Source organism: Cupressus sempervirens, chromosome 11 (assembly GCF_028749045.1).
Source record: "Cupressus sempervirens isolate cs-2001-9-10 chromosome 11, ASM2874904v1, whole genome shotgun sequence".
In the NCBI taxonomy this organism is placed as follows: domain Eukaryota; kingdom Viridiplantae; phylum Streptophyta; class Pinopsida; order Cupressales; family Cupressaceae; genus Cupressus; species Cupressus sempervirens.
In genome coordinates, this window is record NC_143128.1 from 736,025,191 (window position 1) to 736,097,279 (window position 72,089).

Here is a 72,089-nt window from a genome sequence, read left to right on the forward strand (position 1 = left end):
CTAAAGGAGTGTAGAACTTAGTTGTTTTATGATAGTCGTTCATCTCCTTTTGGATCAACAAATGTGGCATCCTCACAAAGTAAATATGCTCATTGTTTAAAAAGTGTGAAGATGCGACATCCTGACGGGTATCCTAGTGGGGGCCGTAAAGTCTTATTTTGAAAATGTTTGTTGTAGCATGATAGCTATCACATCTAGATTGGTTCTAAAGTCGAGTTGCATCCTTCTTCTTGATCATTGATCCAAGTGATGATCAAGGGTTGTCGTATTGTCACATATTAAAGTGGCTCACTGCTTAAAAAGTATGAAAATATGATAGATCGACACCTGTCCTTGTGGGTCCCCAAAGCATGTAATTAGATGAAAATTTCCCAACTGTTGATTGGAATGCAAATCAAGGGCTCTCATATTTTTGTAGATTCAAGATGCAAGGTAGTTAGAAAGTGCGGCAATGCAACATATTGACAAGTGTCTGTGCGGGCCCAAGCAACATTAAAAAAAGAAGAAGAAAGTACATCTTTATAGCTGTAGATTCAAATGAAGATCAACAATCATCGTAACGTCGCAAAACAAAAGTGCCCAATTTTTAGCCAAAGTGAGGTTGTGAGGTGTTGACACGTGGAAATTGTGGGACCAACCCATGTTATGAGTTACAAAAGGAAGTTGTCAATGCAAAGTTCTAGGTGGCATGTTATGATTTGCTACATGTACTGCATCTAATAGAAGGCATTGATCTCTCACAATCGTCAGATCACCAGATGATCAATGACTGTCGCATCCTCACATTCTAAAGTTGTTCGAAATTTACCCAAAGTGAGAATGAAGAACTCGCCATGTGTCCATGTGGGCCACACTTTGCATATAGCCAATCTTAGCTATCCGTTTGATGCAGATCAACAGATGTCGCATTCTTGCAAGATGAAGATGCATGGTTTTTAACTAAAGTGAGAATGCGAGGAGGTGATGCATGTCTCACGTTAGCCCAAATCTTAAAAGGAATATAGCGACAATAGGATCTTTCATGATCGTAGGATGCAAAAGGATCGACGATGGTTGTATTCTTGCAAAATGAAAGTGCTTGATTTTTAGCCAAAGCGAGAATACAAGGTCTTGACACATGTCCAACTTTCCAAAAAGGTGATGCAGTTGTTGAGTCTAAAACAAGACCGTTTGATCATGCCCATATCAATGACCAATTTTCAAATTTTTAGCGTAACATACACTTTTTGACTGTTGGAGTATTAATGGTGTATCAAAGCAAATTCGTGTGAAGGAAATCTGCATAAATTTGCAATTCAATTCATAACTAGTTACAAAGTGAAATAAATTTGAAGCGTAGAGAACTAGAGCTCATAGTTTGATTCCCCACAAAGTGAATTGTTGCGAACAGAGTGCTTAGCTAAAGAAATAAATTTTTGGGTGAGTACTTAAAACTTTTGAGTGTTTGAGAAATTCCAGTCTCATTTTTATTAGATTGATAATATGCCATAGCAAAGGGAATTTTTTGGGAAGGTAGACTACCAACAGAGAAATGTGCATGATGATTTTCTGGAGCAGCTGCCCTTTTCCACCAACAAAGCAGCCAAAGGGAAGAATTAGTCCCCAAAAACCCTAGATTGATAGTTAATTAGGGTTTTGTGATAAAGCAAATTGGTTGAGGGATGCCAAGAAATCTAATAGTGGTTTGGAGCTATTTAGAAAATGGTTTTTGGAGAGGAAACATGATACTCTGTTAAGTAATGTATGGCAATTTATTATATGAAAGTTGATATTTCTTGGTGTTTTATTTGATAATGATTTGTTGACAATGATAGCAAAGAGGCATGATAACGTGCTAAGGGTTGCGAAGAATCATGCAGGAGAGAATATTTCTAAGGTCACACCCAAAAAATTAGGTTAGTTTTCATGTTAAACTCTAACCATGCATTGCATGAGAAAATTGATCTAGATGATCTACAAGAACAATATGATGCTCAAAGGGTATACCTTCAGGGAGGGCCATTACAGGAACATTTTGTAAGGATAGGTCATCTACCACTAGTGACATCTCATACCCCTGAGCCATTGTTAAAAAAATATTTTAACCCTAGGACACATGCACTCTACTTCTCTCTATGCAGAATTTCTGGTATGGATCAACAAGATCACATCCAGGGGTCCCTAGTATTCATTATTGCTCAAATGTTGCATTATGGCATGAGTTGTATCTTTGATTTTGCTTCATATCTCTTAGAAGAAATCCATAATGGATTAATTGGCATCAATAAGGCCATGGTTGAGAAGCCCTTTTGTTGGTATTCTTTTTTGATGCATATGTGTTTGTATGAAGGAGTTTATGCTTTCTCTAAGGAGGTGAAGCTAGGATTGGAGAAGGAAGGAGAGAAGCTACATGTTCAGCTATGGAGTGCTGGCATGACCTGGGAGGTTACAGATGCTAGTTTTGTTCGATTTGATAGATATTTTTGCCTCAAAGTCGAGGATTTTGTTAATAGGAGACAACCCCATAATACCCCAGCCCTTACTAGAGCTTATCAAGCTTATGGATCATGCCAACGGTCCAAAAGTGAGCCACAACTAGGGGGATATTATCCCTTACTCTGTAGGTAGATAGGAGGACTAGAAGAAAACGAGTTGGCAGGTAGATCTAGAGGCACAATTTTCCCAAACTTCACAGTCATCCATAATTTTGTGCTCACCAATGGAGGATGGAGACATGTAGGTAAGTTTTTGGATAAATATCAAATGGCTCAGTCCCATCCACATTTTATTGACCCTGAAGTTTTTGTGATATGTTTAAGGATAGAACCAAAGCTAAATCTTATGAGCATTCTGTTTAGTTTTCTGAGGACATTATAAGAAATGAGTTTTCTTTGCAAGAACAGGAAGTAAAAAAGGAAAAGTGCAAAGTGCATAGTAGATTTCTAGAGTATATTAATGCATTAGATAAGAAATATGATCCCCTTGTTGATATTAAATATTGGGGAGATAAGATTAATAAACTTATGGAAAATTTTGTTAGGTTCATGCAAACCCTTAATGAGAAAAAGACAATTTTGATACAAGCATACCCAGACCAGGCTATAGAGATTGAGAAAAGGCTAGCAAATAGGGCAATAATAAGCCCAAGCAAATACACTTTTCAAAGGAAGGTAGGATATGTTGTGGCTAGAAATGTAAATATACAACATGTTCCTTTGTATAAGAGGCAACTTTCAGAAAGCCATCCCTCAGCACCAACTACTAAAAGACAGAAATTAGAACAAGGTTTGTCATCTAGAGTTGAGGAGTACTCCCCCTCACAAATCCCCATTCATATCGATAATGAAGATTCCTTGAGGGAACAACTAAAAAAAATGGGAGGTTAAAGTGATATTGTGATAACTACATCATAAATGAAGGGGGGAGTACCTGAAGAGCCTCTAAGGCCACTTCTAGCCCTCACTGTAGAAGATTTCAAAGGGAAGGAGATTGATCTTGTTGTGGATCAGGCAACGAAGAATTTTTTGGATGATGAAAATTTTGTTAAGTCTAGGGCATTCATCCAATTTTTGTGGGGGAGTAACATTGAATCTTTTGAGGCAAAGTGTACGAAAATAAAAGCAGAGCAACCTACTAGATAAAACTCTTACATAGAGGAGGAAGTTAAGGCTAGCCTAATGCAAGAATTTAATCAAATTACTCCCTTAGGAGGCAGATAACTGATAAAAGATTCGGTAGTAATGATACTCCTAGAAGGGGACATTGCTAATGCAATGATTTTTGATGCAGTGAGGAAGGAAAATGAAACAAAATTCAGAATTGAGGAAGAAGCAAAACAAGCCCATAAAGGGGTAAAGTACAGTGATGATCACAAAGCCTTGGTTATGTGGTCCATTAAAAAAAGGGATATGTCAAGGGCCCAAGAAATTTCAGATTCTGAACATACCGGGAGCTTAATGGTCCTAAGAGTAGACAAAGTGGATAGTGAGCGGGTAGCACAAATGAACAAGGAAGTAGTTGACTTTGGGGTAGTAGTAGATGCCAAAGACAAGACCAAATTCCTAGAATTGAATGAGAAATTTGAGAAGGTGTTGGAAGCCTATGATGAAAGAGGAAGAAAAATTTATCAACTAGAAAACACAATTGTAAATATGGAGAAGCAATTTGGAAAAAGGGAAAGGGGTCGGCAATCTAGTCAGCTTAGAATTGTAGCTTCCCCTGTTCCCTACCACCTTTTGGTCCTATTGTAGAAATTCCTTGTACACCTCAACAACCAAAATTCTACACAGCTGATGAGCTCAATGAAGAAAAAGAAAAGATCTAGTCATTGCATGTGGAGTTGGCCATCTGACATGAGGACAAAATAAGGGATATAATTTTATTTTTGGTAGATAGAGTCAATTGGCCCCTTTTTTCACTTGGAATTGTCAAAATTGGTGGATATATGGAGAGAGTTGAACAATAATGAAGCCACCTTAAGACCAATCTTGAATAAATGGATCAATAGAGATGATGCCATCATTCCCTGTGTTGCTCTATCATTGACATCTCCGATGATCAAGTTGAGAAATTTTTTGATCAAACACATAATCTATTGACTTTTGATCATAAAAGAGATATACTATAGAGAAGACTAAAAATTTGTTTCTCAAAATATCTTAGCAAAGATTTAAACCTCTTTCCCCATGTTTTAAAAGGTCTAGGTTGTATAAAAGACAAAGAAGAATGGGGAAATGAGCTGAAGGAACTATTAAGCATTAGAATGAATGAAGTGGTAAACAAAGATAATAATATTTGGTTTGCTAGGACCATAGAAGAAATTGTGCAAACCCAATTATTTTTTTATTCTTTCAAATAAGACTTTTTCGAATTAAAGAAATTAGGGAAAGATATTTTAAAGAGAAAGAAAAAAATATTAAACTACAATTGGTGAGATGACATAGTTTTCAACAAGTGGATGGCAGATTATTCCTCAGCTACACAATTGTTATAGGTGGCTTCCCAAGAAATGTTTGTCGATAAAGATAAGATAAGATAAATTTATTAATGTCCAACAAGAGACCAACGAGGATCTAAGGGACTAGAAACAATACAAAGGGCAAAATGCCAGTAGAGGGAGCACCAAACAACGTCTGTAGAAAGAACGTGAAAGCAAAACAACAAAAGAACCAAGAAAAAGGAATAACAATAGCTAAGAACTCCTCACAGGCGAGAGGTAGTCTAAAATGGAAAGGTGGACATTAGGGAAATCAAGTACTTATGAAGGTCCCCTCTAAGGTCTACTAGAGGGATGTTTTCGAGTGTAATCTCTGCGGGGTCTCACAGATCTGGTGTGAACCGAGATAGTGCAGAGAGGCTAATTCGATCCTTGGGCAAGAACTGTAGGATTGAAAAAAGAGGTGATGAGCTATGTAGGGGTTGATGTCAAGAAAAGATGGAGTTGTATAGTGTGCTCGTGAAGCTGCATGGTCTCCTGAAGGTAGAGTGCAAGACAATGTTGGTCAATATATCTAAAGAATGAGGGAAGAGATTGACACTCTCTAAACAAACAATAGAATCTCCCTCGAATTTCATAGTAAACGGGACAACGAAAAATAAAGTGAGACTCGGTCTCGAGCTCCCCAAGGTGACAAAGCCGACAAATCCTGTCCTCCCTACCAATCTAGTGATCAGTCTGAATACGTAGTCTGAAGAAGTGATCACAAAGGAAAGACAATTGATGAAGCTATTCAAACTCATGATAAGGAAGAGGATAAACCAATTACTACATTTGATCAAGTTGTTTAGACTGATCACAAGGAGAATGATCAACAAGTTGCAATTGATACAGATGTCAGAGCCAGGTGTAGTAGAAGAGGAGCAAGTGGTCCCACAACTTGAGGAATAACAAAAGGAGGAAAATCAACCATTAGGAATAGTGGATGTGTAAGAGATTGCCAAAACAAAATTGGCCCCACCACAAAGCGACCAATAAAGGGACCATTTTGTTACCAAGTGAAAGATCAACAATTTTGTTTCTTCTTGTGCAAAATTTTGATGGTGATCGTTTTGTCCTTTGTAATCCTATTTATTTTAAGGACACCTATTCATTTCCCTCTAAGCCTAAAGCTTTTTGCAACTCATACTATATAAGTGAGTTCCCAAGGCTAGAGGAAGGTCCAAATTCTTTGATTACATGAGTTTTTGTAAATTCTGAGATAGTTCATGCATGTTGTAACTTTGTTCCAAACTTGAATATGAAAAGTTAACATTGCTTGGTCTATTGTGTGTTATTTTTTGGTTGGGATAGACATTTTGATTGTATATAACTTCAAGAAAGTTAATACAAATACAAGGAGTTAATTGTTCTTTCCAAATCTTGACTCTTCATTTATCTCCATTGTGTTCTCTGAAGTTTGATAGAAAAGTTCATTAAATTTCAGTTGTAATTCATTCTAAATTATATTTGCTTTTGCTTTTGCTAATAATCTAATGGGTTATGTAAATGCTTACTGCAAAATGGGAAGAACTCTTGGTTTCCAATTTGAAGATATGTTAAGTATGAGATCTGGAAATGAATATTGATGAATTTTCACAAAGTGTCAAGACAAGATCTAGAATTAGGATTAAAATCCCTCCAAGTTAGAGCCCAATGGATAAGACAGTGAGCACCTTTACTATTTGATCTAATAGGAATATTTTTGCATAATGCAGAAAACTTTTATCAATCAATCAATCTTTTAAATTTTATGTTGTTCAAGTCTAAAATGTCAGCCTACACTTGATTCATGGGATTTAGGGTTTGGTAAATTAGCTAGTTATCATCTCTTTTTTGCCACTGAATTAGAAGAAAAGGGCTAAATTATCTATTATTTTAGAGTTCACATTGAGAACATTGATCTTAAAGCAAGAAAGAGTGAATTCCTAAGGTAAACATGCTTGAATATTTCAGAATTCGAAGTGGAGAAGACTTTATAGTCTTGTTAGTTGGTCCTTTTATCTTGCCTCTCAGAATACCCATTATGGTCTTTAGCTACTTCCTAGGTTTTCTGACATTGTAAAAGGTAGTTGAAATCACTGTAAAATCGGGAGCTAACACATCAGTGACTTGATCCTTTCTGAAATAGCATGTTTAACATCATGTGTGACCGGTGGGGCATCAACTGGTTGTTCAATGTTCACACTTTCAGTTATAGGTGCCTTCTCCTCGATCTGAGATTCAATTGACTCTCCTTAAGTCACATTAGTTTCCTCCTTGTCTTCCAATTGTGGCTCTGCCTCTCTTTCAGGATTAAGCATTTCTTGTCTTCTTCCTTCAGTGCCTATCTCAGTCGTTGCACTTCGTTCTTCAACCATATGTTTTTCCTTGTTCGAATCTTTTCTCTTACAAATGAGTGATGCCTTTTGTGGTTGATTTCCTTCGATATATGTGGTTATTTCCTAAGCCATTTTTTGCCAATTTTGATCTATGCTTGCTTGGGCTTGATTGATACGACGGATAATGATATCAATCATATCCTTGGTAGAGTTGAACTTACCCTTGTATACTTCCATCCACATTATCTTGTGAGACTCTGTCATGTTTGGTCTCATCTTTAATCAGGGATTCCTATACCAATTTCCCATGATTTCTTACACCAATACTCCACTTTTCATTGAGTATCTTTTTAAATTCTTTGGGTATCCATACCCCAATATCAGGTGATTTATCACCAATTTCTCTAATGTTAGTGAGAACAACCTTTATGGCTTTGTTCTTATTATCCTTCAAAAATCTTGAGAATCTATTCTTTAAAATTGAGTAATTATGTTTTAGATTTCCTCTTACCTTTCTTTGGTGTTCATGATGTTCCAACTTTAGCTTCCTCTATAGCCTCTGCTATTACTTCTGTTTGAACTGCTTCATCATCAATCTCAATTTCTAATGAGTCTTTGCTTGGTTGTGGCGGTGGTGTCTCCCTTTCCTCTACATGTGCTTGAGTTGTGTGAGGTGGACTCGTTGTTAGTCCTACTTCCATTTCTCCAGTGCTCGTTATTTTATAAAATGTCTTCTTAAATGGTCTTGAAGTTTGACTTCTTATTACCCTTTGTGGGGTTTTCTCGTCAACTTTCTTCTTCTCTGTAAGAAGTCTATTTCTTATTTCAACACATGTGCCAAATCTTCGCAATATTGATCTTTCTTCCATCTCCAATAGCTACATTATATATGACTTTGCTTCTTCTTTTACTTCGTATTTGAATAGTGTAACTACTAATTATCGTCCAATTAGATGTATACAACCACCCTTTCTAGCATGACAATTGACCCTATATAGATATTTTTCCTTTGGGTGCATAAAATAAAGCCTCAAATGCATGCACAACCCATACATTGTGAGGAAATAAAGAAATATACATCCACTTCTTAAGAAAGGTACAATCTAAGTTTCATATTTCTCGAGTTTTTCCACGAATGGGTGTTGAAGTTTTCCCAAGTTCTGCCATGGATGGGCACTAAAGATTTCCCGAGTACTGTCGTGAGTTATAATTGCTTGGCTTGTCTGCATTGAACATTTCGTTCAAAGGGGATTGTTTGCAAGGAAATCTATATTGCCCTCTGTCGTGGCATGTCTGCTCTCTCGTGGGTGGGCCGCTATCTTTTCCGTGGACGGGTGCTGCCCTTTGTCTACTTCTGTTGCTTGGGAACCTCTCAAGTTGTTTGACGGATTGTGCATCACATAGCTGTCTATAAACTATTTGACAAAATGCCCAGTTTGTGGTAAGGCTATGAGCTTCTAGGGACACCTTTTATAAGCTATGACACTCTTATCTGATCCAATTACACTACAACAACTCATTGATCACTTGGTTACAGTGGAGTCTACTAATGTTGTCCTACAAACTATTTTTGATCAGTCAACTTCACTCTATGTTAAAATCACAGAATGGTTGGCTTTGTTGGAATCCGAGAATCACACTCTATGAGATACTGTGCAATCTCTAGTTACTGAAAATACAGGCCTTAAGGCTAATTTGGAATCTGCTACCATGCAACTTAGGGAGTTAGAAACTATCAAGGAGAAACAATTAGAGATCGTCAATAGACATTCTTCACTGTTAACAAAGATTGAATTAAAAGTGAAGTCTTGGGCTTCTTTATGTAGTTTTGCAGTTGAGGCTCCCCTTTCAAGCATTGAGAAGTTAGTTCAAGGGAAGATGGATGATGAGTGTGTTAGGTGGACCCATGAACTAAACTTACGAGTCAGTGGTCTCTCCTCCATTGATGATCCCTCGACTACTAGATTCTCTTTCCTCAAGGACCAGTTGGACATTTTAGACGTCACTCTTGATAGGTGTTGGTTAGGCCTTGATGGTACTCTCTTCATTGGGTTCCTCTCCCTCTCTGATAGGTTGCGAGCTCTTAGGGAAAAGAAAAATTTATTCTCTTTCCCCTAAGATCTACCTAGATGAGGACCTCACTCGATCACAGGTGGCAAAACTCAAGGAAGCTCGTGCCCTCATTGTGGCAGCAAGACAAGAGGGTAAATATGCGGTCATCAGAAATCTTAAAGCAGTAATCTGCGACACTTTTCCTACAGGCTGGGTTCCGAGGGTGGCTTCTAAGGCCAAATGACTAGCTCAGTGGTAGTTGAGCATAGGTTCTTTGTGTTTCAATTGCTGGAACGGTAATGGTATCCTCTAGTCTATGTATGACTTACTTAATGATGCTATTGGTTATGCTGACCTTTTTATTACAGAGACAAATGAGAGCCCCATGCATCCTCTTCCCAGTATTTTTGGCTATCAGTGGCTCTCCTCTTTTAGAGATGAAGTCGGGTGCTCTGGTGGGGTTAGAAGTTCTAGTGGGGTTGCCTGTCTTATCCGTGACCACCTTTTTAATAAAATTTCCTTGGTTCTCTCCCACAACTATGCCAGATTCATGTGGATTTGTATTGATTGAGGAACCTTGCTCTATAGAGATAACTATATCATTGTTTGTCACTTTTCGCCAACATCTTCATTCTATGCAATTCATAGTACTCAAGGTGGGGACCCCTATGAGGACCTTCTTGATCACATTACCAGATTCTTTGCCATGGGGAACATCATTATTTTGGGAGACATTAACGCGTGAACTAAAGACCTACAACCTCCTCTCCATGATCGCAAGTCTGATCCCATGTGTACGACTGATTCTAATCTTGGTTTTGTGGGTCTACTTAGCTCCCCGAGAATTGTTAGGGGACCTTCACTAGGTATGGTCGTAATTTGTTACAGCTTTGTGAGTCTTCTAACTTAGTGATCTTGAATGGACTCTCTTGTTTTCCTAGATTCAAACTCTTCACTTGTTGGCCACATGGTGGTGGTGTTAGCAGTGTTGACTATGTTCTCTCTACTGCCTCCTTCATCCCTCTCATTTGTCGCTTTACCATCTCTCGCCTTCCTCTAGCTGATCATGCCCTCCTTAGCATCACCCTTTGAGGACCCCTGACACCTCCTCCTCCTTGTTTATCTGCTTCTTCTTGCCCCCTCTTCCCTCCCCCCATGCTTGCACTTCTTTTCGCTTCTCTAATGGTGACATGAAGGTCTTCATCCATCACCTCAGACAACTTCTCCCCCAAGACCCCTTCCTCGACCACGGGGACGTCAACTCCATGTTTCACTCACATCCGCCTTGTGGGAGTCTGCCCTTCTCTCCGTTCCCCACTGCACCTCCTCACTTACCCCTAGCCCCACTCGTAGGTCTTGCCTCGTTCAATGAGGACTACAAATGCTTTCATCACATGCTTCACTCTGCTCCACCCACTACATTTTCCTCTTCTTCCTCTTATTTGAGGCTCGACTATCATCACTTTCTTTCCCCTAAGAAACAGAAGTTCACTTTACTATAGTGTAAGTCTCTTTAAGCCATGTTCTTCCAATCCCCAAAGCTCTTTTGGCGCACCATGTTTCCTTGCCACCCCCCAACCTCCCTCTACTCTAGACCTTCACTCCCTTGCCTCCCACACCTCCACACTCTATGATATTCTTGGCTAGCCCCCTCTCCATCTCATCCTCCAACCCACCTATTGTCACCTCTTCTCCTTTTCCCACATTAGTGAGGTAGTTAGAGTTATGAACAGTAGAAAAACTCTAGATGAGGAAGGATTTCAAGTTGAATTCTTCAAGTTGGGTATCTCTGTCCTCTGTCCCTTTCTTATAGCGCTCTTCAATCGAGTGGTTTGTGTCGGCTTCCTTGACTCTTGGTCACGACATATTATCTATCTGATCCATAAATCTGGGCCAACTTTTGACCCCATAAACTATAGGACCATCATGGTTGGGCGTACCTTCACCAAACTCTATGTGACTGTGTTGAACGGTTTCCTGTTCGGTGAGCTCGATTAGCAACATTGTCAGGCTATAGGTCAGGCTAGGTTTCGTTCAAATTTTCAAACCATTGATCACATTTTGACTATATGAGCCATTATTGAGGCTTGCCACCGCTCGGCGGAAGTTTATTGTTGTTTTGTTGACTTCCACAAAGCTTTCAACTCTGTTCCTCGAGTGGCTTTCTTTTAGCATCTTAGGGACATCAGGATCTCATAAATTCTTCTTACAACTATTATGGGGTTATACGAGCGCATTGAGGGAAGATTAAGGACTCCACAAGGCTTCTTTGATCTTATCCAGAGCACTATTAGGGTGAAACAAGGTTGTCATCTCTCACCAACTCTCTTTGACATCTACATCGATGAGCTTGAGGCTTTTCTCCGTGATTGCTTGTTCCCTGGCAATGATTGTTATTTACATCAGATATTGATCTCTATTCTCCTATTTGTTGATGATGTGATTCTCCTATCATCTTCTCCATATGGTCTTCAATGGCTCCTTGATGGCTTGGCCTGTTTCTACGACTTGGGTTATGATCTTCAATTGTTTGAGGACATCCCATCTCCATTTTTACTTCCACAGTACCAAGATCGAGATTGCATCTTCATATACTTACTTGGGGGTTAAGTTTTCTAGACCTTGATTCAGCCTGAGACCAGCCATGCAACCCAGAGTCAACAAGGGGCTCGACTCCCTTGCTATTCTTGAGCGACAGTGCGTTCGACACCACTTCCAGGACACCATGACTAAGATGTCTCTCTTGACTCCCTAGTCAAGCCAACTATCCTCTATGGCTCTACTGTTTGTGGCCCCTCCCTCTTGGATTCTGATTGGGCCTTTATTGAGAGATAAGATAAGATAATTTATTACTGTCCAACAAGAGACCAACGAGGGTCTAAGTGATTGGAAACAATACGAAGGGAAAACGCCAACAGAGGGAGCACCAAACAATGTCCATAGAAAGAATGTGAAAGAAAGACAAACGATAACAATAGCTAAGAACTCCTCCCAGGCGAGAAGTAGTCTAGAATGGAAAGATGGACATAGGGAAATCAGGTACTTTGGAAGGTCGCCTCTGAGGTCTACTAGAGGGACGTTGTCGAGTGTGATCTGTACGGGGTCTCATAGATCTGGTGTGAACCGAGATAGTGTAGAGATCCATCTTCAATCCTCAAGCAGGAATTGTAGGATTGAAGAAAGAGGTGATGAGTTGCATAGGGGTCGATGTCGAGCAAGGCTAGGGTTGTATAGTGTGCTCGAGATGTTGCATGGTCTCCTGAAGATAGAGTGCAAGACAATGCTGGGCAATATATTTGAAGAATGATGGAAGAGACCAACACTCTTTGAATAAATAGTGGAATCTCCCTCGGATCACATATTAAATGGGATAATGAAAAATAAAATGAGACTCGGTCTCAACCTCCTTGAGGTGACAAAGCCAACATATCCTATCCTCCCTATCAATTTGGTGATCAGTCTGAATATCTAGCCGATGAGAACCCACCCTAAAAGATCCCAAGGAGATGCGAAGAGCGTGAGTCCAATGACGATTGAGGTACTAGGGATGTAAGATGATCCCATCTTGAATATCAAGAAAGTGCTAAGCATAGAAGGCCATGCGTGGACGTAGCCCACTTGGGGGATTCCTCTAGGTCGCGATAACATATTATTTGTAGATGTCAAGTCTAACATGCTCATTCAATTCCTGTTGAGATGGAAGAAGATGGGCAAGAGCGTCCAAAGAAAACTGGAAGGGGGGAACATGATCCAAACTAATACCAACCAAGCCCAAGAGAGCAGAAACCTGGGTGTACCAACAACGAGACCTGTGACCAGAATTTGAACCCACAAGCTCCATAGAGGAAAAATAAGCCAAGTAGGAATATCTATAACGATCGTCGGAGGAATCAACAAAGCTCTGGAGCTGGAGCTGGTGAAGGAGTCAAACTAAATCAAAGATGGTCCCTAACCTAAAAGGGTGAGCACCAAACTCAGCTAGAACGATGTTGTGTGGTGTGAACCGGTGACCTTTCAGATTGGGGACCATTTTGATTTAGTTTGGTTCCTTCACTGGCTCTGGAGCTTTGTTGATTCCTCCTATGATCGTCACAAATATTCCTACTTGGCTTATTATTCCTCTATGGAGGTTATGGGTTCAAATTTTGGTCACAGGTCTTGTTGTTGGTATACCCAGGTCTCTGCTCTCTTAGGCTCGATTGGTATCAATTTAGATTATCTTCCCCCCTTCCAATTTTCTTGGGATGCTCCAGCCCATCTTCTTCCACCTCAGCGGGAGTTGAATGAGCATGTTAGACTTGACATCTACAAACACTATGTTATCACGACCTGGAGGAATCCCCCAAGTGGGCTCCATTCGCACATGGCCTTCTATGCAAAGCACTTTCTTGATATCTAAGACGGGATCATCTTACGTCCCTGGTACCTCACTCGTTGTTGGACTCGCACTCTTCACATCTCTTTGGGATCTTTTAGGGTGGGTTCTCACCAGCTATGTATTTAGACTAATCACTAGATTGGTAGGGAGGACAGGATCTATCAACTTTGTCATCTCGAGGAGGTCGAGACCAAGTCTCACTTTATTTTTCGTAGTCCCATTTACTATGAGATCTGAGGGAGATTCTACTGTTCGTTCAGAGAGTGTCGGTCTCTTCCCTCATTCTTCAAATATATTGACTAGCACTATCTTGCACTCTATCTTCAAGAGACCATGCAACTTTGTGAGCACACTATACAGGTCCATCTTTGCTCGACATCGACCCCTATGCAACTCATCACCTCTTTCTTCAGTCCTACAGTTCGTGCTTGAGGATTGAAGCAGCCTCTCTGGGGAGAGAGAAGAGTTTTCTCTTTGCCCTAAGAGTCCGAAGGCGATCAACAAGTGAAAGGAACCGGATAAAGAGGGTATTATCATGCCCAACCCAGGCACAATCAAGTGAGATGTCAATGATATCCAATTGATCTTTAAGGAAGGAGTAGCCTACTGCAAGAGGTTTGGAGCAAGGAAGAGGGAGACCGCAGACCCTCAAGTTTAGCTCATGGGCACGCCTGACCCTTTCATCTGCTATCTTAGTCTGGACTAGCTTCTTTACGTCAGAGAGAGTAGCAGAAGGAGGGGAGGAAGAAATGGGGTTGCTGCAAATAGATGTCCATGATTTTAGCTGTTGTTCTGTTTCGACCTATAGGGACCATTGTTTTTTATCGAGTTCCTCTTGCTTCATCTTCAAGTCATGGATATCCATCATTTGCGTTGTGCACCAGATGTTATTTTGAATTTTATTTAGGTTGGTGACCTAGTTCTGTTGTAGGCAGCAGTCAAGTTGCTCCTTCAAATCCATCTGTATACTTGTGAGAGAGCTGTCAACGTGCTGTTTCAAATCGTTAACTGTCTTGTGTAGGGACTACATAGTATCATGAAGAGTTTGAATCTCAGATTCAGCCTCTTTCAACTAATTACAGAGCTTAAGGAAGAGCAAGGATGCTGCAACAACAATGTCTTTCAGGGCTGCATTGTTAGTCTCAACTTTTGTCATGCGGTCAAGTAGCTGCTGGAATGTGATTGGGTCGAGTTGGGGGTTCATAGTGGATGAACCAAGGCCTACCATTCTGTCAAATGATTCACAGGCAACCCATAGACACAAAAGCAAACCTTGGTTGGATGATGTTCAAAATGGCTTTCAAATGTGAATTTATCTTGATGAGGATCTCACCAGATTGCAAGTGGCAAAACTTAAGGAGGCTCGAGCTCTTGTTGTGGCTGCCAGACAGGAGGGTGAATGGGCAGTGATCAGAAACCTCAAGGCTGTGATTCGAGATACTTTCTCTACTGGTTGGGAGTTGAAATCGAAGTAGGTCCTAAAGGCTACAGACATTTCCTAGGTGGTAGCACTTTTGTCATTCTTCTTTCTTTCTCTTTCTCTTCTCCTCTCTCTCTTTCTTTCTTTCTCTAAGCTTTGGATCCCTACTCCTTGTCGGGATGGTTCTTGCTCACTTCTTCTTTTGGTTTTTGTTTTTATTCTTTCACGGATACCGTTTGGTGTTCTACTATTTGTTGCTTTCTTGGTTGTATGTTCTCAGTCCCATAGACCTTTGTTGGTCTTTTGTTGGACATTAATAGAATTATCTTATCTTATCTACACTATCTCGATTCACACCATATTTGTTAGACCCCGCAGAGATTACAGTTAGCAATGTTCGTCTAGTAGACCTCAAAGGCAACCTTCCAAAGTACCTAATTGCCCTAATGTCCACCTTCCATTCTTGACTACTTCTCACCTATGAGGAGTTCTTAGCTATTGTTATTCTTTTTTCTTGGTTCTTTTGTTGTTTTGTTTTCACCTGGTGTTTGCCCTTTGTACTGTTTCCAGTCCCTTAAACCCTTGTTGGTCTCTTGTTGGAAATTAAATAATTTATCTTATCTTATCTACATAACATGAACATAATTATCTCACATCCTATCTTTAAAAACTTGACATGAAGTTCTCATAAATTGTACAAAATGGTCCATTTGTAAAATACTTTTGGCAAATTTTTTCCCACTAACTTAGATTACCACCCAAGGTTTAGATAAATACACACTTGAATTAAATTATTGTATAAAAGAATATTATTAAAAAAACATAAGCAATTGTAGAACAACAATTGAGGAACAATAGTTTAAATTTTTATATAAAGAATGACAAGTTGAAGAATAATAACAAGAGTATGTTTGTGTTGTATTATTCACACTTCATCAATAAAATTTTAATTCTAGTCTGCATTATGTTGAATTATTTATTAGAATACTTTGGCATCAAAGGCCTTCTTAATACATCAGCGATAGTAAATTTTCATTCTACCAAGCATTTTTTTCCATGTAAGAGAAATTTATCAATTTAAACTTTCTCCCTCATAAAATTTCTCTTCCCTATTTTCAATAAACATGAAGTATATTGTAGAACATTTTGAATTAGCACTTTAACTTTATATTTCTAATTTCATTTAAATTCTCTTTATATAGTTATTATGTCACTTATAAATACATTTTTAAATCGGTTTTAATTGTTTCAATCTGTCATGGCTATTCTATTCTTCTTTAAAAGTCCTCTTACAAATTCTCTTTTCAGCTAGCATCTTCATACCAGCTTATTGGTATCCTTCATCACCAATCCCATTATTCTCATTTTACAAGATCTCATCAAATTTCATCACTTTCTCTAATGTTATTTCTCACTAGCACACTTCCATTGTATCTATCCAATAACACTACTTTAATAAATTCTTTGGCCGATCTTTTAGCAATCAACTTTCGTTTTCATATGCTAGAAATTTATCATGTGATAGGTCAAATAAAGTACTGAAAGAATCTCATATTTTTCTATATAGTGTTTTAAATAAAGTAATTAAAAAATACCCCAAATGCCTCTTAGGTATATAGAAATAAATTCCTTGGCCTGTCTTTTAACAATCAACTTTCATTTTCATATGCTAGAAATTTATCACTGAAAGAATCTCATATTTTTCTATATATTGTTATAAATAAAGTCATTGAAAAATACATTTTCTTGCTTCACTTTAGATTTACCTAAAAAGTAACCCAAATATCTCTTAGGTATGTAGAATATTGTGTGAAAGTTTCAAGTTTTCTTTAAGATCTTAGGAGATTAATCATCATAAACAAAATATGAAATAAATAATATAAAATTTATAAATGTATAAATTTTACACATTACAATCCTTTTGAATAAAAATTTCATAAAACATCATTTTATCATAGGTACTTACAAAATATAGTCTATTACTTATAAACTAAACCTAAGAACACTCTAATACATGCTTTCTCCTAACAAAAAATACAAAAATATAGTCTATTACTTATAAACTTAATTCCTAACAAAAAATACAAAAATATAGTCTATTACTTATAAACTTAATTTAAGAACACTCCAGTACATGCTTTCTCCTAACAAAAACTACATCATATACATAGCGATATGATTCACTGTACATATCCAATTTCCAAAAGAGAAGAACTTACATGATTTGAATATAATTAATATAAATACAGTATGGAGTGGTTAACTAGGTTTTTTACTGTCCAAAATGTCATTGTCTACTGTAAGAGCAAGTCCCCGTGCTACTGCTTAGCTTATTTTTGCTAGCAACAACTGCTCAACTTTTTATGGAACAATTTGTAGACAGAGTGACTGATGCAAGAGCATCTTGCATGGGAAAATTATCGAAAAAAAAAAAAAAAAAAAAATTGGAAAAAAAAATTGAAAAAAACAAAAAAAAAAAATTGTGGAGGAGAGAGAAAGTGACGAAAATTAAAGGAGAAATAATTAAAAAGAGAAAAAGGAAAAAAGAAAGGAAAAGGGGATTTCTATTTTCGAAGTGCATAGGTGGCATAATAGAAAAAAATAAAAAATAAATGGTTGTCATTCCATTTATCGAGGTGTGTGGGTAAAATTCTAAAAAGTTATGAATATTGTAAAAAGTTGTGGATATTGTAGAAGGTTATGGAAGTTGTAGAAGGTTGTGGATAGTGTGTAGGTGGAATTCTAGAAGGTTGTGGATAAGTCATGCATTGGGTGGTAAATGTTTATTTAAGCAAGGCATATGAGCATTTCTAATCACGCTTGAGAAGGAGAAGCTCGGGAAGTAGAAGCTTTGGAAGGAAAGTTTGGAAAGGTGAAAGTTGTGGAAGGTGAAGCTTGGAAAGCTTGGAAGGCTTCAAGGTGTGAAAGAGAAGGAAGAAGTGAAGAGTGAGTTTTCCTAAGTCTGTGGACAGAGCGCCGAATGTGAGGCAGTTTACAGCAAGATTATGATGGAGTTGTGAGTGTAGATAGAGCGCTGAATGTGAAGCAGTTTACGCTTGGATCTTGGATAAAGTTGGAGAAGAGCTAGTGACTGCGGTTTAGAAACAAGGAGGTTGCTTGGTGGCTTGCGAGCACAAGTTGAGATCTTGGAGGTTTCTACCAGAGTGTGGATCTGGACTAGCTTGGGCTTGGATTGGATCTTGAGAGATCTTGCAGAAAGGTTATTGTAATTGCTAAGGATTTTCAAGTTTAATAAAATTTCTTGGGAAGCATTTTATCTCTCTTTGTCTTCATATTGTTGCATTCTTGGTTATGAGTTGGTAGGGTGGTGTGGCCCTTCATCAGTGGTATCAGAGCGTACCTTCATCAGTGACCCCATGAATGGTAAAATTTTCTGCTTATTTTTAAATAAACTCTTAAATATTATTTTTAAAATAAAATTTAAAGTATAATTCTTATTAATATATCTAGAAACAAAATTTTAAACGATTGAAAAAAGTCGCCATGCTGCTTAGGTTATTTTTGCTAGCACCAACTGCTTTAACTTTTTGTGGAACAATTTGTAGAGAGTGGCCCCATGAATGGTAAAGTTTTTTGCTTATTTTTTAGTAAACTTTTAAATATTATTTTTAAATAAAAATTTTAGTATATTTCTTATAAATATATTTGGAAACAAAATTATAAACGATTTAAAAAAGATATCGAAAAAATATGATGAAGACAAATGTAGCTTTTCACAATAAGCAGTTGCTCTTATTTCTAGCCCCACCATTTTTCCCATGCTTATTTTCAATTCCTAAATAATAGTTGCTTCACAAATGTAGGAGGAGATTTCAATTTATCCTTTCTCCAAGATTAGAAGTTTGCATAGGAACACTCCAATGGCTTAAATTTAAGCTAAAATTGCACTTAAGCAACTGCATGGGGACATAAGATAAGCTGCTAGTAATCACAATGATGGTATCTTGGTTCAAACATTAGATGAACGCACTCTTATGTTGATTTTGTTTCCTTTTCTTTTCTTTTGTGTAGCTTAAAAAGTTAATTTTCTTCATTGATACTTATGCACTCAGAAACCAACCAATGAAAAGAGTTCTTTCAGCCCTTAGCAGAACCGTTGCTTGTAAGGTTTCTAAATGGAGTTTGGCAACGCCCTAGTCGCTTGCCTAATTACATTTATAATGTAGATTCTAGCCGAATGGAAGAGCATACTAGAAATATATATAACAGCTGGTAACTTAGGCAAATTGATTGTTAAACAATATATAAGAGCATTGGACAATTTTGGTTCTTGGAATAAATCAATTTAGTGCAAAGTATTAGAATGAAAATCACTATGAATTACCATTAGCTACAGAAAAGTATTGAATAGCAATCAATTGACTTTTGAAGTTTTAACAGTTGTAGACGTATAACTGCTGCGAAAGGAGGCAAGAAAATGAAACCGGCCTTAAAGGGCCACGGATCATATTTTTAATAAAAAAACAGGGTTAGATATGATAAGGTTATTGAACTCTAGGAATTCAGTAAGCTAATCAGAACGTAATTACACAAAATATTCTTTATATGATGAGAACATGAAATTGGGCAAAGGGAAGGGCAGTCCTCAAAGACATCTTTAAATGATGTTTTTCAATATTATTAATGGTCTGTGTCCCACCCAATGGCAGATCAAACTTATTGACATTAAATTTACAATGAATTAAAAAGGTACAAGCCACTAAAAGTAAAACCTCTCATATATGCTAATAACAAAATTGGTATTGGAAGACTCAACTTTGGCGTATGATGACAATCATGATTCATTTCTCACATACCCAAAAGATCTAATAGAATAGAACTTGGAATGTGATGGAGGACAAGACATTTCACATTCCATTGGAAAGTCCCAGATAATCAAATGGTTCATCCATTCATCTCTTGTTATCATATCTTTTGGCACCCATGAAACTCTATGAAACAATAGTCATATGCCATACGGCCAATATATCAACTTGACAAGCTAAAGAGTAACAAAGGGACTTGACCTTTAGAGAAAATGCAGTAGGAAGTTGACTCTGTTTTCTCCCATGAGGAGTTAACGGTGAACCTATGAACACTTGCAAACATGCAGAAGTGTTGCTACTATAGTTGATAGCTCCATACCATTCAAAAAAAAACATTCCCAATCAGTTTTTTTAAAAGTGGCAATAAAAGAACAAAGGAACAGTCTTCTGGAATCTAACTAGTCTGATAATGAGTCACCCTAGCTAATAACTCATCTGGAATACATTGTTCCATGTTCTGCATCTTTGTTGGAATTATCGATTTTTCTCCAGGATAAACATTGGAAGGGAATAATAATGATATCCATTATGCTAAACACATCAGAAGAACCAAAGTGAGAAAAACACATAGCAGCCACAAAGTTTTAAGTTTAGACAAAATTAACACAGGAAAACCACATAATTAAACAAGTTTGAGAGCAAAAGAACCTACAGTTTACACATCATTTGCCTCGCGATACTTTGCCTAGCTAATCTACCCTCGGCAATGATCAGATTTAGCACCATGTACCAATTAATGGCTCTGATACTGAAGTACATGATGAGATCCCCGTTTAAAAGATTTGAATTCAAATCTAATCCCCTGTGAGTGCTCAGGAAAATTGAAATAATTAGGGCATATTATTGACCAAAAAAGTGATCTCCAGATTTAGAGAATACACTGTAAGGAAACTAACATTTTCCTATTCCCTTGACTTCCGTGTACTACATCTCTCTGCAATTTGCAAGCCTGTTAACAGTCACATGAAAGAAATCGTAGTACTTGACAATTGACAATAGGCAATTGTACAAATTGATAATATTTCTGGCAGAAGAGATTATGACTCCGTTAGTTCTTTGCCTGTTGAACTCAAAAGGCTTATAATCTTGCTGAAAGTTTCTGAAGCATGTCCAACTGGGGTTCAAAAAGTGAACTGCAGTGAAAGGGGTCAATCATCTGAATCGGATTCCAGCTTCCACCAAGGACTCAGCTTTCTCTGATTGTCCGACCACCTTCTGCCTTCAGGGGCAAATTGAATTTTATCTTTGGTTTCAAGAGCCTTATATTTACACTCTTTGTCCCTATAAACAAAACCCTCATCCGTACAATGTTTTATATTAAAATTAAACCCTTTCAAAAAGTGAACTGCAGTGAAAGGGGTCAATCATCTGAATCGGATTCCAGCTTCCACCAAGGACTCAGCTTTCTCTGATTGTCTGACCTTCTTCTGCCTTCAGGGGCAAATTGAATTTTATCTTTGGTTTCAAGAGCCTTATATTTACACTCTTTGTCCCTATAAACAAAACCCTCATCTGTACAATGTTTTATCTTAAAATTAAACCCTTTATCATTACATTCTTCAAGCCTAAAATCATCCTCATCATCATTTTCTGACCCCAAGCTCTCAAACAAATCATCTTCCTCCTCTCCTTCAAAGTTTTTGATACTCTTTGGCCTATGATTACATTCTGCGTGTTTCAGACCACTATCATCCCTCTGTGCATGCCCTCCACACACGTCCCTCCAAGAGAAATTAGCATCTGCAGTTACTTTCAAATCCCCATAAACATCCCCCACAACCACAGTCCTTACATTTCTGGCAGTTGCCTTCTTCAAAATGCTAACAAAATCTGAATCATCTGAGACGAGACATAGACATTTAATTTTATCCTCAATTGCCTCCATCATATCATTTTCTAGAGCAATATCAGCTGCCTGCATGGGAAAAAAATTAAGGGAACCATATGCCCATATAAGTTCAGAAAATGCTCATTTTTAATACCAATTTCACTGACGATCATCAAGTAGTTTTCTAATTTAATATAACTTCATTTATATTTTAAACAAACGTTACTACAACGGTATGTGGCACTAATCTTACTGACAATAAATTAATAGTCTTCTAATCTCCTACCAATTATATTTTTTTTTGAAACTAAAGCTGCCTAGATATCATAGAAAGAGATTGGCTTACTAATTTTCCTGTGATACAAAGGCTCGGTACTTCTCACAGAAAGATACCATTTATTAGAAATAAAGAGTTGAGACACGTCACCTTTAAGTGGAAAATAAATTCAAAGAAATTTTAAACTTCACTGTTTCAAGTTTCTCAGTATGTTAGGTATGAGTTCCAGTACTCATGTTTGGAATGAGCCGATGGTTGGTGAGATTGCTAATGAGTTCTAGATGGCAGATTGGCAGAACCAAATCTCAGCAGCAGTAGATTTAAAGATTCCTCATGAGTTCTAAATGGCAGAACCAAATCTCAGAAGCAGTTAATTTGAGGATCCCTATTGAGTTCTAAATGGCAGAATCACAGAACCAAATCTCAGCAGCAGTAAATTTAAAGATTCTAAAAACATGGGGCAAATTTTTGGTAAAATATATGTAAGCACTTCTATTTATCTTGTTTAGACTTATGGATATACCCTGTCCAAGTTTTAGTCAAATCATTTTAGCTCAATTATACTGTTGAAGTCCTAGGGTCTCTGGATATATGGTGTATATATTTTATGCATGACATGTCCACAGATATTTACTGTTTTAGGCTTCTGGATATACCGTGAATCTTGCATTTCCAATTTTTGCTTGTTTGGGGTTTTTGGATATCTTGAGCATAAGTTTAACTAGTAACATATCAATTTATTTATATTTTTTTGAGTTTCTGGAAGACATCATATTGGTGATCATTCATAAGGTTTAGATTCTACCTTGTTAGAGTTTTAAGTGACTACATGACACCCCTAGAATCAAATGAAAGACCAAGATAACTTCCATAAGAAAATGGAAAGAAAATTACAAAAATGATATTATTGCTAATAGACATTTATTGGATTACAATACCATAACTGATGGATTGAATTGATTCAAGAAATTAATTTAAAATGTAGATTTGTCTACTTATACAGGTAAGGGAATAAGAGACAAAGATAAGTACATAAGTTATGACCCACGCAAGGTGGAATCACATGTCCACCAAGGGTGAATCATCCTCCATTATGTAATGAAGTGAACTAGCATCACCTAAGTGTAACTTCTCCTACACCATGTGCAAATATAGATGCAAACTTCTAGGTGTCACAACCATGTACTACTATGCAATGCATTATCTTAAGTAAGCTTAAGTGTAATTAGCAATATTTAACAAACCAACACCCACACCCCAAGTGCAACTTAGGGGAATGCAATTGAATTCACAATACAAAATGGGTCCCGGCTGCTAGGTCATGTTAGGTACTCATGTACAATGCAAGAAAATAAATCTCCCATAAAGCAGAGAAAGGGAGAAAACCTCATAGGACAAAACTCCCATCCAAAAGACAGATGAAAACACACAAGATGCATTAATGGAGGACTAAAGACCCCCCAAGGACTACATACACCATGTATATACAATCATCCCTCTATTGGAAGGAAATAAGGAGACAACTAGGCCCCCCCACAATGGAAAATGTCCTGCAAAAATGGTGAGTGTTTGAAGACAAAACATAGCCCAATGCCTGCCAACAACATTTCTCCCCTTGATAAGAAGATAAACCAAGTAAAAATGCAAGAATGCTTCCCATTCTGGAAAGGAATTAGGAAGTTAAATCCATATAAGTATGATGATGTTGTCTCTCATGTGTCACCATGTACTTGGATGCTGAAGTTGCCACAAACCAATTTGGAATATGCCCAATCATAATAGAAGGTGCAAAGCAAGGAACTAATGGAAACTAATTGAGATAGAGCTTCAAAGACAAAGAAGAAGACTCTACACCTGTGATGCAGTTGTATCAAATAGAAGATAAACCCCCTCAAATGTGTCTACCAAATTAGAAATGTGAGAGTCCACAAACAATGAACCAATGTTTAGCAAGTAAGAATCCCAATTAGGAAGACAAAGAATATATCTTGCAATGACTCACTGGAATGACCGAAAAGAGATGAATGTGTGATCCAACTAAAGACACAGTAAACTTTGAAGCATCTGCAGTCTCCTCCAAAGGATTACAACCATGGGTTATCTTCTTCAAAGAATGAAGAGGCACTTTGAATTGGAAAGAGGAATGAGAGATTATGAAGATTCACAGTCTTCCTATACCTCCCAAAAGTAAGCACAAGGATCCCAAAAGTCAACGAGACACTACATAAAGTCATCATCAACATACTTAAGCATGACATAAAACACTATAGCCTAAAACCCTCTCCAAATACCATAATCCCAAGCATTATCAGGACAACGAACTTCATTATGCAAATAGAGCAATAGATTATGCTCACTAAGATGAGTGAGAATGAGATCACTCCGTTGCTTACAATTCCCTTTTTCCAAAGTGATTAGAAGACCCATGATTACATCAAATGATATACTTCTCAAATTACAAATCGAGATCAACAATTGATTACCCCCCACATTACACTTTGCAAAAAAGGTAGACTTGACTTCTGATTTCAATGATTACAACTAACCAAATTAGGCTATAACAGATTCTAATGGACAACACATGAGATCCCACAAAGATCCAAGCAAATACAAGTGCCAAATTAGGCCAAATAGACCATATGTGGAAAGTGATCCAAGCAAATACAAGTGCCAAATTAGGCCAAAATAGACCATACGTGGAAAGTGATCCAAGTAAATACAAGTGCCAAATTAGGCCAAAATGACTGCAAACTGATAGCAAATCTGGAAAGTAGACAAAAAATCATATATTTAAAAAAAACAGCACCTGAAAATGTGTTTGTAGGAACCTAAGCAGAGTCTCAAAAGTTGCAAAAACTAGGATTGGACTAATACAAGACATTGAAACTGCCATTTCTGATCAATTTGGCCACTAAAAATATTAATACACTACCCCAAGTTTTAAAAACAAATGCTTGAAAAAAGGACTTCAATTGAGCAAAACATGAACCTTTGAAGTTGAACTCCAAAATCAAAAGCTTTAATGGACGGGTAAGAACCAAGTGCTGACATCAGCAAAACACGCAAATAAATTTAACAGTTGTATTGCCATCGCAAAAGCAGCTAATTACCCCTGGTGTGATGTGCTGACACCTATCAAAATTAATGTTGGAGATGATGTCATCATACAAATAATAATGCAGGCAGATGATTGGTCGTTGACTAGATGTACAACTTCTGATGTGACAGACTGACATGTTGATTGGAACTGCACAAGTGACGAAAATTTTGTTATTGATGTGGTGCGGTCTGGAGATGCCATGTAGTGCCTATGTGGGTTTTACATGAACTTTTTCTGTGAAATATTCCCTGGCCACGTGACACCTTGTGGAAGAGCCATCTGGAGGAGATGTGTTTGGTCTGCAGTGGGAATTTAAATCCACATTCAGTGGGGATTGGATTATTTTGTGGTTTTTACAGGCACTTCTTCGATTGTATGCAATTGCCGAGAGAGGTAGTTTGATGTTGTTGGTTGAATTGGAGGTATAATTGGGAGATATTTAGCCAATGGTGATTGTTGATTTGCCAGTAACAATGTTGTCTTCAGTTTGATGTCTCAGTTGTGCTTCGATCAGCCTATTAGATTTGACAAATAACAGGGGGCAGTGGTGTAATACCCCCAAAAAAAATTGCCAGAAAATATTCTAAAAAAAGAAACGGAGAAAATGAAATGTAAACATAGAATAAGTTTTTAATTTTATGATCATACCCGAGAGAGGTAAATCAAGTCATACAATTTGGTCATTTTTTTCCCCTCAGATTTGTCTTTTGCCCAACAGAGCCAAATTTATAGTTGATTTTCACCAAAACCAAATCCCAAACGCAACAATGATGCCTAAATTGCCTTACTTTTGCACACAACCAAATCAAGCCAAATTTGTACCGTAGAGAAGCAAATCAAGCCATACAACTCAGTCATTTTTTTTGCCTCAGATTTGTCTTTTGCCCAATAGAGGCAAATGTATGGTTAATTTTCACGAAAACCAACTCCCAAACGCAACAATGATGCCTAAATAGCCTTGCTTTGCACACAACCAAGTCAAGCCAAATTTGTACCGTAGAGAGGCAAATCAAGCCATACAACTCAGTCATTTTTTATTTTTTTGCCTCAGATTTGTCTTTTGCCCAATAGAGGCAAATGTACAGTTGATTTTCACCAAAACCAACTCCCAAATGCAACAATGATGCCTAAATAGCCTTACTTTGCATACACAACCAAATCAAGCCAAATTTGTTACTCTTGAGGAGTCCTCACACCTTGAGAGCTCTGATACTTTGTTAGAGTTTTAGGTGACTCTACAAAACCCTAAGGATCAAATGAAAGACCTGTTGCATTTTGTGCCCCCACCAAAGATTTGAATTTTAAATGCCTGCCCGCCCAACGATCACTTCCCGGTTTAATATTATTTTAAACGTCCTAGAAATATCAAAAAATTGTTAAAAGATCAAACCTTATGATTTGTTTCCGCGGGCCCGCAAGTCCCCATCGTTGGATCAATCACGATCAACGGTTGGCACTATGTCGCTATTGAAAGTTGCACGTTGTTTTGCGTTAGCGACATAGCACCTTTCGGCCGTGTGTCAGGTGGGTCCTCCCTTCCTTGTTGTTTCTCCGGCGCCGGGTTTTGTTCCATCCACGGTGGGTGCTATGGCGCTATCGAAAAAGCTCTATTCCTTGCCATTAGTGACATAGCGCCCAAACGGAAAGTGATCCTGTGGCGAAGTTTGGAAAATACGGTGGGTCCCAAGTATGCCCCGTCAGATATCATGATGAATTTTGTCAGACGCGTTGGCAGTTGATCAATCTTTTCATTGGCTAAGGTATGACTGTGGGTCCTACTTCACTTGGCGGGCCGCAAACGAGGGTTGTCAAACAGGTTGGCATGTGGCCAGTTTCTATTGGTTGGTATACTGATAGGTTAAATCTATCTTGCTCGCCGTCAGATCAGTTCAAATCTACGGTGGGCGCTATCTCGCTATGGAAAGCTGCGAGAATTTTAACCATAGCGACATAGTGCCTCGGCGACGCGTGGCATGGATGACGTAATGGGCCCACCCTTCTCCAAAGCAATATTACGGCTCGTCCTCGGTGGCATGTTGTCAGGTGGGTCATTGTATGGTGGCGATTTTTCATTGGTCCATTCCGCCAACTCGATGCGCAGTTGTACAATTTTGTGGATCACCGTAGATCTAAAGAAAATCCACGGCAGGCGCTATCTCGCTATGGGAAGTTGCACGTTGTTTATCCATAGCGACATAGCGCCCTTTCACCACGTGGATAATTGGGGCTAGGTCTCGCCAAGATAAGGACACCAGGTTGTGCCAAGTGTGTTGACAGTGTTTCGTGGGCCCGGAAGTGTAAAGGCAAAGCGCAGAAAATGACGAGTCTTCATGATCGTCAGATCAGTTCAAATCTACAGTGGGCGCTATCTCGCTATGGGAAAGTACTCGAATGATACGCATAGCGACATAGCGCCTAAGTGACACGTGTCCTAGTGCGTCCGGTGGAGGTAGTAACAGTTTGACGCGCTGGCAATTAATGTGACTATCGCGGTCAGGGTTGCAAGGTGGCGCAGTTAGTAATGAAAGAGATGGTCAACTCGAGGAGACTTTGCAGGGTGGCGAAAAGATAAAAGACTGTTGGACCACGTGGCTCATCCCAATGCCAAGATAGGTTGATTTGCTGACTCTGCTGATTCATGCACCAAAGAATGATAAGAAATCAGATTTTGCTGCGCGATTTGATCTCTGTAATCAATCCTAACCAACCCAGAATGTATGCGAGACAAGGAAGAACACTCCACCTCCAATCCAATCCATCTACTTGGTCAGAGTGGCTTAATGGTGCCGTTTCTGTCTTCTCAAGGCATTATTTGACGCAGAGGATCACATATCATTGCGTCTAGATCCGTATCCAGATCAGATTTCCCCATGATTGATCTCTGCAGGACTTCAATGCAGTGGTTGTAGAATAACTACAGTTGGAGGACATCTCAGTTATGCCTGAACTATAAAGGCAAAGTTTTGTGATTTTTGTAGAGGTCGATCATTCTCTGTTGTTCTCTGTTGTTGCTCTGCAATTCCAGTGTAAAATTCCCTTTGCCTCTGAACTGTATGATTCCTACCTTATCTCCTTCAGCCATTGGTGTGAAGTGTAAGAATTATTTGCCTCTCATTGGTGTTTTGTAGAAATCTATGATCTGCATGATTGTATCTCCTTGGTCAATGAATGATAATATAAGTGAATCTCTCTTTCCTTGTGTCATCCATCTTGGTCTTCTGATCTTCATGTGATTATTAGACTAAAGCAAGTCTGAATGTGTATATCCTTAGTTTCATTCTGGTTCATAGTGCATATATGGGCAAAGTTTGGTCTGAACACTCTATTTTGGTGCATCACCTCTTTAGATCAGATTAGGTAGATTTGCTTTTATGCTCTCCTTCTCCCTTTCCTTGCCAAGAGTAGTTAGGTGCATCCTGATAGTAAGAGGAAGCCGGCTTTCTCCGGAGACTCAACCTCACAGTTCAAGTCCCACAGCTTGGAGGTTGTTTCCATTTTTCACTAGGTTGTCCTCATGCATAGGCTTTGGACAAGGGTGCAAACCTAAGTGACAACAAGACCAAGATAGCTTCCACAAGAGAATGGCAAGACAATTGTAACAAGATGCAAGAATGATATTAATGCTAATAGACATTCACATAAATTGCTAACTGATGGATTGATTTGATTCAACAGGAATTAATTTACAATGTAATGTTGATGTGTCTACTTCTAAGTTCCCAATTCTTCTTGGAAACCCCCAGGTTGTGGATGCTTCAACATTCACCTTTAGGGTCATTTTAGGGCTTCGTAGCAAAAAAAACCTCAAAAAATCAATTATAACATGTGCATATTGGGCAACTTAAGTGTTTTTTGGGTTTTTTAAAATTGTTTTAGCTGTTGGGCCCGTGGATGCTCCTAGATGCGTTCAAAAGCCCTATGGAAGTTAGTTGGAAGCTAGCCACAAGCTTTTGGATGCGTTTGGAAGCCAGTGATGCTCCCGGATGCATTTGGAAGCCCTATGGAAGCTGGCCGGAAGCCTACCACACAAGCTTCCGGCCAACTTCCATAGGTCTTCCGGACGCATCCGAGAGCATCCGTGGGCCCAACAACCAAAACAATTTAAAAAACTCAAAAAACACTTAAGTTGCCCAATATGGACATGCTATAATTGATTTTTTAGGTCTTTTTTGCTATGAAACCCTAAAACGACCCTAAAGGTTGTTGAGGCATTCACAGCTCATTTTGGAACTTTGTTTGCACCTACAAACACTTCTCATTTGGTCTCTAGTTTGCATTGCCATTGTGAAGCCAAGTTTAGCATTTTCAAAGAGGATCGATTGAATGACGAGAGATAGCTTTCTCAAAGGAGTTTAAATCATTCAAGGTAAGTGATCAATCCCATTCTTGAGTATTTTGATGAATTTTTTCAAGTTCTTGAAGAAAAATTTCAACTTTATTTTCAATTTTTTTTAAAGATATAAAGAAGCAAGTTTGCACATCTATTTTAGTAGTTTTTTCTCACTTCTTTCCACTTGTATGCATGATGTTCATAGTTGTTAGGACCTAATTAAAATTTATTTATTTTCTTATAGAATAGCTTGCAAAAAACTAGGCAAGGATACCAGTGGTAGTGCTAGTCACAGTTTAGTGGGGGGCCAAGGAGGGCAAGGGACTGATAATTTCAAAATTGATAGTGGTTCTCCTTTGTGGAGACATACAATGCGGATATCATAGGTTGTAGGAGGTGGCTCATACTATTGGAAGTGTGATTATTGTCAAAGTAACAAAGGATTTAGAATGTGAAGCTTCATTTTATGGGCCCTACTGGCAAATGATTTGGAATGTGCAAAGGCAAAAAAGGTACTAGGATGACTAGTGTAGAAATACTTTCATTTGTAAGAGAGCAAGAAGTTGTTGATGCATTGATCAATAGATAAAAAAAAAGCTAATATCAAGGTCCATCCTCAAAGAGCAATATGCATGGACCCACTGAACTAATTGCATCCTCCCAACAACCATTCTTGCAAGTACCTGTGCCAGGACAAGATGAGGAAGAAGTGGGAATTTCAAACCGCAAAAGAGGCCCATTGCACACCGCATTTAAAATGGAGACAAGAGACCATGTTGATGAAGCTATGCTTTCTTTCAACTTGGTGAGATCACCATATTGGAAGGAAATGGTGGTAGCAATCAAAGAATCACTAGTTGACTACACAAGCCTGGGGTATGAAAGGTGCGTATGACTCTATTGCACCAAGAGAAGACACATATAGAGAAAGACCTTCAACCAATGAAAAAATCTTGGAAAACTTTGGGTCTAACTATTGTGTCAGATGGTTGGAAATGTACAAGAAACCGGCCATTGATCAATGTGATTGCAATTTTCCCCAAAGGGGCAATGTTTTTGAAGGTTGTTGATTGTGAGGGGCAAGTGAAGGATTCCAAATTCAATTCTAAAATTCTCATCGAGGCCATCGAGATGGTGGGTAGTGAGAATGCCGTAAAAGTGGTCACGGACAAAGCCAAAAATTGCAAGGGTGCGGGTGCTTTGGTTGAGAGTCAGTATGACCATATTTTTTGGACCCCATGCACTATTTACTCCCTTAACTTGATCACATAAAAGATTGGCACTCAAATAGATTAGGTGAAGAAAATATACCAAAAGAAGGAGGAGATACAAATGTTTGTGACAAACCACCACATGTCACAATCCATTTTTAGAACATACTCCAAATTGGAGTTGCCGAAGGTAAACTCATTTTTTAATATTACTAAGTTTCATGGATTTGTAATTAGTTAAAAATTAAAAATTATAATTTTATTGTCAATTGACATATTGTTAACTTGTTTAGGTTGTTGAGAGTTGAGACCCATTTTGCAGCTCATACAATTGTTATGAGACGACTCCTCAAGGTAAAAGATGCATTGGGCCAAACAATCATCAGTAATCAACGGGGCATATGGAAGGCCTCAAATTCAAAAAGAGCACAAATGGTCAAGGATTTGGTCTTGAATGAGAGTTGGTGGGCACGTGTGGCATATGTATTGGATTTCCCCAAGCCCATCATGACTATGCTCCACTTTGTTGATACAGATACACCTTGCTTGGGGCATGTGTATGATGGCGAGGACACCAAGGTCGAGAAAGTAAAACATTCTATACAAGCACATGAGAGTGACCCCACACAAAGCGAAGCCTTATGCAAACAAGTGCAAGCAATTATCCACCATTGCTGGAATACGATGACTACCCCATTACACCTCCTTGCATATGCCTTATCTCCTAGATACTATAGTGAGGAGGTACTTGGTATGCCGGGTAGAGCTGCACCATTTGCAGATGAAGAGGTTGCTGAGGGGTGCCGCAAAGCTCTTACAAGACTCTTCCCACAGGAAGAAATGCATGAAAAAGTGAGACTAGAATTTGGGCTGTTTGCTTCGGGGTTAAAGCATTCTCCATTTGCACTAAAGGACCAAAATAAAATGGGAGCTATCACGTGGTGGTACATATACGGTCAACCTTTCAAGCATCTTCTACCTCTTTCAATCAAGGTCCCATCACAAGTAAGTTTTAAATTTTGTTTTGTTTTAAACTTTTATGTTTACACTTGCATTCCAGAATTTAGTGTTTCAAACATTCTTTAAAATTAATTTGCTTTTCATTTGTATGTTTTGTGACAACTATCTAGGTTGCTAGTTCTTCTGCTGCTGAAAGGAATTGGAGTACATACTCCTTTATCCATTCAGTGAAGCACAACCAGTTGGGCTCCAAGAAAGCTAAGGACTTGGTCTTTGTCCACACCAACTTGCATCTTTTGTCACGTAAGAATGATCATTACAAGGAAGGGGCAACAAAGCTTTGGGATGTAGCCCTTGAGTGTGCGGATTTGGATGCAGCACTTCATGATCTTACCACAGTCGGAGATGGTGATGATGATAGCGTGGCACATGGTGCATCTAGCATAAGTGGAACTGTGTTTGGTTCAAATGCTCTTTCAGCAGTTGGAGATGATGATGAGAATATGGATTTTCTTGCAGATCGGTATAATTCAGACTCTGATGCATATTAGTTGATTGAATCTTCAATCATTAACTAAATTTTTATTTTGTTGGAATCTTGAACATGGCCTATTTGAACTTATTGTCTAAGACTAAACTCTAATGTTGGACAAGCACATATTGATATATCATATGAATTTTGAAATATCTTGAATTTTGATAAAGGGTTTAGTATCATAGTCATACTATCAAATGATTTGTTTTTGTATATTTCTTGCATTTCTTTGCATATAAATATATATATATATATATATATATATATATATATATATATATATATATATAGCAGGGAAAATAGAATACCTATAGTTACACCACCCTGGGGGACGGGGGGACGGCGAAACGAGGGGACAAGTTTCCGGGACGGGGGGACAGAGGGGCCTTAATTTGGGGACGGCGGGGGGACGGTGGGGGGACGGCAGGGGACAAGAGCGGTGTATATATCTATGCATATGGTATTTAAAAATGTTAGTTATGAAAATATGTATTGCAATATAGGATGTAATGATGTAAAAGAGTGAATACTTGAAACATTGCATTGAATTGGAACATCGAACATTAAACATAAATAGTCGAATTTGCAAATAGTGAATAGCAGGATGTCCCCCATCCTCGGTGGAGGTGGTGGAATCTAGTGGCACTGCTGGGGACGGGGAGACGGAGTCCCCAAGTCTCCGGTGCGTTGAAGTCTCCGAGACGTCGGGCAAAAAGGGGGGGGACGCGTCCCCGTGTTACTATGAGAATACCTAATAACGCTTGTAGGTTCTATTTGTTTGAACTGAGCTCACAGTAAATGAGGTGGCTCACTTAAAATGTCATCACTGAAACTTACCGCAGTATATCCTAAACCATGTCTAAGTTTTAGAGATGATGTTTGAAGAGAAACGTTCACAAGTTAGTCCAAATGCCAGGATTAGAACTTGAAGCAGTACATCAAGAGACGCTAAACAAAACAATTGGTTATTAACAATATTTATCACTAAAGTAAAGTCCTATCTGGCATTCATCTGTTCCATCTGAAATCTTGTTCTTGGATATCACAGCGGATTAAACCAAACCATACATGAAGGAAATGTGATGAATCTGGTGACGCATGAAAGCTATGTAAAAGTTCATTTTTATGTGTGATTATTAATACCGTGTTCCTCTTTGAGACCTTCTGGCATCAACTTCGTTACTTGAGAATTGTCCTGAGTTTTTTTAATGGATCAATCATCAGGGTTGAGTCTGAAGCCTTTACATTTAGCCCTGATGATGAATTCCGCAGGAATGCCCAAAACATCCGACAAGTGGACTAGTCCCGCAGAAAGAACTCTGAAGCAGACAAAATAAAGCAAAATAAAATCCTAAACAAATGGTAAATTTATTTTCAATTTTTTTCTAAAGCAAGCTGATGCCTCTTGTAGAGAGATCCAAAACATCGAACAATACACAAAACCCTATCAGCAGACTTTAAATTCAAACTACACAACACACTATCAGCTGATTCTAAATTCAAACTACAAAAGAGAAGACAGTTGCTATGAAAAACTCAACATAATTGTTTCCAAAACCAGCTAAAACATGTGGACATGCAAAGAAAAGGAAAAAAAAGCGCACATGTTTTACATCTAAAAAATATAAGAAAGGAGATAACTTTTTTAAAAATCAAACAAAATGGTGATTTCATTTCAAATATTCAATTGAGCATAAAAAATATGAGAACCCCAAAAAAAATTTTAAAATTACGATTTTTTTTCAATTGACAATAGGACATCAAAATTATATTCACCTGGGGCCTGTCCCGGACAGTCCTGACGCAGAAGCCAGCCCTCTTGAGCTCCCCAGCGAGGCCATAACCCTCCTTGGGCAACAAAACCTCCTTAGCGGCGGCCCTGTACTTTTCCTCCTTAGGCCCGATTTTAGCCCTAAAAAAGTCCTTCTTCTTCCCTTTGAGGCTCTCCAGGCGGGCCAACCGCTTGTAGTGTTCTCTCTCGTGCAATTGCTTGAAATGCTTCTGGAACTTAATGTTGGTTTCGAACCTGCGACCACATACCTCACAGACGTAGGGGTCTCTGGCGCGAATGATGCCATCGGATTCCAGTATATCGAGGGTTTTTCTTTGCCTCCGCTGTGCTCGAACCCAGTCCGGCAGGAAAGTGAAAGTGTGGCGATTGGCGTAGGCTGCCATTGTTTTGAGGAGCCCGAATTGGGAGGCGAAGTTTTTCAGCCGCACTGCGGCATCGTAAGGCGGAACGCCCTCAGGGGGCTTGTTGTCCAGGTCCCAAAATATTCCCACGCGGTGTCTGAAGTTGCTCTGATCGTCTTCATTGGTGAATGTAAACCTTCTTGAATGATAAAATCTTGCTGATGATAAAGATGAACAAGGTATGTTGATTACCCGGCTTTGGAGAAGTTTAGAGCGCGCGAGTGGTTTCATCAAATCCATGGGTGCCGCTGCATTTTGGATTCGACTCCACCATATTTTAACCTTATTATCTCTGATGCTGCTACTAAAGCAATCGTTCTGAATACTGGTTATAATACTGATTACTAGTTACGCGGAATGAAAGTTCACTAACCGCATTTCACAGAGCAAATGTTTATTCAGCATTCTTCATCGGTTCCATGGATGGGATTTCTATTGAAAAAAATTTCAGGGACTGCTGTAGACATTATGTTTTGATATTTCAAAGTTGGTCTTCAAACAATATTATGGTTAAAATTTAGGAAGTCAGTGATTTCCCAAATAATATTGCGGTTCACATTGTTAATTTTTATTAAAGATTTCAAATGATTGATTAGGGTCGGAAACAATAAATTTATGGTAGTAAAGCAGATTTGATAGCCAGTTCAATTTCAGAAATTCAAATCTACATTTTTAGAAGATAGGGTGTTATTAATCAAATTGTGTGAGGCTTTTCATAATTACAAATATTTGTAATAATTTTATATTGTATAGTTTCTATTCTATTTCATAGTAGCAAGATCACTTATATGAGCTAAGATCCTAGGTTTTGGAGGTTATTTCTCTCCTCTCTCTCTCTCACACACACACACACTCACAAACAATTACTCGTGCTAAAGTGAGGGATAAATGTATCACCATTAATTGCAACCCTAAGCAATTTCTTGCTCACTTAGGCCTCATTTTAGCATGCATGGACTATCATGTTTGATCACAATAGATTCTAATTGCATCGGCTAAAAATCTTACATTATCATTGCATCCTAGACCTCAAGTCCTTGACCCAATCTTTTATTAGGAGGTAAAGGTTGCGTGTGATGACCTTTACTCAAGTTAAGGTTGCCTAGGGTGACCTTATCCTGATAATTGGAGCCCAAATTTGAAGGTCTAATGACTAGCTTGCAAGAGCCAAAAAACTTCTTTGTGTCAATTTGCTCCAAATTAAAAACCATAGAGAAAGCTTACCCTCCCCTCATTTGTATAATACATCAACACATCAATTCCAAGAAGCTTCAAACATTAAAGACGAAATTTCGTTCTATGAATTTCTTCAAATCTAGTAGTGTGGTTAGTTGTAGCATCCTTCATGGAAGCATGCATTTACGATTGATTTCCTTTTAGGTCTTGTTAAGTCATGTTATTGCATCAACACTTCTTATCACAATCAAAGAGCATTGCATCAAAAAGGTATAAGACTCCAATACTTCAATTTTAGATCTAGCCTCTCCTACAGTACAATATGCTTTCATTTAAATTCAAGATTAATTTCTTAATTGGAGTTTTACCTAGGCAAACTCCCATCAAACCAAAAAAATCTCTTTTTTTATATTCATATGACAGGCTACAAAGGTACATTGTGGATTCAGACTAAGGAGACAAAGAGATGCATATCTCCACTTAGCAAGTTTGAAAAAGCATGGTAGCCAAGGCTACCTTAGTTAACATTGTCACAAACATTTTTGGTGAAACTTGCAAGAAACTTTCTAAGCAAAATCCCAATCTCAAATTTTCCAATTTTGTTTATGTCTAATACTCCTGAGTCAAGGTCACCCCACTCAACATTATCTACCTAATATTAGTCTAGATTTAAACAATAGGTTCCCTTTTTTCTTTCATTTCATAATCTATTTTTGGTGTTTACATATCTAATTTATGTAACCTCATTTATGTTGAAAACCCTCACTTTTCCATCTTTGTCCCCAACTTCAAAATTCATTTCATGATAGGATTCTCAAATCCTCATAAGGAACTATTGAAATCAACGTGTCCAATATCACTCCCTTCTCAATGTAATCAAAACAAAAATAGGCCTAGTTTCCTAGTTTGCATATTAAAGCTATCAAACCTTATTTCCACACATTACAATTAGAAAGATCAATGACTAAGAAGATTGGAGAGAGTGTAGGACCTAAAATTAGCACATGGGTTGAAAATGTGGAAGGATAAGGAGAGGTGCAAATGCATAGAGGGAATATATATTCTATTTTTTTTTTTTTTGGGGGGTGGGGGTGAATAAGTAATTTTTTTGAAATTTATTAAGTTTTGGAAGAAGTTTTAGCTTTTTAAAGAATTGTTTAACTACAGTAGTAAAAAAAGATGAATTAAATTAATTATTTAATTATTTAATTAATTATGGAGATAAAATGATAATTTAAATAAATTGTTTAAATTTGATAAGTACGAGAAACATGGGCCAATGAGTTTGAACTCAAAATCACATAGTTAAATCTTGATAGCAATATCACAATTGTTTAAATTTGTTTAATTAAAATAGAAAAGTTTGGGACAGTTAAATGATTTAAAAAATATTTAATTATCATGGATGAAAAAGGGAAAGATTAGCTTATTTAAATAATTAACATTAATTTAATTAATATGGATAAAGGAATTGTAAGATTACGATGAAATGAAAAGAGGCAAGTGCGGGTTGGGGGCTTGGATCAATTTGTGAGATCTTCCTGTGTGATAAAGAAAGGGGTCACAAGGTCTAGTCTTCTCCTATCACATTTGGTATTGGAGGACTTGTCACACCAACATCATTGGCCACTTTAAAAGAATCTACTAAGCGTATTTCAATTTATAGGGGGTGTTATAATCAAAACTTATAGTATGTGGTGCTTCTCCCATTTGATTTTTGCAAATCATCCTAATGAATGCAACCTTGAGGATTTTGCTTTGTAAGTGATCATGATTGGGACCTATGAGTGGTGAACACCCTTAGGGTGATTGGATTTATGTTATTGTATCAGTTGGATTGATCATGTTTGTACCTTATTCATGTGTTTATGATGTGTTAGATGATTTCATTGAGGTTTGTGTCAGTGCTTTCCTAAATTGATGTGGTATCATGATGTTGTTTCGTGATTACCCTAAGATGTGTGCGATGATTGCACTGTATATTATTGTCCTGTTGCACTTGACTAGGTTCCTGCAACAGTGTTTACTCGTATTTTTTGCCATGTTGACTTATATGTTTATGGTGCATTTTATGTTGTTGAGTAATTGTTATTAATTCCATCATTAAATTCTTAAATTAATTAGAAAATGATTTATCCATATTGGACTCATTGGTTTATTGTGCTATGGATAATTACGTTGTCACTTCAGTAATTTATACAAAATGGCTTGTTTAATGATTATTTAAGTGAAGTAAATAAAATGCTTTAATTATGAAATTACATGTAATTATTGCTCTGACTATTGTGCATTGTGCATCTACACTTGATTGTGTTTGTTTATTGTGGATGACTTATATCCTCAATAGTGGCATATGGAGTTAGTGATCAAACCTTTCATGTTAAGCCAATATCGTCCCTATATGGGCAATGCATCTTTATTGCGTTATTATAACCCTCCAGTAATTGGTAAATCCATATTCATAATGCATTATGTGATTAGACCTGTGTGTGTGTCTGTACATCTAGAATTTTGCAGTTGTCATAGAAAATATTATATTAAATACTATTTTAATGGCTTAGAGGGAATTTATTTATTTGATTTAATCTTTATTTTATTGCCGGCTAATTTGTCGTAGTTTAATTCCAATTTAATTGGAAATGGGAGATTAAGTGGTTAAAGTCTTTTTATATTTTTATACTATAAGTTATTTGGAAAAAGGCTTATAATATAGTATTAGAACTTTTAAAAGTTTATTATGCACTTGTTGAATGGGGTTTTGGAGAGAAATTGAACAAACCCTCTATGTGAGCTTTTCTTGTTTTGTTCAATGGCAAAGATTGGTTCAATGGATCGACGCAAGAGTGGTCTAGTTGGGTTTGTAGTAGAGAAATCTCCATTTTCCAAACGTTTCATCGAATTTGGTGATCAATTCTTTTTACGGTTGATTTTTTCCCTTCTATCATCTTGGCTGCAAGGTAGGGCTTTCTTGTTTCTTTGTTTTTGCTTCATTTAAGCTTTCATTCTCGATTGTAATTCGATTGGATTTTGAGAACTAGTGTTCCTCTCCATTTTCTTATGTTGATTTGACCCGATTGGGTGGGAATGAATAAATGTGGGTTTTCATATTTTAAATTGAAAGTATTGGTAGAGTTATGCTGCTAATATTTGTGTGCGAGCTAGAAAGTCAAATTTTATTTGGTAATTAGGTGTTTGATCTCCGTTTGAGAAATGGGTTTTAATTTTGTCAATTTTTGACAACATTGATTTTTAAGCAATTTTTACTTTGCCTTATTTTATGTGCTACCTAGTTTTCTTAGGTATTTCTTGGCACTTGGTTTGGTCATGGATTTGGAATGTATGTTAGGTTTCCAATCCAACCATGGTTTTACTTTACTATCATTGGGATTCATGTCAAATTTGTACTCCCAAATACAGGCCAGTTGAGTGAGTTTATTATTACTTATATCATTTGTTGCATTTCTCATATCCAACCCTTTTATTAGTATTATGTGATTACATTCGTGAAGTTGGTTGTTTCCACACACGAGCATGTGGGCATGTGTATGACGAGATCATGCAAGATGTGAACTCATAGATACATGTTGATTGAGGGATTGTTCATTTGGGGGGTTGGGTTGGGAACTTGCATTGCCTACGGGCACTCATCATGTGATAAGCATGGATACATAGGGTAGATGTGTGGAGTGGCTTCTCTTGTGTACCTCGGCCTAGAAGTGGCCAACAAGGTAATGTGAAGAGGTTTTAAACAAGTGTTGACCAATTAATAAATGGGTAATAAAACTTAATGATAAGATGAGATAACCCTAATATGTATGTGGCCTCCCGAGGAAGTTGAGCCATACCATAAAAGGGCATGACATGTGGCCTCCTATTGGATTTGAGCCATGCCAGGCATGAGGCCTCCTATTGGAGTTGAGTTGTGCCAAGTATGTGGCCTCTCAGGGTAGTTGAGCCATACCACATCTAGATTGGGCTTCTCAATGCCAAGTGACTTACACTCCACTAGAGTCCCTACATAGTTATCTTATAGTGGTTCATCATGATCATATATATGTGTGTATCATACTTGATTGGCGTGTGTGTTAGACATGGATTATCGACTTAGGTGATTGTGGTTGGGTCATTATCTTCATCAACACGATAGGAGTGAGCATATGGGTACCATGTGGTTTGGAGGCATAGCTACCTATACCACTATTGGGGACTAGTGTACATAGATGATCTACTTCCTATTTGAGGTTAGTGTTTGATGTTCACTTGTTACTTCGATGTATCAAAATTATGTTCACTTGTAATTTATGCTTTACTATTGGATGCATTTTCAATATCATGTTTAGGTGATTCTTAGTATCTTACTTGATGCTTTCCTTTACCATGATGATGTATCTTATTGCTTATTTGATGTTTCTTACCACTACTTTGGATTAGTGATGTTATTGGTAGATTAACATGTTAAATGTACTTGTTCATGCAGTGTTTATTGATGGTTTATTGGTAAGAGAGATCTCATAAGACAACACCAACGATCTTGTTGGCAAGTTGAGATTTCATGCTCGAGGGTATGGTTAGGGCTCTTGAGGTATCATTATGTCATTATGGTAGGGAGGAAATGAGAAGGGTTGATTTTATTTGGTTGTATCTCTTGTTGATAGATTCCTTTTCATTGTGATACTTTCTTATGATGTTGTGGTCTAGACGAATAGATGATATTGTGATCTACATGTTAGCATGATTAGAGTTGTAATTTTGTATTGATTTCTTGTTGTGTGGATCTAGTTTTCCCTGGTATGGAGTTATCTTTCTTTTCATGTCGTCTGTTGGTGTTGACATGCTCCTTTCATTTATTGTTCAGGGCAACTTCATGTTGCCTATATTGGTAACTAGGATCACCTGCTTGCCTAGGTTGTGTTACTTTGAATGACATGCTTGACCTAGGGTATTTTTATCTCCTTAATGTCATAGATATTTTTGATATCTTTCCAATGTATTTTGAGTGGAGTCGGTCAAACTCTGGATGCAAAAGTTATGGCCTCCAGAATGAAGACATTTTTTTGTTACATGTGAAATTTTGTATGAGGAAACAAATCTAATGTGTTTACTCATGTGGGAATTAGTATTTACTCATATGCAAATGTGGGAATCCTTGTACAAGACCCCTCTGATGTGAAGGATCATACAAGAAATAATGGGCACTTTTGTACACTTTTAAAAGGTGAAAATTAGTGTTTCAGATACCCTTTAGTGTTACACCTTCCTAATCTATAACAGTTCTAATATATATGCCTTCGTGTCATTGTTCTTTGTATTTCCTCTTCTTGCTTAAGTTTTAATTGTTAAATTGACTTGTATCGACTAAACACTTAGTAATTTTATATTTGGGCTTTAAAAGGAACCTCAATTATGATGTTAGATTAGATCTTGAGATGAATTATGTATGAGTCTTTCTTGTTGTGAATTTGAATGTGTTTGTAAGTGATGAATGCTTGGGGAAATTTTGTGGTTTGGTTATTATTCTTTTATTGCAATTTCTTCTATAGTTTTAGTTGCATGTGTCTATGTGTTATCCTTTAAAAAAATATTAGTCTTTGTTTATCCTTGTTTCCAAGGATCTTTGCGTGGGGCATTACATCTAGTATCAGAGCCCATATTCAAATATGGAGATCTTTGTGTATTTGTTGTCCATATGGTTGGTGTGGTGATTATGTGATTGTGTGAGTGCAATACATTCCATTTGATCTTGTCATATCTTATTTCTTAGGTATCTACTTGGGATTAACTTGTTGATTCAATAGATGTGACTTGAGTAATGTGAGGAAAAGGAAGTGAATCTTTTGGATTAATTATGGTAATAGATCATTTGGGTTAATGAATTACGCCCCCAAATTGCTTGTTTCTTAAGCTTATGAAAACTTGTAGTGATATTATGGCATATCATAAAGTTGGAAAATGATTAGGGAAAATGTAGTTATGCATATGCATGAGGTCATTGATGTTATATCGCTTGATGTGTGTGAGCATGTTCTCTAATGTTGCTAGAGTGATGGATTCCTTAGCATCATGTTGTGATCTACCCATCTTGTGTGGTTGTCCTTAGTCCTTATTTGTAATTGTATTTTATTGATGCCTTATTTTATTTGGTTGGAGGAACTTTTCTCATGTTGTTGGGCTAACATTATTTTTCATATTTCCTGGTTGGGACTAGTCATCAAATTTCTCTATCACTCTCTTTGTGACAATTGTCACATTTGACTTATTGTTGAAATGTGTACTTTTTTGTGATTATTTGTTGTAATTGACAACTTGATGCAAGAGCATCCTAGGTTGCCTTGTTATCCTACTCATCGTTGTGCATTTTGTTAATTATTGCCTAGTTGCAGTTGCTATAGAGTTCCTACTTTGGCCGAGTTCCTGTAGTGTTGGTTGAGTTCCTACTTTGGCTGATGTCCTCGAGTGTTGGTTGAGTTCTTGTTTTGGTTGAGTCATGTTGTTGTTGAGTTTTCATTTATGTGTCGAGTGAGCTCACTAGTTTGTTGATGCTTAGTTCTTTCTTTAGTTGAGTTTGTCTGTGAATGGTTCTTAATATGAGTCAACTTGTTTATTTAATTTAAATCATATATTTAATGTAAGGATCATGCATTGGGATGCATACATGTTGTTATGAGGTTGAAATTCTCTTAGGTAAATATTTAGAATATTCTATAAGTTGTTTTGGAAAGTATAAGTAGAGGTGTTTAGGCTTAGGTTAAGTAGTGCTTAAAAAGTTTGGAAAAAGATGCAAATGATCATGGAGAAATGAGTCTATAGTTAGAATTTGCAAAGATCATGAATGTGCTCTCTTTGTGACAATTGTCACATTCGAATTATTGTTGAAATGTGCACTTTTTTGGGATTATTTGTTGTAATTGACAAATTGATGCAAGAGCATCCTAGGTTGCCTTGTTATCTTGCTCATCTTTATGCATTTTGTTAATTATTGCCTAGTTGCAGTTGCTGTTGAGTTCCTACTTTGGCCAAGTTCCTATAGTGTTGGTTGAGTTCCTACTTTGGCTGAGTTCCTCCAGTGTTGGTTGAGTTCTTGTTTTGGCTGAGTCATGTTGTTGTCGAGTTTTCCTTATGTGTTAAGTGAGCTTACTAGTTTGTTGATGCTTAGTTCTTTCTTTGGTTGAGTTTGTTTGTGAATGGTTTTTAGTATGATTCAACTTGTTCATTTAATTTAAATCATAAATTTAATGTAAGGATCATGCATTGGGATGCATACATGTCATAATGAGGTCGACATTCTCTTATGTGAATATCTAGAATCTTTTGTAAGTTGCGTTGGAAAGCATAAGTAGAGGTGTTTAGGCTTAGGTTAAGTAGTGCTTAAAAAGTTTGGAAAAAGATGCAAATGATCATAGAGGAACGAGTCTATAGTTAGAACTTGCAAAGATCATGGATCTTGAAATTTTAATCTTCTTATATTGGTCATAATCCAGAAGGCCTTACATCTAGGCATGTGTGCTGATCATTTGATGAATCAACAAGGATATTGTTGTTTCTTCTCTCCTTGGTGTTGTTCTCTATTATTTTCTTCCACTATATTAACTCTACAGGGTGTTTGGACTGTTAGGTGTGCTTTGAGCCCTAATTTTTCCAACCTCCCCTGTATTAGGTGGTATCAAAGCTTGAGGTTTATCCTTGTGAAGATTGGATTGTGTAGAACCCTAATTGATTTTGGTTGTAGGGTGGTAGACCTATGAGTTTGACCTATAATTGGCAGAGGGTTATGATCTTGTAGGAACCTATTTGTCAAAATAGTTCAAGGTAGTGGAAATGCTAATAGTGCCATATTGAACATCTTAAGACAAATTTTAGCTAGATTAGATGTCATGGAGACAATTCAAAGGAGAGGAGCACATCTTGATAATGTGAGTGATGATGAAGAAATGACACCAAACCCTAACCCTTAACTTGAGGAAGATCAAGACAAGGAAAGATTGTTGAGAGTGTTGTCTAGGGCACATTCAAAGCTTGTTATGGAAGTTGTTCCTTATGATGGAAAGATGGATACCAATTTTGTGTTGGATTGATCTTTGATATGGAGAAGTTCTTTGAGTTTGAAAGCAATCCTGATACTAGGAAGGTGAAGATTGGAGTCACTAGGTTGAAAGGTCATGCCTCACTATGGTGGGAGCATTTGCAAACTAATAGACAAAGAAGTGAAAAAGAGAAGATAAGAACCTAGTTGAAAATGGTGAACAAGGTGAAGAAGTTCCTTCTTGTTGATTACCAAGTTAGGTTGTTGTGGAATACACAAAATTTGAGACAAAAGGGCATGACTCTAAAGGAGCACACTAAGGAATTATATAGATTGGACATTAGATCTAGACATATGGATGATGAGGTTGAGAAAGTTGTAAGGTACTTGAATGGTTTGAGATATGGAATTCAAGATGAGACAAGTTTTATGAAATTGGATAGTGTGGAAGAAGCATATCAATATGCCTTGAAAGCTAAGGGGATCTTGACAAAGAAGCATGAGAAAAGATAAAGAGGTAGAGGTGGTAGATTCTAGAGTGGCAGATGTAAATCTTATGAAGAAGTGGAAAATCTTACAATTCTGTGCAAGATAAAGGCAAATCTGAATGGAAAAATGATGAGAAAGGCGAGACTGAGTGGAAAGGTAGTAATTTTTATTGAGGAGGTACTAGTTCTTACCAAGGAAGAGGTAATTCTTACCCTAGAGGTAGTTTTCATGGTAATTGTTTCAGATGTGGTCAAGATGGGCATGAGTCCTTTTAGTGTCGATACTCTAGTGAGAGTGAAACTGGTAACATAAATGTTGTGATTTAAGGAGATCTTGAGGATTCACTAAGTGGGCCTAAGGCTAGAGAAAACATGATGGTAAGAAGAACTTTGTGTAATAAAAGAGTTGATGAGGAACTTCTCTTGAGGAGAAGTATTTTCAAAACCAGATCTAAGATGGCATGAAAGTTTTGCAAAGTGATCGTTGATAGTGGCAATTCAACAAATTTGGCATTAGAAGAGTTGGTTACAAAGTTGTAGTTGCAGAGGTTGAGACACCCTAAACCTTATCATGTTTCATGGGTCAAGGATGGGCATCATTTTTTGGTAAGTGAGAAATGTGTTGTGAAATTCAAGATTGGAAACTACTTCGTTGAAGTTTTGTGTGATATTATGCCTATGGATTGTTGTCATATTCTATTGGGTAGACCTTCACAATATGATAGACATGTTGCACATGATGGTAGACTGAATCAATATACTCTTTGGGTAAATGGAGTGAATAAAACATTGTTACCTTTGATTGCAGTTCCAAATGAAGTAAATTGTACTACTATTAGAGATTGTATGGTCAATTAAAAACAATTTGAGAAGGAAATGAAGAAGACCAATTTTGTTTTTCTATAATTCCTAGAGGGCCAAGTTGTGTTAGTAATGGTCATGTGACAGAAAATAGTAATGGCTGAGTGACATAAAATAGTAATGACCAAGTGACAGAAGATAGTAGAGGCCGAGTGACAAAAAAAGTTGACAATATTAGCCAAGTAACAAAGGAAAATGAAAATTTGTTGAATGAGTAGAAGGAGATTGTTGTAGAAGATATTCCTAATGGTTTACTACTAGTAAAAAGTATAATTCATTGTATGGATCTAATTCTTGGAGCTATTTTTCTAAATAAAACACCATATAGATTTATACCTATAGAAAATGAAGAGCTTAATAGATAAGTGCAGGAGTTATTGCATAAGGGTTTGATCAGAGAAAGCTTGAGTCCATGTGTTGTACCTATTGTATTAGCACCTAATAAAAATGGAGAATGAGTGTATTGATTCTAGAGCTATTAACAAGACAAAAGTGAAATATAGGTTTCCTATGCCAAGGATGGATGACATAATGGATTGTTTGAGTGGAGCAAAATATTTTACCAAGATTGATTTGAAGAGTGGTTATCATTAGATCAGAATTAGAGAAGGTGATGAGTGAAAGACTACTTCCAAGACAAAATATGGTTAGTATGAGTGGTTGGTTATGCATTTTGGTTTGACTAATGCACCAAGTACTTTCATGAGGTTGATGAATGCAGTTCTAAAGACATTTTTGGTTGATGGTTTGAGAATGGATCTTGAAAGGTTTAAAGAAATTCTAGAGTGGCCTACACCTGAGAATGTAGGTGAGGTAAGATCATTTCATGGTTTGGCTAGTTTATACAGAAATTTTATAAAGAATTTCATTTTTTTTTTTTGTAATGCTATGACTGAGACTATGAGAGGAGATAAAAAGGATTTCAAGTGGACACACGGAGCTGATAAGAGTTTTGAGATTTTGAAACAAAAGGTTGTTGAGTTACCTATATTAGCTTTGCTTGATTTCAATAAGGTATTTCAAGTTGAATGTGATGCAAGTGGTAGTGCAATAGGGGTTGTGTTAAGTCAAGAAGGTAAACTTGTTGGTTTCTTTAGTGAGAAGTCAAATTATGCTAAAATGAAGTATTATGTGTATGATCAAGAGTTCTATGTTATTATTCAAGCCTTGAAGAAGTGGAGACATTATTTGATTTTTGAAGGAGTTTGTGTTGTATACTGATCATAAAGATTTACAATATTTGGAAAGTCAACATAAGTTGAATCATTGACATATGAAGTGGGTTGAGTACTTGTAGATTTTTACATTTGTGATCAAGCATAAAAGTGGAGTTACTAACCAAGTTGTAGATGCATTGAGTAGAAGATGTTTTTTATTGAACAAGATGAAGGTTGGAGTTCTTGGTTTGGATGAGATGAAGGAGTTGTATGGTACTGACCCTAATTTTTCTAAGGTGTGGAGAGAGTGCAAAGCACCAAATATATCAAATCAACCGAGTAAGTATGATGAGTATTTCATTCAAGAAGGTGTTTTGTTCAAAGGAATTTAGTTATGTATACCAAGAAGTTCTATGAGAGTTAATTTGATTAAGGAAAAACATTGTGGTGGATTAGCTAGACATTTTGGAGTTGATAAGACATTGAGTTTGCTTAAGGATAAGTATTATTGGCCATATATGTATAAGGATGTTCATAAGTTTGTTAGGAGTTGTAGGATTTGTCAAGTTGCAAAAGGAGTAAGTCATAATCTTAGATTGTATACACCTATTTCTGTTCCTGACAAACCTTGGAGTGACATCAATATGTATTTTGTTCTTGGATTACCTAAGACAACAAGAGGGTATGGTTCCAAATTTGTTGTTGTGGATAGATTTTCTAAAATGACACATTTCATACCATGTAAGAAGACATCAAATGTAGTGCATGTTACAGATTTTTTCTTCAAAGAGGTTGTTAGATTGCATGGATTGCCAAGAAGTATTATCTTTGATAGAGATAGTAAGTTTGTTGGTTATTTTTGGAGGACTTTGTGGAAGAAGATGGATACTAAGTTAAAGTTTAGTTTTAAATTCCATCCAAAGACAGATAGATAAATAATGGTTGTGGATAGAAGCTTCGGTAGTTTGTTGAGATGTTTAGTTGGAGACAAGCCGAGTAATTATGATATGGTATTGGCAAATGTTGAGTTTACATATAATAATTCTGTGAATAGGAGCATTGGGAAAACACACTTTCAGATTGTTACTACAATGCATCCTAGAGGTATATCATATTTGAGGGATGTTGTTGGTGAAGAGAGGAGAAGTGTTGAAGAGGAAGAATTTGTTGGTTTTATGAAGTCTTTTAATGAGGTAGTGAAGTTGAGTTTGGAACAAAGTAATCAAAAGTATAAGGATAATGCAAACAAGTCTATAAGACATCATGTTTTTAAAGTTGGAGATGAGGTGATGGTTCATTTGAAGAATGGTAGATTTCCTATTGGTACGTACACTAAGCTGAAAATGAAGAAGTTTGGTTCTTCTAAAATCATGATGAAATTTGACAATGGTAATGCTTATGAAGTTGAGTTACCTAATAACATGGATATTGTTTAGTGGTAAAATAGAAGCACTGTAATAGGACATTAGAATTCTTCTTTATAGGGACACTAAGCCATTCAATTGTAATACAAAAGGGAAAGAGGGGAATTTCCAAATATGGTCCACTTCTAACCCAAATTAGATTAGCAAGGACCCAAAAGGAGAAGGGTGCTAATTCTAAATTTGGATTACTAGAGGATTACAATATAATAGAAATGTACTCTTTAGCCCTTTGATAGGATACTGTGAATGTGAAATTGAACTAATTTCTTAAGAAATATAAATCTAGATGCTATGTGAATATAATCAACACAATTAAGATACAAATATGGGGTAAAGAGGAAGATGTATTTATGCTCAATAACTTTTGGATCTAAAACTTTTCTGAACTTTTGATTGTGGATCATAGAATAAAATGACGAAAGAAACAAAACCTAGAAATCTCCCCAGAATCTGAGACTGAACTACTAGGTCAACTTGGAAGGACATCCTATAACCAAGTTGATGTAGTATGTGGCTCTGAAATTGGTGACTCTAGAAAACTTGCAAACTGTAGGTTCCAAATCTGCAATTCTTTTTGCTCCCAACCTGCAAATCAACAAAAAAAAGAAAGGTTTGGAAATTGGGGTTTGATGAGGGCTTACCTTGTTCAAGCCCTAGGTAAAGGAATTAACTGTAAAAAAGAAATGTAAATGTAAATGATTGTAAAGAACAAGATAAATGTTAGGATTCACCTTGCATGTGTGTATGTAATGTAGATCTTGAATTAGGAATGTAGGATATCTTGACACTTTGAAATGAATTTTTCATAACTCTGGCATGGTGCCATGGATATGGATATGGATATGGATATGCATCAATGAAGAGGATGAATTATTCAATGTAGATCTCCTCCCTTGATAACCAAAAATATGCTAGATCTTGAAGAGGAAATACTCACAAAGGATTCTCCAATGCTAGATAAAATTCTCCTTGCTTGAATGCTTGAACTCCTTAAATGCAAAAGACTAGAATCTTCACTAGAGAGCAAGAGCTTTAAAATGAGATACTTTATTTTTATGAGATATGGATGAGATATAGAAATGAAGCCTCCAAGTCTTTTTATGTATGAGGTTTTGGGTGGGAAAGCCATTCAGGCCAACTGGGTAATGGTAAAAAAGTAATTAAACCACCAAGATTTGGAACTGTTGGGGACTAGGTCAACCTGGGAGGACTAGGTCAATCTACGTTGACCTAGTCCAGGAGGATAGGTCCAAGGTGCCACAGAAATCCATGCCAAATGACAGAGAGATAAGGTGGAAAGATGGAAGAGAGAAGAGGAAAATAAAGCAAAGAACAAGCATAGCCATGGTCCAAAGAGGGAATCATGAAGAGGATGGATCTAAAAGGTCTTATAAGGAAAGTATGTCCATTTTAAGATTGTACATTTAGCCCCCACTTTAGTGGAAATGTAAGTTTCCTCAAACTCATGATAAAGAAGATCAAGAGAAAAAGAGAAAATATTATTATGACTAAAGAGGAAAGAAATCATCAAGCCCATACTTAAGTCTTATCACATCTAGATTCAAAATAGGAGAGATAAGTGCTACAGAACAAAGGGGTGTAGTTCTTGCCCAATAGGGTTTGTGTGCCTTATTTTGACACACACAAGGAAAAGGAACAAGGGAAGAACTAGGGGGAAAGGTATCTAAAGAAAGGGGATGACACTAAATAGTCTAGCAAGTGTGTGTGGCATGCTAGTCAACCCATCAGAGATTAACCAAATGGTCTAGCAAGTGTGTGTGGCATACTAGTCAGTCCATCGAAGGATTCAAATTCAAGGGAACTCCATATCTCAAAAAGAAGAATCGATAGACAATTTAGGCATAAGGATGTGTGTACTCTTATAGGATCAAGATAGGGCTTCCCAAACTAGTAGTAGTCAAAAGAAGGGTCAAAAGCAAGGATCAGGCCTCCCAAACTGTCAGAGTTTAGAGAGAGATCCAAAAAGAGACCAAGCCCCCAAGAAGTGTCCAGAGTTCCTGGAAAATAAAAAAGAAAAAGAAAAAAGAGAGAGGATAAAAGGCATGAGATGATAATGCATAGATTTGGGTACACCTTATAAATCATACCAAGCACCTATTGGAAATAATTCTTCAATTGTATGTTGTCATTGATGTTCACACAAATGTTAGTATTAATCAATCAATATAGAAGTTGCAGTATTAATCGAGCAGTGAAGAAGTTGTAGTATTAACCTTGTATATCTCAGTATTAACCAAGTAGTGAAGAAGTTGCAGTATTAATCTTGTATATATTAGTATTAACCAAATAGTGAAGAAGTTCATAGTATTAAATAAGAATTTGGTTAATGAAGGGATTCTTGCTAGCAGTATTGACCGAGTGGTCGAGCATCAAAGGAGTCACAATATTAACTAAGCGTTCAATCCTAGTATTGATAGAGTTACAACAAAATGTAATTGTCTAATAATTAATTGTTTGAGCCTGACTATTTGGATGTTTATTATTATTTTGAGAGGGTATTTAAGCCTACTTGTCTAATCTTATGATATATAAGAAAGGTCAAGTTGTGAAGATAAGAAGTAGAAGTGGAATATGAATAAAATAGCTATGTAAGCAAAGGAAAAGGAAGAGCAATAAATAGTGGAAGATAAGCTGCAAAGAACATCTAATTAGGAAGGATCCAGAGGTCAAGGTAGAATAGATATCTGAATTTGCAAAGAAGTTGCTTCATCAATCAAGTCAAAATTGTTGTTTCTTTCTAACCATTGTAGCAGTAAAGAAATCTCTTAACAGAGTTGACATAACATTCATCTTGTAAATCCTCTAACAAGGTGACTTTTCAAGATTGAAGTGTTTAAAGACCTCTAATAAGGACACTCCTAATAGGGTGATCTATGTAAGGAAACTTGCAATAAAGAATATAATTGTTTCCTTGTAACCCATGATAGATCTAAAATAAATATGCAATTAAAATCACATGCAAGAGAATAAACAACATACCATAAAAATGTGACACAAGATATACCTTGGGAAACCCTTATTGAGGGAAAAACTCAACCTCCAAAAGTATCCATCACTATGTATTATTCAGCAAAAAAACACCATTGCAATACAACCATGGAAGCCTTCAAAGGCATAGCCACTACCAAGCAATCCATGTGAACAATCATGAATCCACACATCCCATGCCATGCTTCCAACCTTCACAAATGCTCCCTTAGCTAACCTATCAAGCCTTGCCCTGCTCGAGTCTTGCCTTTTGTGTTCTCACTCTCACACCAACAACTACCCTTGTGGCTGCTTATATAGTAGCAAGTCCCACAAAACCACCAAGTGGTATTGCATAAACCATGTGCTACCTAACCCACTGACCCCACATTTAATATTGTAAATTTAATTCTTTTCCCCAATATTAAATAATTACATAAAATATTATCACAATGTTACAATATAACTCATCAAGTATATCCCATGGGAACCTTTACATGTTGTACATCCATCTAGATGCAACATTACATAATAAAATAAAATAATACAATATAAAAATATTATGTAATATGTGCAACACCCATTATCTCAACAATCTCCCACTTATTGTATACATTGCATAGGGTCAATCTGTAGCCACACAAATGAATAAGGGAAAAATCCCTCCTAACACATCCACTATCATGGGTCAAAGTACACGAAGTGCTCCATCCTGGTACCCGCAACAAAATCAAAGTATCCAGTGTCTCAAACATGAATGATCTCACCTCCTATTATGCCATTGCCACTGAACATACATAGAAGCCATCCAAAGAGAAAGCCACCCAACCTGTCGCATTAAAAGATCATAAAATCCTATACCAACTGAAATGCCAAGGACAAAAAACTCGATCCAAAGGTAATCACATGTATCTGTAGTTGTCAAAATATCCATAGCTAAAATAACACCCACAACAAGTGCCACACCCATCCAACTTGTAATGCCACGCCTAGAGATCCTTGGAAACAAGGATGGAATACAAGCAAGATAATAATAAAAAAATGTAAGTGCACAAGACCACAACATACACGAATCACAAAGATTGCAATAGAAGACTGACAATCATCCAAACACCAACGGATCTCCAAATTTCACTACTAACCAAAAACACAAACAAGAAAACAAAACATAAGAGATCAACCAAGCTAAAAGACAAATGTTGATTCTTGAAAATTGGCTAAGTTTGAAATCCTAAAGCCCTAAAATTTGGCAAAGTCTGAATTATTGAAGCCCTAAAATTTCTTAGAATCTTTATCTTAGCCTGTGGAGGTCTAGAACCTATCTCAAATGAATCGTCGCATATATTAAAATATATCTTCAACTTATACTTAAATGATATATTTTAAACCCCAAAGGACTGACTACAAAAGACACAACCAGAATCAAAATGTGACACCAAAGGATTGAAGAACACCAAAGTGGGTATTTGAAACACTTTCCAAAAAGTTTGAGTCCTACCAAAAAGTGTCTGCTGCTTGCTCGCATAGATTTTTGCAAAAATCCAGGCGATACTTTAAATTAGCACTGGGTGATACTTTCCAGTATCGCGCAATATTTCTAAGGAAGCAATGCGATACTTTCAAGAATTGAGTGATACTTCTCTCAAGGATGTGCAATACTTTTCCAGTATTATATTATAGTTCTTAAAAGTAGGTGTGATACTTTCCACTATCACATGACAAAATCCTAATGGGCATGCGATACTTTATTATATCGCACCATGCTGACACATGGTCACCCAAGTAAAACAAGAAACACTAAAAAGACAATGAAGAAGGTAAAACAAAGTATAACTTGCCTCCATATCGGGGAGTACCAGATCCACATTTCGAGGCAAGAACACTCAAACCAAATCTGAAAGATGGAAAGAACATCAACTAACCATCAAATAAATAGTAAGAAGTAAAAGTACAGAAGGAAACATCATAGTGAACTAAAAGAAACATTGAAATAATACAATTAACATTGCAATGAACACAACAACTAAGTATGCGGTTCCTCCCAATTGTCAATAACATCATAAGACCATCGTGGGCCCTAGCCATCCCCCACACGTAACATCCCAAGCCACTAACTAGATCTTCAGTACTATCATAATAGGGAAGTCACTACTAAACATGCTACAACATGCATCATAACAAAATCTAACATGCTAGCAACAAGGCATAATATAATCCTACAAGTAAATAACATTATCTATCACATGCTAATCATCATAATAAGGAAATGCGTCAGTAACTAACATCATCAAAATATGATCTACAAGCATCCTAATGAAAGCATAAGTCACTAGAAAACATACTCCGAAAATTGAAGTACCAAGTGAAACATCTAGCCACAGTCACACTAGAACAATAGACCATCTTTGTACACCGGTCCCTAACAGTGGTAAAGGTAGGTATGCCTCCCAATCACGTGGCACCTATAGGTCCACACCTACCGTACTCATGGAGATAATGATCCAACCACATACACACATAGAACAACATCCATGATTGACACACACGCCGAACAGTATGATGACTAAATCTAAGACATAGACAATGCATAAACTACAAGTCCTAGTCAGACATCTCAATGGGCTACTACGTAGTGGCTAACATCATGGAGAGTCACTTGGCATTGACAAGCCCAAGCTAGTATTGGTAGCATCAACTTCCCAATGGAAGGCGTACAATTCTAGGCAACATCAACTTCCCAATAGAAGGTGCACAATTCCTACTTTTTAATTATCTTATATTTTATTACCACCCAAATATTTTAATTTAGTTATCACTTATATAAAACTTCTTTTGCCAACCAATGGGAAATAGTCACCAGGTTGTAGGATAGAAGCCCCTCCATATGCTACCCTACCCTACCCATGCTCATCCAACAATGAGTGCATGTACGCATGCAAACTCCCAACCCAACCCCAATGATCATGACTTTTAGAAGTACCATGGAAGATCGGGCCCTGCAAGTCACCTGACAAATGTACACATACATACTTATGTGTGGCACACCACCATCACGAAGATCAAAACACAAGGATTGGATGAGAACACAAGCATAAAGTCACTAAACCAAAACAGACTCGGGAGGACGAACACAATATGCATCCCAATGCAACACAGAAATGCAATAGTGGTTTGACTGATATCCAAACATATCATCTAGGTCCAGAAACCACATTGTGCCAAAATTTTTTGAGAAAATAGGGTGGCACGCAAAATGAGGTAAAAACTCCAAAATTTGGAACATTTTCAAAATTAAAACCCATTTGGCCTTTGGGCACAAAAACCCCACAAATCCAAAAACTAAAGAATTTGGACACCATATGCAAAAACATCCAGCATAACAGCTCAAAATCCCAAACCCCCATCCTAAAAATAGGGAAAACATTCATACTCAACCAACCGGGCAGAACCAACAAACATAAATAGAGGGGAACACTAGTTCTTAGCCTCCTAACATACTGCTACAAGAAATAGAAGCTGAAACAGAGTGAAAACAATAAAATGAGAAGGCCCTACCTGATAGCAAAAGGGGCAAAAACTGAAACCCATGCAATAAAATAAATAACTTGCCAAATCTATTGAAAGGGACAACAAAGCATAAACTCCTCGAGCCGAATCCAATGAGATTGACCTCGCGAAAAACCCACACTCATAGCTCCTAGAATGAATAGAATTTGAATCCTTTAGAAGAGGATTCTCATAAAGCTCTTCAAATTCTAAAACCCAAATTAGAAAAGGTTCGGAATAAAAATTCATTTTTCAACACTTATTCACTTTTTGAATGAAGAGTCGATTAGGGCAAATAGCCAACTATAATAGCTAGACTCCAAATCGACCCAAATGAAAATAGGTTATTCTCCATAACAAAAATTCACTTAAGGAAAAGCTACAAAAAATTAAATCCAAAAAGATTTAAAACCCAAAAACCCAAAATCACTTAACACTTTTGTGACAGAGCGAACCTCTAAATGCAAGACACACTCACTAGTCTAATCACATAATGCAGATGAGTTCAGATTTACTAATCACTAATAGGTTTTAATTTAAATAATTAAAATAATGATACATCGACCATACAAGGACGACATTGGTAGAATATGAATAGCTGAATCACTAACTCTATAAGCCACTACAAGGGATATAAATCTTGCACACTTAAACACACGATCAAGTGCAATTGCATATAATATAATAGCCGAAGCAATTAGTGCATTAAATAACTAATTAATCCATTTACACCACTCACATTTGTAGAAAGCATAAAGATACATGAATGAAGTAAATCACCATAGCATAAAATCTAGCTCATAACATAATCAACAAATATGTCCAATAAACCATATAACCAGATATCATCATAGATCTACTATCATCTCAAAATAGGATCAACATGCTAATGTGATAAACTAAACAATATAGCAGTAAAGTATCTATGGTACCAAATCAAGGTATAACATTCGACCCTCAAGTCAACTCAAAGTACATAAAATAAGAGTATCAAGAATCTCTCGAATCAAAATAGACAAGGTAGAAACTGCAAACATGAGAGGCACTACATAATTATCCATACATTCAAAGGTATACCAAGTGAATCTCACATAATCAACATATCCAATTTGTAACTTGCAATCACAAGCCTCAAGAGAAAGACCTACCACATATATACTAAGAAGCTCCCATTGCAAAAGATAATGTCAAATCTCTAACCAATCCACTCACAAAATCTTAAAGAAGTGAATCCATGTAGTCTTAAAGACATCCACAACACATAAACCAATAACCTGCAAGAACAACTATCATAGCAAGTCTCCAACTGTCTCCCATGTTCTCCACAACCAATATAGGAAAGAGATAAAGGAATAACCATGTCATCTCTCACATGATATACATGATCACAAAACAATAATCACAATCTCTAACCAATCTCAAATTCAATGTAGGTGAAAATTGAACATCTAAGAAGATAACTAAGACTAAAGAGAAACCATGCAAATAATAACCTGTATCATATCCTTCTACACACACCTCTAGATGTAAACTGTGCAAGTGTGATCTCCTCCATAAAAACCCAACAAGAAGCCACAATAACACCCAAAACATACCATATAACTAATCATGGATGTAAGCCTCTCACAAGAAGATCAAACTCATAAACCATTCCTAAACCAAGGAATAACCATTCCTAATCCAAAGAATATGCCCGATATAAAACCATCTCCAAAACTCAACCAACATAATAACATATGAAAATGGAGATAACCAATGCTAAACCATTTCTCAAATGAACCCTCCAAAACTAACTCATGTACCATAGCTCAAGATCCATATCCACGAAAGACAAGCATAAATAAAATTCACTTGAGAGAAACAATGGGCTATAGCTCTCAAGTAGCAAACCGTCGAGTAGACCAAGAGTGGGGAGTGAGAATACTCATCAAGATATCCAAGTCTCCAACCAAGACTCATCTAGGAACAATCTCCTCTCAAGTCCATATTAGGTGACTACCCCTCAGACTTCCTACTGAAACCATCAACCGTCCCAACAAATACTTCTCTAATCCAAGAGAAGTCAGCATCACCATCGTCTCTAAGAATCCATGAGTACCTTTAACCAATCAATCCATGCCAACATAACAATATCATGAAGTATCTAGCTTATGATCAATGTACTCAATACCAAGAAACTAAACCAAGATCAATGCCAAAGTTCTAACCATGGCCTTAGGAACATAAACATGACAACATGATCTAAAAAATCTTAACCAAAGAGATAACATGCTCCATATGAACATATTAAAATATGTGAATACTCAAAATGTGTATCAAGAGTATATCATGACATAAAAAATGAAACTATCCTCACACCAAGGATAATATGCCAAATGAAAGCATAAACCACACCTTTTCCAAGAACCCCATTAGTCCTCAAGATGCAACCATCTCCACACACCATGAAGAAAAAAAAAAACCATCTCCACATACCATGAAGAACCATCTCCACACACCATGAAGATAACCAAGAACTCCATGAGTTCTCAAGATCTAACCATCTTCATACACCATGAAGATAACAAGTGCACCATGCAAATGTCAAAGATGCTTCTACAACAATAGGATCTAAGAAAAATCTCCAATATTTGCAAACACTTAATAAATATATCAATGCCAAAAAAATCCTACTCAACCACGGTACCAAGTCACCTATGGCATCATAAAATCCATCTCGTACATGAAGATCCTCCAAGTCTACACTCACACAACCAAAGTGTCAGTACCAAGTGAAACCAAGAAGATACAAACTAAACCAAAAACTAATCTTGCACTGTCACCCCATCACTATCACAAGCTCCCACTAAACCATCTATCCAAGTTATCCATGAAAAATGATGAAATACCATATTCTAACAATGAGAATCAATCAAGGCATCAAAACATCAAAGAACTCAAAGTGCACATCATGAGCTCCTCAAAAGAAACTAAATAACCATGATCCTCAACTAAGAACATATACCACCATAACCAAATCAGTAATCCAAACCAATAAGCATCAATGATGTACTTGTATATCCAATCATGTCATGCCAAAATCCATGGCACCATGATCACATCCATGAACTAAGCATCTAACTCTCAATATGTCCAACCTCTTAGCATAAAATAGTCAACCACAATCCTCCACCATAATTGTACCTGGTAACAACATCTCATCCCTTCTATATGAAGAAAAAATTAGCAATCATGTGACTTAAGGCATAGACAAATCAAATCCAAGCCACTAATCTGAATATGCATCAATAATGAAAGATCAATAGGCAAAGATAACCCATAACCATGCCATAAATGCAACTTGTAAGTATAGACTGCTTACAAAACTACACAACTAGGGTATATTATATATCAAAATTTATGAAAATGTTGACCAAATCCAATGGTGAGGTCTGTTTTTACCCAAGAGGTCATTTCTGCAAGCTACCCCCTAAAACCCTCATTTAAATGAGACATCCAAAAAATTCTTTTGTCAAAAAATTTCACATGCCCAAATCTTTTAACATCCTATCATAACAACAAACCCAAAACCCTTAGATCTGTAATAAACAAATCATATATCTTTCCTTTTCTTTTATTCTCTCATGCATTCCCATGGATTCAATCTAGGGTTACAATAATAAAATCAGAGCTCTGATGCCACTTGTAAGGAAACTTGCAATAAAGAATATAAGAATTTCCAAGTAACCCATAATAGATCTAAAATAAATATGCAATTAAAATCCACATGCAAGAGAATAAACAACATACCCATAAAAATGTGACACAAGATATACCCTAGGAAACCCTCATTGAGGGAAAAACCCAGCCTCCAAAAGCATCCATCACCATGTATTATTCAACAAAAAACACCATTACAATACAACCATGGAAACTTTCAAAGGCATAGCCACTACCAAGCAATCCATGTGAACAAGCATGAATCCACACATCCCATGCCATGCTTCCAACCTTCACAAAATGCTCCCTTTGCTAACTTGTCAAGCCTTGTCCCGCTCGACTCTTACCTATTGTGTTCTCACTCTCACACCAAAAACTACCCTTGTGGTTGCTTATATAGTAGCACATCCCACAAAATCATCAAGTGGTATTACATAAACCATGTGCTACCTAACCCACTGTCCCCATATTTAATATTGAATTTTTTTTTTCTGCAATATTAAATAATTACATGTAATATTATTGCAATGTTACAATACAACTCATCAAGTATATCCCATGAGAATCTTTACATGTTGCACGTCCATCTAGGTGCAACATTACATAATATAATAAAATAATACAATATAAAAATATTATACAATGTGTGCAACACCCATTATCTCAACAATATATTTCCTCTAACAAGGTCATACTTAACAGTATGTTTTGTAACCTTTAATAGGGTTGGCTCCTAACATGGCTCACTTCAGAAAAGTGACAATTATTGTGACTAGTTGCAAGGTGGACTTTCAAAAATTGGGTTTCCATGATAAATCTTGGTGTCACATGTGTTCATGTTATTTTCTTAATGCTTTAAGATTCTGCAACTAAGTTACTAAAGGATAAAATAGATAAATAATCTTATGGTTGCTTTGTTAGCTAAGTATTAATAATATTCTCATGTTAACCGAACTAGTTAGTATTGCATGCTCAAATAAAGTTTGTATTGACATCTAAGGAACAAGGAATTATTTTTGTGATAATTGATTCACCCCTCCCCACTCAGTTACACTCTTACATTTCCAATAGTACCAAGGTTGAAGTACTCCAAGTTGTATACAATTTTTATTTGTATTCCATGGAAAAAGAATGAGAAGAGTGTATGCCCCCATGTTAAAGTGATTACAAATGCCTTAATGGGAGCAACAACTTTAATGAAAGTGTACATGCTGTTAGGATTAAGCCACTGACAAAAATAAAAATTACGTGCAAATCTAAACAATATCAGAAAATAATAGATCAGATAGAAAAGAACACATGACACCAAGATTTAACGTGGTTCACTCAATCCTTGGGCTACGTCCACCGAACAGCAAGTCTAATATTATTACGATCCAATGATTACAACCTGATTACAATCCATAATCCTTTACAAATCAATACCATTACAAGAACCAATTTTTGCATCACCATGATGAAATAATCCCTAACCCTAACCCCTTTTATACAAGTATTTTTATGGCTTTAGGATTATAATTAATGATTACATGTCGGCCCAAAATCTTGATAAAATAGGGCCCAAAAAATAAAGAATTGATGAAGTATATATAGTACTTTCCTGATCAGTCACAACAAACTAAAGCCATATCATCTCCTTGGCTACCTTTGTAGTAGCAACATACTCTACTTCTGTAGTGGATAAAGCATTAACCTTCTATAACCTAGAAACCCAGCTCACGGCTACCCCACCAACAGTAAATACATAACCTGTAGTACTTTGCCTAGTATCAATATCCCTTGCCAAATATGAGTCAACATAGCTCTGTAAATCAGTAGTAGAGCCCCCAAAGTGTAAAAACTTATTGGATGTTCCTCTCAAATATCCGAGAATCTATTTAATTGCATTCCAATGCTCAATTCCTATATGACTCATATACTTGCTAACGACTCCCATTGCATGTGTAATATCTGGCCTTGTACATACCATAGTATACATCAAGCTTCCTACAACTGAAGCATAGGATACCTTGGACATTTTATCCTCCTCTTCTTGTGTCTTGGGACACATCTCCTTAGTCAACTTCAAATGACCAGGTAAAGGTGTGCTAATAGCTTTAGCATTCTCCATAGAGAAACATTGCAACACCTTTTCAACATAATCAATCTAAGATAGTGCCAATTTCCTGGTCTTCCTATCTCTACAAATATTCATACCAAGGATTTGTTTTTCTGCCCCCAAATCCTTCATATCAAATGCATGTGCTAACTAGCATTTCAAACCCTTAATGTGATCCATGTTAGACCCAACTACAAGCATATCATCAACATATAAACATAAAATAATGTAGCTATCATCATCTAACCTCTTAAGATAAACACAATGATCTGAATGACACCTACTATATCCATGCTCATGTATAAAACTATCAAATTTTAGATACCATTTCCGAGGTGCTTGCTTCAAGCCATATAAACTTTTCTTCAATTTGCACACTAAGTTCCCCTTACCTTTGATCACAAATCCCTGTGACTAAGCCATACATATTTCTTCATCCAAATCACCATGAAGGAAGGTTGTTTTAACATCAAGCTACTCTAAATGCAAATCTTCAGTAGCCACAATACTTAAAATAGTACGGATAGAAGTCATTTTAACAACAGGAGAAAATATCTCATCAAAATCAATTCCTTTTTTCTGTGCAAATCCTTTTACAACTAACTTGGCTTTAAATATTTTCTTACCTCCATCCTCTTCTTTTAACCTATAAACCCACTTATTCTATAAAACCCTTTCATCTGCAAGCAACTTGCATAAATCCCATGTCTTATTTTTCAGCAAAGAGTCCATTTCGTCTTTCATTGCAGACTCCCACTAAATCTTAGCATCCACCTACATAACTTCATCATAACATTTAGGTTCACCAGCATTAGTAAGTAAAATAGAATACAAAGAGGGAGAAAATCTTTCTAGAGGTCTAATTAGCCTTGTTGACTGTCTAGCATTCACTGTTGTGTATGGCATTTGTTGTTGCGGTTGTTGCATATCATGAGGAATGACTAGAACATCATCTTTTGGAGTAGCATCCAACATGACATAATCATCTTCTTTCTTCTCATATCGCTGCAATAGATCTTTGTACAATACTTTCTCATTGAATATGACATCCCCGCTTCTTACAATTTTATGATTTTCAAAATCCCAAAGCCTATAACCAAATTCATTAATACCATATCCAAAAAATATGCATTTCTTTGACTTAGCTTCCAACTTAGCTCTATTTTCAGAATCTATGTGAGCAAATGCTTCATAACCAAAAGTTTTGAGAAAAGAATAACTCACCTTCTTACCAGTCCATGCTTCCTCTAGAATACCACAATCTAAAGGAGTAGAGGGACCTCTATTAATCAAATATACAATAGTATTGATAACCTCCACCCACATGTGTAAGGGCAACCCAACATGCGACCTCATACTCCTTGCACACTCCATTATAGTCCTGTTCATGCGTTCAACTACTCCATTTTCCTATATAGTCCTTGGAACAATTTTCTATCTACGAATACCATTATTGGAGAAATAATCTTCAAATTCATGACTACAATACTCACCACCATTATCAGATCTGAGACATTTTAATTCAGTTTCATTTTCAACCAAGCATTTCCATTTCTTCAAAGTTTAAAATACAACAGATTTCTATCTAAGGAAATAAAACCATACTTTTCTAGTTGCATCATCAATGAATGTAACATAATAATGAGAGCCACCAAGGGAAGATACTTGAGCTAGTCTCCATACATTTGTATGCATAAGCTCTAATTTCTCCCTTTTATTTTCCTTCTCAATCTTCACAAAACTCACTCTCTTTTGTTTCCCATACACACAACTTTCATTGAAATCTATGTTAACACATTTCAGACCTGGTAAAATATTCTTTGAATAAAGTACTTTCATACCTTTCTCACACATGTGCCCGAGTCTGTTGTGCCACAATGTTGTATCATAATCTACAACAACTATTTGTTCTCCCTACTCAACTGCAACAATTGTTTCTGTTGTCACTTAGGTTTGCACCCTTGTCCACAACCTATGCGCGAGGACAACCTAGTGAAACATGGAAACAACCTCCAAGCTGTGGGACTTGAACTGCGAGGTTGAGTCTCCGGAGAAGGCTGGCTTCCTCTTACTATCAGGGCACACCTAACTACTCTCGGAAGGAAAAGGGCAAGAAGGAGATGTAGAAAACAACTCTACCCTACCTAAACTACGGAGGTGATGCACCAAAATAGAGTGTTCAGACCCATTTTTGCCCATATATGCACTATTGAACTAGAATGAAACTAAGTATATATACATACAGGCTTGTTTTGATCTAATAACCTCATGCAGATCAAGAAACAAAATTGAATAACACAAGGAAAGAGGAATCTCACTTATATATTATCCAGTAGGCAAAAAATAGATACAGTATGTAGGTTACAGATCTCGACAATACACGAATGAGAGGCAAAAGGGATGCACATACACATCAATGGCTGAAGGAGATAAAACAGAGAATCATTCAGTTCAAAGGCACAGGGAATGTTACACTGAGAGTTGCAGAGCAATATCAGAGAAGTCAGAAAGAGTCGACCCTTGGAAAAGATTACAAAATTGCCTTTATAGTTCAAGCATAACTGAGGGAAATGATTTTGCATTAACTGCTCAACTACTGCCATTGAACCCCAAAATATCTGATCAAAGATCATACTCGAGCATGGTTTTGAAGTACAAAATTAGATATTCAACTGAAGGAATGCTTCGAGTAGACAGAAGCGGTGCCAATGAATGATCTTGACACAGTAGATGGATTGACTGAGATGGTGGAGTGTTTCCCTATGCCTTGCATTCATTTCTGGTAGGTCAGAATTGATCGCAAAGATCAGATCGCAAGATAACCTTGATCACCCTTGCTTCCTGGTTCATGAATCAACAGGGTTGAAGCAAGTCAAATAGGCTATGCAAGCCAGCTCGGTCATGCGGGCCAATCACCTTTCTTCATTCCGCCATCTGGGGAAGTCTTTCGTGGTTGACCTTTCGTCATCGAACTAATTGCGCCACCCTTGCAGATATTAATATTAATTGTGATAATTACATTAACCGCCAGCCACCGACCGTCCTTTCTGACCGAGCCAACGAGACACGTGTCAACAAGGCATTGTGTCACCAACATAAACCTCGAGTGACTTACCCATAGCAAGGTGGCGATGACCATCGATCAGCCTAGATCCGACGATCGTGAAGACTCATCATACTCCATGCTGTCCTTACCCCGGGCCCATCATATTTGGTGCCACCTCGGCAACTGCTGTCGTATCCAACTGACACCTGGCAACACCTCAGCGACCACACCCTGGCGAGACCTGGCCCCACTAACACGTGGCAACCTGTCGCTACATCGTTATGGTAAAGATCGCACATCTTGACCATGGCGATATGGCAATAGTCATTGATCTTCTCTAATCTAACGGTCACAGAGACTCACCTTCCTGCGACCTTCCTTCCTTGTAATTCGTTGGGCCCGTGGTACATGTGGGACTTCCCTGTTGGTCCGTCGATCATTTAATCGCTACTGCGCTGGCGGCATGAAATACAATCCCACCAGGACACATGGCGCCCTATCGCTACGTCGCTGATGTTATCTCTTGAGCAGTTTCTAATAGCGAGATAGCGCCAACCGTAGATCTCTGCATATCTGACGATCGTGAAGACTCGTCTCTTAACTGTGTTGGTTGAACTGAAGATCTGGTGCACGTGGTTCCCTTTGATTTGCAGCCGTGACACCAGACTCTGCCAACTAGGCAGATGAAGTACGTAACCCAACCGCTTGCCTGAAACCTCGCCGTTTATCTTCTTTGGCTCGCCAAACCTTACCACCGAACATGTTGACTCACCGTCGTCGGCACACCTTTTCCGACGGGCGCTATGTCGCCATGGGAATTTCTCGGCCAACGCGTGATAGCGACATAGCTCCTACGGCAGCGCAAAACATTTTTGATCCGCAATAAAACTTTTCTGACTCGCGCCAAACTCTACCCCGCAAGCTGGACCCACCGGACACGCGTCGACTAGATGCTATGTCGCCATCGTAACCCTCGCACAACTTCATCATAGCGAGATGGTGACGACCATTGATCGGCCTTGATTTGACGGCGGAGAACTTGCAATGCATAAAAATATCATAAGGTTCCAAACTTAGGTAATGTTGATATCTTCGTGGGTATTAAAATATTAGTAATCGGGGAGGTGACCATTGGGCGGGGTAACATTCAAATTTTGAAATTTGGCAGGGCAAACAAAATGTGGTAACAGTTTCTAAACATTCATTTTTCTCTAAAACAATTAAAGTAGAAGCAACAATATGGTCTGTACAAAGATATAAGATGCCTACTTTCACACATTTTGCTACTACAAGGGAACCTTTTCAAACCTTCCAATTTTTATCATTAAAAGTAACCACACAACCCTCATCACTGAGTTGCCTTGCTGAAATTAAATTCCTACTCAGCCTTAGAACATGTCTTACCTCATGTAGTAGCCAATGATTCTCATTCTACAACTTAATCTTAACTTTTCCCTTTCTAACAATTTGATAGGGTTCATTATCTCCCAAATAAACAAGCCCAAATCCTCTTGACATAATCAATGAAATAACCTCTATGAGGTGTAGCATGAAATGAAGCACCAGAATCTAAAACCCATGAATCATGAACACTTTCTAAAGATAAAAGCAAAGCATCCTCTTCGGATTTGTTACTTACCATATTTGCCTCCTTGTCTCCATCTAGTTTATCTCCTTCATTTTTCTTTCGAGTCCAACAATCTTTCTTTTTATGCCTTGGTTTCTCACAATACTAGCAGTCATTTGGTCCTCTCGATTGAAACCTCCTCCCCTTTGATTTTCCTCTTGATTTCCCATGATTTCTAGAATTACTTCCTCTCTCAATCATTCTTCCTTTGCTTTGTGCATTCAAAGCACTTCTTGATGTAGATCCACCTGAGGATTTCTACAAGTTTTCTCACTCAAAATAACATTGATCACATCATCATATTTTAGGATACTAGATCCGGGAACATAATTACTCACAACCATTACCAAGCCATTCCAGCTTTTAGGCAAAGAACACAAAATCAAGAGAGCCCTAATTGCTTCATCAAAATTGATACCCATAGAAGATAACTAACTAGTACTAGTATTAAACTTATTTAAATGATTTGCAACAAATCTACCTTCTGTCATTTTCATATTAAATAAATGCTTTATGAGAAATACCTTGTTTGAAGTAGAGGGATTTTCATACAATTTTGCTAGGGTTTGCATCAACTCTTATGTTGTCTTCACTTTTGTAATATTAAATGCCACCAATGGTGCCAGGCATAATCAAATGCTTCCAAGTGCCTTTCTATCTAAAAGATCCCAGTCATCATTTGACATAGATCCCCAATTCTTGGTTTTGCCTTCCAACAACTTCCATAAATCCTTTTGATAAATATAGTCTTCCATTTGCATCTTCCATAACTAAAAGTTCTACCCATTAAACTTTTCAACCCTCAGCTTACCCTTGTCTGCTATCACTCCCACTAAACTGTGAGACTCCCACTCAACCATGAGACTTTCTTACAGAGGATAACTAAAAAAAAACCTCACTCTGATACCACTTGTTAGTATTGAAGTGCATACATAAATAAAAATTATATGTAAATCTAAACAATATCAGAAAATAATAGATCACACAGAAAAGAACACAAGACACCAAGATTTAACATGGTTCACTGAATCCCTAGGCTACATCCACCAAATAGTGAGTTTGATATAATTACGATCCAACGATTACAACCTAATTACAATTCATAATCCATTACAACTCAATATTGCCGCAAGAACCAATTTTTGCATCACCACAATGAAACAATCCTTAACCCTAAGTCATTTTATACAAGTATCTTTACCACTTTAGGGTTATAATTAATAATTACATGTCGGCCCAAAATCTTGATAAAATTTATGAAGTATGTACAATACTTTCCTGATTAGTCACCACAAACTAACACATGCATCAACAAAATAACATTTCCAATATGAGCTGCCCCAAGAGGACAAACATGTAAAGGGAAATGAGCACATACAAAACAAAAAGATAAGGTACACAAGGGATCTACTAAATAAGGAGTCACCAAGATCATATGATAATATGTAAAGTATGATAATATCATCATTCCTCAAAGAAATTAGAACTAGAACACAATGGAGGAAAAGATACAAAAGAGAGATATGAAGAAGAGTCTTTTTGGGCCAATAACATGGGGACCAAAAAGAATCAGTACTACCATATCATAAGCAACCAAAAAGACTAAAAAAGACTACCGGTATGAATAGTAGCACATGCAGAACATAACATAGAATGACATATAGAGGAAGAGAGATACAAGTAGAAGAATGTAGATGACATAGTGATCACTTTATCCCCTTGTGCTCAATAAAGCAACAAGGATCATCTCAAGAAATAAAATAGAAAATAGAAAAAACATAAGCACAACACATGAGAAACACAACATAAGAACACTAAAAACTACCCCCCCCCCCCCACCCCATCTTGGTTAGAAATGCTAGAGGAAGGATGGCAACTTGTGAGAGGAACTATATACATAATAGTAGGAATCACAATGAGTTCTAAGTAAGGACTTTGAGAGTCACTATGCTCATTACTAGGAGTGATTTTAAGTTGTGTAGCATGTTAGATAAATCATTATTAGTAATATCATCTAAAATGTCTTCCATATCTAGATTAATCAAATCTAAAATACAAAAAAAATCTTCACGTTTATCCAAATGCATAGTGTTACCTTGTCGATCCTCCTCCAAAGACACACATAGGGTGTGATCAAAGGAAGGTAAAGGTTGACATGAAGATGTAGGTTGAGAAGCAAGAGAATAAGCTTGAGCCTTATCTCTAGCTTAATGGTTCTTGAAATGTTGACAAGCATGTTTATTATGAACAATTTTACAAGGGATGATAGAAGGATTAGGATCAAATACCATAGGTTCCATAGAAGGAACATTAACAGGTTTAGATGTAGGAGCTAAAGAGATGGATTTAAAAGGTAAGACATGTGTATAAGTAGAAGTTATAGATGAAGTAGGCAAGATAGGAGGAGGTAAAAAACCATTATAAAGACTAAGCTCCATAATCTTAGCTACTTTATGTTATTGATAGTTTATATAAAGATGGTCAAGACAAGTAGGTGCTTTTTTAGGATGAGATGGCCAATAAAAATCAATCTCAACACAATCTCTAGGATGTGATGGTTTATAAAGAGAATGATTAACAATAATAATGATTCCATCACAAGGAAATTTAAGACATTTATGAATAGGAGAATCAACAACTTGCATGGCAAAAAGCCATAGAGTACCAAGCTTAACTTGAAATTGATCAGAAGTTGGGAATAACCACAAAGGTACTAAAAACAAATTTCCTTAAAAAAGTAACATATAAAGTGATAAAACCTTGAGGTTGGTAAAGAAAACCATTACAAGTTTGAATCCATGCAAAAGTTGAATCATAAGTATCTCTATGTTACCCTTTATTAAAAAGATGTTCTTTAGTGATGACATTCACATTAGAGGAAGGATTAACAAAAGTACCATGAGAAGGAATATGAGCCACTCCAAAAATGATGCAAAGAGAACCATTAGGTGCTTTAAATATATGAGATTGATTAAAGCTTATAATAGGAAGTCTTTGTTGAGGATCAAGTGGAGAAGAAATCAGAGGTTGAGACTCTAAATCAACTTGATTAACCACATGATTCACTTCTTCTATCTTCTCGTCATAAGAAATATGGTAATCAAAAGAAGAAGGTTGATTAATTACATTCACTAAGTGTGAAGGACAAGGATTAGTGTAAATCTACAAATTATGATTAGATGGGGCAATAGTCTTATTTGTATGATTAACTTCAGCATTGAAAAAAAAGCCTTAGAATCAATAAGGTCTTGAATAGCATTCTCAAACCCTAACACTTTTGAGTATCATGACCTAGTTAACAGTAATATTGATAGAAAGCATTAGAATCAAAAGACATAGGTAGAGTTTTACTAGGATTAATAGGATAAATAGGAGGAGGATTAAGAACATGAGTGTGAGTCAACTTAGTCACCACCTTAGACAAAGGCTTAGATAAGTCAGTATATTGATAATTAGGATGAAATAAAGAGGAAAATGTATCTGTATTGAGAGATGTAGTAGCTGCTTGATCACCATCTATAGGTGTAGATTTGATTTTGATAAAGTTGTTAGATTTAGAGAAATTATTTAAACGTCCAACAACATCACTCTTATCACTAGAAATAGAAACCGTTAGAGTAGAGCTCTTGATTCGACTCACTTGTGACCGATAATGGTGAAGCACTAAAAATAGGTGTGAAAAGGAGGTATAATCAAAAAGATAATCTTATCCCTAATGTATTTTTATAAATTAGAAATAAAAATTTGTTGAATATTGAGATTAGGCATAGAAATAGAAATCTAAGCATAAAAATGTTTAAATCTACCAACAAAATTAGTAAATTTCTCTTTAACATTCTACTTACAATGTATTAAATCAGTTAAAGAAACTTGTGGACCAATATATATCTAAAATTGTTGAATGAAATCATTAGCAAGAGTTTGAAAAGAATCAATAGATTAAGGGGGTAAATTTCAATAGAATAAGGTGGTAGAGATCAATACCATTGCAAGGCTCTATCCCAGAAGGTGCATGGAAATAATTTACCATAAGCCTATAGTCATGTGAAAAATTACTAAATATAGTTTGGAAAGTTTTAATATGAATCACAAGATCTCCCTTACCATTATAAGTCTCAAGATGAGGTACCTCAACATCTTACAGAATAAAAACAAAAAGGATATCTAAGGAAAGGGGATTTGTCACATCACATGTAGGAATATTGTACTTAGATTGGATTAAATGAGTAAATTTTTGTTGTAAAGAAGAGGTAGCTTGAACCAAGGTACTAAGAGTAGGATCTAAAGCAACACTAGTTGTCATAGGTATACTGGATGGATTAGGAAAGGTATTAGAAGTAGAAGGGATATGTAAGGATGCTAGTGGAGATTTAGAAGGAACAAGTAAAGGATAAAAGTAAGTAAAAGGAACCACATTATACGAACACAAAGAAGAGGGAATGGAAGTAGGAGGAACACTCATGGGGAGTGAAAGACTAGGAAGACTAACACTTAAAGGATTGGACACTTGTATAGAAGTAGTTATAAGAAGCAGAGCATAGGTAGGTATGCTAAAAAGAGTGGTGGAAATAAGGATAGAAGGTTCAATGGTGACAGAATAAGGAGGAGGGTATTCTAACTCTTGAGTAAATTCCATGTAAGTCTTAGAATGAGTATTAATAAGGTGAGAGATACCACACAAGATAGGAGTGTTATTATCATCGTTATTAACAAGCTTCTTAAGAGCTTCAACAACAACAACATTATCAGGATTCTTATTTTATTAAGCAAGCCAAGTTTCCAATTTATCAAATTCATTAGAAAGATTATCAACTTATGAAGGAGGAACTCTTAAAGAGTCATCCTCATTGTGAGATGAGTGAGAAGAGTTATGCTCTATGACAAGATTAAGACCATGAGAAAAAATTTGAGTGTTAGGAAACAAACTCACAAGTCTATGACTTTTCCTGACGAGAATGTTATAGGTAGGGTTGTTGTAAATTTGGCTAAGGTAGATATTAAATGTTTTCATTTATGGAAACATATCTTTAGTATGAAGAAGGAAAACCTTGAAGATGAAGTTATGGCATTCATACTTAGAAAATTGCCTAAGTATCAGTTAGTTTATATGGCAGAGAAGATACAGTTTTGGTATGAGGCATTATTGACATGTGCTCAATTATGTATGGATAGGACATAGTGTTAGGATGATGCATTCAAGTGCATGAGTTAGTATAGTTAGTATAGAAGAAGATATAATAGTTTTACTAGTTGTGATAGTATATAGATAGAATAGAGTGTGACAAGAAATGGTTAATTATGAGTTAAGGAATTATTTTGTGTATTAAATAATTACTTGAATAATTAGGGAAAAAATCCTATATGTTAACCCTAAGAGGGAAAGAGTTAATTTTGTATTTCACAAAGCATGTGAAAGCTTGAAGGTCGATTGGACAATATTTTGAGAATTACAATAGTATAAAGGAAAGATTATCAATGTGAAGTTATGTGTGCTTCTATGGAAGACCATGTGAACTTTATGTGATGTAAATTCTGATGTATGATCATAGGATTTCAAGTTTTATGAAGAGAAACAAGTGTTATATTAGATATTGAAGGTATCAACAACAAGCAAAGAGGTTTTTGTATCTATCTTTTTGCACTAAGGAATTACATTGTGTAACGCATGTTAGGGCAGTGGGAAAGCCATATTGATATTCTTACTGAATAAAGTGATAACCTGAAAGAAATATATGAAGATGAAAAAGACTACATTGAGAATTTGAAAGACAAGATTGATCATCACAAATCTAGAAAGGAACCTAAAGATTAGACAAAAGATAGCGATGATGTATCAAGATTGATGAAAGAAAATAAGATTCTGAAACATGAGTTGAAAATCATTGAACTAAAGCTAAGTTTTGAAGAAAGATGATAGAAAAATTGAGTCAAATTTTGATGCAGGAGCATCTAGGGTTTCCTTGTAATCCTGCACTTTTTTTCATTTTGTCAGTTACTGCCAAGTTCTTAAGTTGATGTTGAGTCTTTGGTTGTTGAGTGATCATTTTAGTGCTGAGAAATTCCTTTGGTTACTGAGTGATTTCTTTGGATGTCGAGTTAGTTCATTTAGTTGCCAACTAATTTATTTGGATGTTGAGTCATTTTTTTGGATGTCCAGTTCTGAGTTGCTGCTGAGTGACTCCTTTGGATGCCAAGCTTGTATGAATGTCGAGTGCCAATTTTGGAAAAGCTTTCATTTGCTGAGTTCTCTGTGTCTGGTTCCCATTTGGGCCGACTTTGCTCACATTTTATTTTAGTATGAGTAGTTAAGATTTTTTGTGAGCCGATTGTGGTTTTCCTATGTTCTAGAATCTTTTGTAAGCCATTTTGGAAAGTATTTAAGGAGGTCTAGGATTGTGTCTTAGGGAGAAAGGTAGAACAATTGAAGATTGGAAGAATAGAAAGGAGTAAGAAGAGAATGCAAATTAGGAACATTGAGGATTGTAATTGAATCTTTTCATGGTCGTAACCTAGAAGGCCTTACAACTAGGCATGCATGCTGTTTAATTGATAAATCAATTAAAAAAAATCTTGTTCTCTCTCCTTAGTGCTATATTTGTGTCATTTTTTTTGCTGTGTTGACTGTTGCAGGTTGATATGAATAGCTAGGTGTGCCCTAGGCCCTGGCTATTCATTTTCTACTTGTGCCAAGTGGTATTAGAGCTTGAGATTCATCCTTGCGGTGATTGGATCATGTGGAATCCTGATTTGGATTTGGTTGTAGGGTTTCAGATCTATGAATTTGACCTATAACTTGCAGAGGGTTATGATCTTGCAAGAACCTAATTTGTAAAGATGGTTTGAGGTAGAGGAAATGCTAATAATGCAATATTGAATACATTGAGACAAATTGTAGCCAGATTAGATGCTATGGAGACAAACCATAGGAGATGAGCACATCTATATGATGTAAGTGATGATGAAACAGTAGCACCAAACCCTAATCTAGAACTTGAAGAAGACCAAGATGAAGCAAGATTGTTAGAAATGTATTTCCTAAAGAAAATTCAAAGCCTACTATAGAAGTTGTTCCTTATGATGGAAAATTGGACACCAATGCTATGTTGGATTGGATCTCTAAAATGGAGAAGTTCTTTGAGTATGGAAACACTCCTGATAATGGAAAGGTGAAGATTACAGTTACAAGGCTGAAAGGTCATGCCTCATTGTGGTGGGAGCATTTGTAAACTAATAGACAAAGGAGAGGAAAGGAGAAGATTAGAACTTGGCCAAAGATGGTGAACAAGGTAAAGAACAAATTCCTTCCTACTAATTACCAAGTTACCTTGTTGAGAAAGATGCAAAATTTGAGACAAAGAGACATGAGTGTGAAGGAGTATATTAAGGAATTCTATAGATTAGACATCAGCTCTGGACATGTGGATGATGATGTTGAGAAAATTTCAAGGTACATAAATGGGTTGAGATCTAGAATTCAAGATGAAATAAGTTTTGTGAAAATGGAAAGTGTGGAAGAAGCATACCAATATGCCTTGAAAGCTGAAGAGATCTTGACAAAGAAGCATGAAAAAAGA

General features: G+C 36.8%; 1 protein-coding gene across 1 annotated transcript; it reads right to left on the reverse strand.

Annotated features, from left to right (window-relative positions):
* Positions 1-20,551: 20,551 nt before the first annotated feature.
* On the reverse strand, positions 20,552-34,909 carry LOC149531731 (uncharacterized). The gene is made up of 2 exons (XM_089809855.1): positions 33,969-34,909; positions 20,552-21,866 (listed from the first exon to the last, which is right to left on the reverse strand). Exons 1-2 carry the CDS (start codon positions 34,623-34,625, stop codon positions 21,312-21,314), a joined length of 1,212 nt encoding a protein of 403 aa, XP_089665981.1. The 5' UTR covers positions 34,626-34,909; the 3' UTR covers positions 20,552-21,311.
* Between the last annotated feature and the right edge of the window lie 37,180 nt (positions 34,910-72,089).

Excerpts from the sequence above, each read along its gene's own strand:
- LOC149531731 (XM_089809855.1), bottom strand. The coding sequence starts at position 34,625 with ATGGATTTGATGAAACCACTCGCGCGCTCTAAACTTCTCCAAAGCCGG. Across the intron at positions 21,867-33,968 it reads CTGTCCGGGACAGGCCCCAG|GCAGCTGATATTGCTCTAGA; the intron begins GTGAATATAATT and ends TTTCCCATGCAG.